The 72,089-nt window shown below is 39.7% G+C and overlaps 2 pseudogenes; both read left to right on the top strand.

Annotated features, from left to right (window-relative positions):
- Nucleotides 1–14,894: 14,894 nt before the first annotated feature.
- On the top strand, nt 14,895–16,129 carry LOC149990345 (succinate--CoA ligase [ADP/GDP-forming] subunit alpha, mitochondrial pseudogene; annotated as a pseudogene).
- A 14,749-nt stretch (nt 16,130–30,878) lies between these two features.
- Nucleotides 30,879–31,243, top strand: LOC149990344 (ubiquitin-conjugating enzyme E2 D2-like; annotated as a pseudogene).
- The last annotated feature ends 40,846 nt before the right edge of the window (nt 31,244–72,089 follow it).

Genomic DNA, 72,089 nt, shown 5'->3' with positions numbered 1-72,089 from the left:
AAAAACATCGAAAGTGCATATAAACTAAGAAAACAATGTAGATCATGCAGAGGATATGCTCTAAGAATATATAGAATAATTTTTATATATTTTAGACAACGGGTATTCATAGAATATGAAACAAAACACCGAACTTCTGTAAGAGCGTTTCTTTTCCTGACGATTTTCAAACCAAACAAAAACAAAAACAAAGCAAAACAATCAAACAATTATTTGGTTATGTTAAGGCAAACTAATGATTACTTTGGATGTAATTAATTTTGTTATTTTTTATTTTTATTTGTAGTTTTTAACACAGATTCAAATTGGCTGGAGAAAATTCATGTTAATAAAACATATTTTGTGAGACCTGGTTTTTGCATGAGCCTAAAGCCACCTGGTCTAAAACACCTTGATTATCAATCTATTGAAAAATCACATTCCTTGCCTTTTACAAGACAAAGTCAGTGTTAGACATTGAGAATACCTTCAATTTCTCATTCCACTCCTGTAACTTAGCAACGTTAATTAAAAAATATATTTTATTTCTTGAAATTCAAAATGGAAACTTTACATAGTCCAAAATAAAAGTGGACATACTTGTGTTTATTGTAGGGATTTGATGAACTTTTCATAAATAGTCCCCCCAGTAGTTGGTAGATTATTACAAGAGAAGGTTTTCTTTGCTTTTACAGTGTTACATGTGTGTGAAAAGAATAAAATGTACGTTCTTTACCATTGCATGTTTGCTATACCTATTTTTATCCAAACTTACAGTTTCCAACAATTTCTTTCACATGTCTGTTACAATTAAGTCAGTTAAATTTTCATTTTAATATATTTATGGAAAATATTTGGAAGAAAACATGTAAGAATCAGTACCTTATATTATGAAAAGGCGCATTTTTTTTCCTAGATGAGTTTTAATCATCCCTTCATGAAACAGGCATGTAGTTAAATATCAAATAATTTTAACCTGCTTTTCTCATTGAAAAAATCCTAAGCATATGTTGCAGAATAGCTCCATCTATTGACAGCTTGCCATGCCCTGGATTCATATTGAATCAAATATTTTATTTGCTTATTTCAAATGGCTTAAAAGAAAGATAGACTAAATTGGAGTAGAAAGTATTCGATGTGTATGTAATTTTAAATAAATCAGGCATGATGATTCTTTCATATGAGGACTCCATGCCTTCTGAATACTGTAACTTAAATACTATAGGAAAAATGCTTGTTTTTAGGGTTGAACCTTAAAATCAAATATAGACAATATCTAATGCCTTACACATAGAGAAAATGCATTTGAAAGGAAGCATTTAGAATGTTTGTGTTATGAACATGTAAAGATGGAAATATTGTGTCTAAGAAGAAAAGAAAATATCTCAACAAGTTGGGTCTAGAAAGTGACCGTTAAAATACTGGTGAATTCCTAGGACCACAATTTTAGTTCCCAGGTAGCAGCTCCAAAGCACTAAATATTAAAGCAGCAAGCTCTTACTTCAAGTAAGAAACCCGCAAGACTGACCTTTGGTGCTTGGGTGGGAGAATATTGAAAAACAGCTATAATAACAAAGGAAAAGGTGACACTCATGAGCAAATGCTGAAACAGTTTGAAAGCAATTAGCCTGAAAGGAGAAATAGATAGACACTTCATTGTCACCAAAGAACCTGTTCAAGTTTCACAGAAGGGTAAGAAAGCTACTCCCAACTCTGTTAACTCTTCCTTCTATTTCCTTCTGTGGGGTGCTGATCTCATTAGATTAGAGATTACTTCAGTCAAATCAACATTGTGTAAATAAGTTTATGAAATGATTTTACATCTTCCCTGAGGTGCTTGTCAGCATCTCGTGAGAAAAGGCTCCCTAGAATCTGTAGTGTTTGGGTCACAGCTCATACAGTTACTTGTGATAAAACATTAGAATTCAACCCTCTGTCACTGCTTCTCACTCAGCATGGGATGGCAGGGAAATGAGGTGTCACTGCCCACTGCCATCCGGACTGGAGTGAGCTAGAGGGAAACACTTCACCTTATTTATTATTATTATTATTATTATTATTATTATTATTATTATTATTATTATTTTACATTAGTGAATGGGGGGAGAAAATATCTGAGAATTCTCTGGAGAGCTTTTTTAAAAGTATATTTTATTATTATGTTGTTATAGTAGTTTTAATTTTTCCCCTTTGCTCCCCTCTTCCCAGTACCCCCCTTCCCTACAGCAATCCCACCCCCCTTAGTTCATGTTCATGGGTTGTGCATATAAGTTCTTTGGCTTCACCTTTTCCTAATTTATTCTTACCTCCCCCCTGTCTATTTTGTACCAACCGATTATGTTTCTTAGTCCCTGCATCATTTCCCCATTTCTCGCCCTTCCCCCTCCCAGCTGATAACCCTCCAAATGATCCCCATAACTATGATGCTGTTCCTATTCTGGTTTGCTAAGTTAGATTTTGTTCTTATTTTTAAGATTCAGTTGTTCATAATTGTGAGTTTGTTGTCATTTTAATGTTCATAATTTTGATCTTTTTCTTAAGTAAGTCCCTTTGACATTTCATATAATAATAACTTGGTGATGATGAGCTCCTTTAGCTTTGCCTTGTCCAGAAAGCACTTTATCTGACCCTCCATTCTAAATGATAGCTTTGTTGGATAGAGTAATCTTGGTTGTAGGTCCTTGCTTTTCATCACCTTGAATACTTCTTGCTAACCCCTTCTTTCCTGATAGTCTCATAGGCACCCCTTTGTTGTTAACTCTTTGCTTTTCTCTTGCTACTTTTAATATTCTCTCTTTATCTTGGACCTTTGGCATTTTAATTATGATGTGTCTTGGTGTGGTCCTTTTTGCATCTAGCTTGTTTGGGACTCTCTGTGTTTCCTGGACTTGTATGTTTATTTCCTTCGCCAAATATGGGGAGTTTTTCTTCATTATTGCTTACATAAATTTTCAATTTCTCGCTCTTTCTCTTCTCCTTCTGGCACCTCTATGGTTTGGATGTTCCTAAGCCTTTCCTCATTTTTTTCAATTCTTGTTTCCTCATTCTGTACCGGTTGACTGTTGTTTCCCTACTTATGTTCCAAATCATTGATTTGAACCCTCCTTTCCTTCCCTTCACCATTGGTTTTGTGTGGATTTTCCTTAGTTTCACTTGGGATAGCCTTAACTTCTTCCTTTATGCATTCGTCATACTTAAGCATATCTGTCAAGCTTGTGAGCATTCTTATCACCAGTGTTTTGAACTCATCACTGTCTATTAGGTTGGCTATGTCCTCATCTGTGAAGTTGGCTATCTCCTCGTCACTTAGTTCTCCCACTGGAACCTTGATCTGTTCTCCCTTTTGGGCCATGCCTCTCTGTCTCCTCATCCTGACAGGCTCCTGTGTTTGTTTGCCTCTGTGTCTTAGGTAGAGCTGTCACTCCTGTTACATTGTAAGGGGTGGAGCCTTAGGTTTCTTGTCAGTAGAGGGAGACCTGTTTCACCACGTTGTGGTGCTGTATGTGGGGGAGGAGGCTGAGAGGGAGCAATGTCTCTTGCTTGGCACCTGCTCCTTTTCCAGGAACTTCTCCCACTTTGTATGGGACTGGTGCCTCTCTAGTTGTTGCCCTGGCTGTCGTTCCCAGAGTGGGTGGGTCTGTGGACGTTCTAGGACTGTGGGGGCCCTTTAAACAAGCAGACTCTGCTGAGAGACCAGCAGTTTCTTCCCCCACCCCAACCCCCACTGGTCTGCACAGTCAGAAGCAATGAGGCTTGATTTTCCCCAGTGCTGGTCTGGTGCTGGGAGTGCTCACCAGGTGTCCCTCTTGGCTTTTAAAAATGTGTGGCTGTACTTCCCACCAGCCCACTGCTGCTGCCGCTTCCACCACAACCACACTGCATCCTCTCCGCCCCTGCTCCACCCCTCCTACCTGTCTGGGTGAGTATTTCTTCTTTATATCTTTGTTGGACTTGCATGCAGTTTGATTTTCTGGAACTTCTGGTTGTTTCTAGTTTTGAGGTAGTTTTATTCCTTCTTAGCTGTGGAAGGAGACACAGCGTGTCTGTCTAGGCCTCCATCTTGGCCAGAAGTTGAATCCTGGAGAGCTTTTATCACCTTAGAAAGTTGACATGTTGATACTTTCTCACAGCCCTAATTTCCTCTCTATATCTGAATATACTGTTCCATAGAATCCATTTCTGTCTTATTCTTAATTCCTCTTTTTTGCTGTCTTTGTGTATGAGCTTTCTCCGGGATTGTGTTCACACTGGCTCCTCAGAGCTGAGTTTTTAAACAACAGTTTTTCAGTTAGGGGAAGCAATTTTGAAGACACAATTCTTATCATTCCAAGAAAACATTTCGAAGAGGAAATAAAAGGAGAAATCAAAAAGGAGGGAGACTACTCAATAAGGAAGAGGACAGGAATGACAACGTGCCACGTGTTGGTACCTTCCCAAGCTAGAATGCATTTGGTACAAGTGGGAGAACTTGGTTGGAAACCCTAAGGCTACCCTGCCATGCTGATCTTTGTCACCAACCCCTGGCAGCTGTCTGGCCTTCCTTCCAGCTCCTCTCTCTATCTTTCTGAGAAAAGCTAAGATGAGAAATTTCACAGGAAGAATCCACACATTTTAATATTTGTCAAAGAAATTATTAAGAACCATTCCCTCTCTTAACTTTTATTTACTTATTTTTTAATTTCATTGCTCTGGCACTGACCTTAGTGGAGTGTAAGAGACAATTCCCTTTCCTCTCTTTTCTTAATTACAGATTGAATGAATGATGGGGTGTTAACCTTGTGGGTACCTAAATCTTTACACAGTCAATCTGAGATGGCACAGGAATAATCAGAATTTATTATATTGGCATCACCAATCTCTCCTGCAGTATACCCTCTGGGTTTTTAACTAATTTTATTTTATTCTTCACTATGATCGGGTAATGATGTGTATGTAGACTATGGAAGTACATGCACAAATTTTCTTTCTGTAAAATTGATATGCAAGTTCAACAGCAGAATCCTTCCCCAACCAAACAGAGAAATACATATTAGGGTATGGAACTGGCGAATTAAAGTATCAGCCCGATTCCTGTGAAAAGAAGACATTATCCCTCCCTCAAACAGCATTAGAAATTTCTTACCTGCTCCCTCATTCTGAAGTCTTAATGCACTGCCATAAGTCGTCGTCGTCGTCGGCAGCCGTCCGTCTCGAGAGACGATGGCGTAGCTTCTTGAGAGTCTATCTGCACCGCCGAGAATGGCTGTGCAGTCCGACTCGGGAGTGACAATCCCTGCCGCACTTGTTACAGGTGAAGGCAGATGGCTGTTGTTGCCATAAGTATAGTGATGAGAAATGTGACTTGAGAACTTTAGACTGTGAGGGATTATTTTTTGAGAATCATAGACATAGTAAAACTGCTTGACAGTTTTTCATTAAAAAAAAGTTGTTTCATTAGGTAAAATATTGAACATCAATCACTTGAAGATTTGTGAAAAAGTAGCCACAACTTAGAATGAAATGAAAAGAACATAGATTATAAAAATGTTAGTATGTGGAAACAAATAACGTTTCAGTGGCCACAAAGAAAACAATTGATAACAAATGTATAATTTCTAAAATAGACATCTCTTAAATTAACATTGAATTAACATACAAAAATCAGATTGTTCATTAGAGATATTACAAATTAAGAATATGTAGTGATGTTTCTGAAGATAAAATTTCAATGCAAACAGCTTTCTGTGCTGAAAGTATATTTCTAGTTTTGCTAAAGCAATGACACATATAAGTAGGAAAATAAAAATATTCTTAAAGAGAAATATGGCATGCTGATTACACTGATTTTTCTACCACTTTTTCTGAAGGTTTATTGCACTTAAAATATTGTATTGAGCCATGGCCAGCTAGCTCAGATGGTTAGAGCATCATGCCAATATGCCAATGTTGCAGGTTCCATTCCCAGTCAGGGCACATAGAAGAGACAACTAATAAATACATGGATAAGTGGAACATCAAATTGATGTTTCTCTCTCTCTCTCTCTCTCTCTCTCAATTCCTTCCTCCCTCTCTCAAAAATCAATAAATAAAAACATTTAGTGTTTCATTGACACATTGTTTCAATACAAACACTCATTAAAAGAAACAATATAAGTTCATGATTTAAAAATTTGTTTAATTATGCAGAGAGTTAAGAAAGTCTCCACATTCCATTTTTCCCTTGGTTTATACATCCAGATATTTTCTCTGCATCTATGTATGCATGTGCATGTGTGTGTGTGCATGAGAGAGAGAATATCGCCTTGGCTATCCTTTGTGAGAATATTAGTATGATGAATCCCTAATGGAATGGTGACAGCTAAGGTAATATGCATTAGTAATGATGACTGTCATGGCCAAATGGCTCTCCTCCAAATAGATAGACTCTCATCAATGGTGTATAGTTTTGATCTTCTTCTTTTCCTTAAATAAGGCCCTTTAACATTTCATATAAAAAGGGCTTAATGGTGATGAATTCCTTTAACTTTACCTTGTCTGAGAAGCATTTTATCTCAAAACTATGAACATTGAAATGACAACAAACAATTAACAACAGAATCTAAAAAATAAAAACAACAAGATGGAGGCTTAGACGGACACGCTAGGTCTCCCTCTACAACTAGAGAGGAATACAACTACTTCAAAACAAAGGATAACTAGAAATTCCAGAAAATAAAACTACACGGAAGCCCAACATATGAAGTTATAAACCAGCGGTGCCATTTGGGCAGGTAAGAGTTAAAGAGGGCAGCGCTGTTTGCGGTGCACCTGAGACAGGGGCGGGGCGCGAAAAATTCCGGCTGCAGTCAAGCCCCTGCCGGTGCTCGACCCCAGCACTGGGGAAAGCAGCCACCGCATCGCCTTGAACAGTGAGGCCCAGGGGGGCGGGAGGACGGATCCCGGTCTCCTAGCGGAATAACTGTGTGAATCCATCTTGGACCCCCGCCCCCAAAGAAAGCACCACAGGGCTGCGAAATAGGTCGCAGACAGGCGCCAGTCGCTGATTTGTGACGTGTACACAGGCACTGCCCCCGACAGCCGGCCCAAGAAAACAAAACGCATCTGTCAAAATGAGGCGGACAACTATAGAAATCCCGGTGGCACAGCTCACCAGGCAACAGATAGAGAACCTGACAGATGAACAGATAAGAAACCTGTCAGAGGCTCAGTTCTGGGCCATTGTTATCAGGTGGCTTACAGAATTCACAAAAGAGCAGGAAAAAGATATGAAAGAAGCGAAAAACTTTCATAACGAAAGGAACAAAACCACATACGAGACAGACGGTGAGGGAAAAAAATCCAGAGTTCATTTCAACAAACTGGAATATGGAGAAGGAACAAGCAGTCAACCAATGCAGCGAGAGGAAATGGGAAGCAACAATGAGAGGATCAGAAACCTCTGGGACAGCTATAAAAGGCCCAACATAAGAATCATTGGTTTGCCAGAGAGTGAGGAAGATGAACTAGAACTTGAAAAATTGAGTGAAAATATAATAAAGGAGAACTTCCCAGACTTGGGGAAGGGAATAGACTTGCAGGTCCAGGAAGCAAGGAGAGTTCCCAAGAGACTGGACCCAGGGAGAACCACTCCAAGACACATTATAATCAAAATGTCAAAAATTAAAGATAAAGAGAGAATCTTAAAAGCAGCAAGAGAGAAGAAAAGAATTATGTACAAAGGGGTCCCAATTAGACTATCAGCTGACTTCTCAAGGGAAACCCTACAGGCAAGAAGGGACTGGCAAGAAATATTCAAAGTAATGAAAATCCAAAACCTACAACCACGAATACTCTATCCAGCGAAATTGTCATTCAGAATAGAAGGACAGAGAAAGTGTTTCCAGGACAAAATAAAACTGAAAGAGTTCATTAGATCCAAACCACTGTTATATGAGATGTTAAAGGGACTGGTTTAAAAAACAGAAGCTAGGGAGATGAAACAAAGGCAAACTAAACAGGCAACGAGAGTGGAAAAGGAACTATAGGTACGGGAAGCATATTGGGGGGAGGTCAACAGGGAGGGGGAATGGGGAAAGGGAGGGAGATGATATAGGAATTGGGGATCAAGGTAGGAGGGAATGGAATAGACGGAGAGAGGTTGGGAGGAACTGTATGCACAACTAATGGACATAATCTAAAAGGGGGGGACAACTGGAGGGAGGGGGGCCACTGGGTGGAGGGGAGCAGAGGGAAGGGAAATTGGCACAAATGTAATATTTTAATCAATAAAACACATTAAATCTGGAAAAATAAATAAATAAATAAAAAATAAAAAATAAAAACAAACCCAACTAAGCAAACAACCAGAACAGGAACAGAATCATAGGTATGGGGATCATTTGGAGGGTTATCAGCTGGGAAGGGGGAAGGGGAGAAATGGGGAAGTGGTGCAGGGACTAAGAAGCATAATTGGTTTGTACAAAATAGACAGGGAGAAGTTAATAATATAGAAAAGGGTGAAGCCAAAGAACTTATATGCATGACCCATGGACATGAACTAAGGGGGGTGGGATTGCTGGAGGGAAGGGGGTACTGGGTGGAGAGGAGGAAAGGGAGAAGAAATTGGGACAACTGTAATGGCATAAGCAATAAAATATACTTACAATGGTGTATAAGAGTGTTTGTTTTCTCACATCTTATCAAAACTGGACGTTTCATTATCACACACTTTAATTTTTACTAATCTCATGGATGACAATAGCATCATGTTTTTTACATGCCACTATTTATTTTTATGAAAAAAAAAAGATAGGAAATGTATTACCTGAGTATTCTTTAAATTTAATCATGTTTAATTCATTTGACAGACCCTGAACAGTAGTAGCCATTTGCCCACAAATAGTTATGATTGGTTGATGGGGAGTAAAATCTTAATATTTTATTTAATCTACACTTATTTTGTATCTTGCATGCAAAATACCAATAACAATAGCAATCATAATGATAGAATTTAGAAAACAAAACAATAATAAAAATCTCAACATTATTATTCCAGGTGTTTAATATTTGTTTCAGATTTGTATCGGTCAGTAGACACCTGTTCTATTTTAAAATAATAAAAAAGCTAACAGACATTGAAACAGGTGTTAATGACATGTTTTAATAACATTTTGGTTTTATTTTTTAATATCAAAATATTCATATTCTAGTTAAATTACAGCAAACTAGCATATAAAAAAACTTCATCACTTAAATTTCAGTAAATTGTTAGAAAATGTTCAAATGATCAAAATCACAGTTTTTGAAGATGTCATTTTAAAAATAAGTAACCTTTTTTCTTTATTTTTGTTGCTGACACTATTACAGATGTTTTCATCCCCCTTCCCCTTTGGCCACCTCTACTCATCCCCTGCTGCCCTTCCTTTGGGCCATCACCATACTCTTGTCCATGTTCATGGGTCATGCGTATATGTTCTTTGGCTAATACTGCACCTTCTTTCATCCAATACCCCCTCCCCCTCCCCTCTGACAGCTCTCAGTCTGACCAGGTATCCAGGCCTCTGTTTCTATTTTGTTCATCAGTGTATTTTGTTCATTATATTCCACATAAAAAACTTTCAATAGTAGTTAATAAAACCCAGGTGCCCTCAGAAGGTGGTAGCTTCATGTATGTCTAGTACCAAAATAAAAACAGGAAGTTTTATAAAAAGATAATTGAAGTTAAAATTTAATCAGGTAGGCATGCGTAGGGCGACCAACAACATTGAATTGGAGAAGATATAAAATAACGTTTCCTCTCCTAGTGTAGGTTGAAAATAAGAAAATTTTTATAGGAGTTTCTTAACAACACTATACACAGAAATGAGAATTAAATTATTGATCAACTGAGAAAGAAACACAATTCTAATCAGTTCTTATATGATCTCAAAGAGTGCCAAGTAATTTACCAAGTTTTGACTCAATATTTGTCCAACTATTGTTTTTTCAGTGTTACATGCTCCTCTTGTTGATGGGGTATGACGGTGAGTATGCATAATAGGCATGGCCCTGCCCTGTAGGGAAGTTACAATCTAACAAAATAAAAGATAAAACTTGTGTAAAGAAAATCTAATGAACAAACAGCACAAACAAGGAAAATGGGGACAGGCTCATAGGTGGAGAGCAGGACAGCTCAGGTGGAGGGAGGCGGGGGGGGGCGGGGTGGAGGGACTGAGCAAAAACAAAGAAGGACTCATGGGCGTGGACAACAGTGTGGGGATTGTGAGGGGGGGGTATAAGGGGACTAAATGGTCATGGGAAAAATACCAAAAAAAGTACAAAGAAAAGTCACAAACTTCCCCTAAAAATGGTAATGGATTTTAAGATTAAGAAAAACTAGATAAGGTAATAGTTTACATACTATTCAGCAAGCTAGAGCCACCCTATTATTATCAATGCATTAGTAATGGTTTTTCCCCTGGCTGGTTTGGCTCAGTGGATTGAGCGTCGGCCTGCGAGCTAAGTGTCGCTGGTTCGATCTTCCAGTCAGGGCACATCAGAGAAGGGAAACTCTGACTCCAAAAAACCTCCGCTGCCTTGCGGCATACCTCTTCAGGGGAAAGGCTAAGGGAGTAAACCCCGACAGAAAATCCGGAGCCGGAGTCCCTAAGGCGGTTTGACGTTGTAGTCAACACCGGCAACTCCTGCGGCGCACCTGAACCCAAGCTGTATTGACTCCGTCTTTCCCTTGGACCCTTCAGCTGCGAAGAGAGGGGGGGTCTGCTGCATGGGCAACAGCAGACCCTCCATATCACCCTGCCCAGGCTCTGTAGCTTCAGCTCCACTGGAGAGGACACTCCAGCGTCATCGCAAGATGTCGATTCAACACGGGAGGAGACAGATACCGTGTCACTCCCGAGTCGGACTGCACAGCCATTCTCGGCGGTGCAGATAGACTCTTAAGAAGCTACTCCATCGTCTCTCGAGACGGACGGCTGCCGACGACGAGTAATGGTTTTGCTCTAATTGTATTTCCAAGGCACTCAAACCTGCTCGCTAACATTGAAAATTTCATTAACTGCTGCTAAGATTCTTCCTTCCAAAACTTAAAATGGAAGTTAGAGTATAAGAATAATTAGGATAAATGAGAGTTAGCACATCTTTTCCTGGAAGCAGATCTTAGTATGATCTGCAGAGTGAGAGTCCTTATATTAATTTGTGGAAAGATATATTAAGAAAAGACTTGGGAAGTGATAGGTAAAGAAATGTATCCATTTCACAACTTTTCTTAAGAGGTAAACCTTACCAGAAAGATACCACATATTTAACCAGACCAGTCCTTGTCCTTTGCTATTATTAATTCCTACTTCTTTTTTATTATTTTATATGTCCACACTTTGTTTTTGATTTCCAGTTATATTATGAAGTAACTGATTTTTTATTAAAGTGTATAAGGCATGGAACTCACAAATTTGATACTTTTCCTTTAGATTTATTTGTACACACCTTCCACAAAATGCATAATCACAATTAGACATCAAAGGCAAACAAAAGATGCAGAGAAAAAAATAAGTTTGTGTATGTAATATTCTGTGCAGTGGTTACAAATAGAACATTTTAAGTTTAAGAATATTGATAGCTAACCTGAACAAATATTAAAAATTATAATATCATTACCTTTTATATTGAAAAAGATTCCTTTGATTTTGGGTGTATGCACCTAAATTGAATGTATGTAGCCTCATATTTGTATCCAAGATAGAAATCCATATAATCTGCTATTTTAGTGTTATTTCATTTTTTCCCTTTTGGATTCACTTAGCTACATGGTGCATAAAAATACAGTTTATTCATTTCACAGGAGGAGTCTATAATATCCTTGTGGTTAAGCATTCATAATAATGTATGATTAAAAGATGAAGGAAATTGTTCTAATCCTAGGGGAAATGAGTATATTCATTTCAGGATACTGACACTATAATTATAGGTATCATTGTTAAATGTAGGGAGGGTTGGTCATGGAGTCAAACTCTTTTAACTCTTGCTTGTACCTGTCAAATTTGAATGTTTACTAATACTTTGTTTTGGACTGCGTTAAAGGAAGATCTAAACAGCCCCAGTGAAAATTACTTTGTTTCCTGTTATAGGTTTAAACAGAATTCCAACCATGAAATGCTTGTACATATGTCATTAATCCTGAATAAAAGTTACCTTTTTTTTTTTTTTTTTTTTTGTAGCGGTTGATGTGGCTCAGTGGATTGAGCACCAGCCTGCAAACCAAAGGATCACTGGTTCGATCTCTAGTCAGGGCACATGCCTGGGTTGTGGGCCAGGTCCCTAGTTGGGGGTGTGAGAGGCAACCACACATGATGTTTCTCTCCGTCACATTCTCCCTCCCTTTTCCTCCTTTTAAAAATACATAAATAAAGTCTTTTTAAAAATTTAGCTATTTTTGCCAAATACTGAAAGAAGAAAGCACAAGTGAACCCTATGGTAAAGTGAAAATATTTATTTTTCAAGCAATACTTGAAAATAAAGTAATCTTAAAAGTAGCAGGTTTTTTTTTAAAATAAGAAATGTATCTTCTGAATAGTTCTTTAAATCATGTAGATAAATGTATATTGTCTTTAATACAAAATGAAAGCCAGTTAATAAAGGCTGGAAATGTAATTAGTACTTCAGGAATCTTTTTAATGTTGGTTTTTATATTGAATAATTACCATGAATATTGAGATTTATTTTCTTATGAATTTTATATGTCTTTTTTATATTAGGTTATTTGTTTATGTTGAAATAATTATTTTAACATAAGACTACAATATCCAAGAAACAATTGAACAGTGTTAACATATATTTTTAATTTTATAGAAGTCAAAACAAAAAGGGGAGGTGTCACATCTAATCCTCTCCCTTTAATAACCTTTAGTTATCAGATTAACTTCTCCAAAAAATAATTGACTATGAGGCCTAAATAAGCATGCTTTCACTTCTTTTCTTCTAATGGAAAACTCCCTTAAGTTAAATTTATTGTTGTTATTGTTGTTATTATTATTAGTTTGTGAGTGTATTTTAGAGAAAAAAGAATAACTCCCAGTGTGAAGCTTAAAAAATTGGGTTTGCTTGGTTGAAACCTTTTGAAAATTCTATAAAACAGCATGAGGCATTGCTATATTCAATTTCCAGCTATTGATTTAACAGAATGTTTGTTGGGAGATTGCCAGTGTGGCTTTATTTAAACACTAAAAAATACTTTTGTCTTTAGAGAGAGTATGTATGGGGATTATGTTTCCAAGGGCCCCCTCTATCTCTGTACATGAATTTCTCATGTTGGGGGCAATAAAAGGCATTTAGTCCTTCAAATATATGGCATCTATTTATAGCACTCTTAAAATTAACTCAAATTTAACAACTTAAATTTAAGACCTGAAGTCATAAAACTGAGACAAAACAGAAAGTAAATGCTCCTTGACATCATCTTGCTAATGATTTTTTGCATATGACACCAAAAGCAGAGGCAAGAAAAACAACAGTAAATAAGTGGGACCACATTAAACTAAAAAGCTTCTGCACAGCATAAGAAACAATTAACAAAAGACAACCTACAGAATGAAAGAAAATAATTGCAAACCCGTTATCTGATATGGGGGTCCAGAAGGTATCCAGCCATGCGATGTGAAAAATAGAGACAAGATACAAGAAACATTGTACATAGGACAAGGATGCCTCAGTCCCCTCCAAAGCAGGCACCTTGGGCTCTCACACAGTTCTCCCAGTTGCCATCAGCTGCCCCATCATATTTTCCTTAATCTCATCAATGGTCTGAAATCTCTTCCCTCTCAAAGGTGATTTTAGTTTTGGGAAAAGTCAGAAGTCACAGGGCACCAAATCTGGGCTGTAGGGGGGCTGAGTCACCTGGGTGATTTGATGTTTCACCCAAAAACTCTGCATGAGACATGATGCATGAGCAGGTACATTGTTGTGATGAAGCTGCCAATCACCAGGTGCCCAGAGCTGCGGCCTTCTGAGTCATCTGAATGGTTTCCGGGGAGGAATGTTCAATCTTAACACAAAATCTGATACAAATTCGTTGCTCTACTCACTCAGTCATTTTGAATGTGATGCCCATGCAGTACACATGCTCACTCAACGGCATCTACTGCCGCCACTGACTAAGTACAGTGAAGTCGTCATTGTTCACGCATGCACATTCCACTCCACTCTCCTTGAATGCCAGGTTACACTGATGTCACACAAACCATTCTTGTTATATTAACAATGGCTGCACTTTTCCCAGACAGACCTCAGCACCATTTACTTTTAAAAAGTCTTTTCTCATTGAATATTTTTGGCTCCCTCGTCAAATATTAAAATGGCAGTATATACTAGAGTTTATTTCTGGACTCCCGATTCTCTCCTATTGGTGCCTGTGCCCATTTTTATGCCCGTCTACACTGTTTTTGGTTACCATATAATCTTGCATTACAATTTTCAATAAGGAAGTGTGATGTCTTCAGCTTTGTCTTTCTCAAAATTGCTTTGACTATTCTAGCTCTTCTGACGTTCCATACACATTTTAGGGTTGTTATATAATTCATGCAATTCATGGTGTGGTTTTGTATTTTTAACAAATATTTTGCTTTTCCACTAATATTACAGATACTTATTTCTGCCTACAAATGTTATAATATTTTTATAGAAGAGTATTCTGTGCTTGTTCATGATTGTTCATAAGATATTGATTGGGATTGCCCCTTTAACCTTTAATGAGAAAATTTCTAAATCCTGCAATAAATGTGAAAATTGGGTGTTATAATCACAGGCCTTAGCAAAACAATATTAGTGAGTATTAAAATGATTTTGAAAAAAATAAGGTTACTATACAATTTTTCTAATAGACTCATTTTTTTATTATGTTACTTGTAAATTATGAGGTTTACTGTCATTTATGCTTAGTGGTATAAAAACCTTTTTTGGCGACCGCGACCATGGCCTCCGGTAGCAGTGGTCTCACCGCCGCCCGCCTCCTGTCGCGCTCCTTCCTCTTGCAACAGAATGGAATTCGGCATTGTTCCTATACAGCTTCCCGGAAACATCTCTACGTTGATAAAAATACAAAGGTTATTTGCCAGGGTTTCACTGGTAAGCAGGGCACCTTTCACAGCCAGCAGGCGTTGGAATATGGCACCAAACTCGTTGGAGGAACCACTCCAGGGAAAGGAGGCCAGACACACCTGGGCTTACCAGTCTTTAATACTGTAAAGGAGGCCAAAGAACAGACAGGAGCAACAGCTTCTGTCATTTACGTCCCTCCTCCTTTTGCTGCTGCTGCCATTAATGAAGCTGTTGAGGCGGAAGTGCCCTTGGCTGTGTGCATAACTGAAGGTATCCCACAGCAGGACATGGTACGGGTCAAGCACAAAATACTGTGCCAGAGAAAGACAAGGCTGATTGGGCCAAACTGCCCTGGAGTTATCAATCCTGGAGAATGTAAAATTGGTATCATGCCTGGCCACATCCACAAGAAAGGAAGAATTGGTATTGTGTCCAGATCTGGCACCCTGACTTATGAAGCAGTTCACCAAACAACACAAGTTGGATTGGGGCAGTCTTTGTGCATTGGCATTGGAGGTGATCCTTTCAATGGCACAGATTTTATTGACTGCCTTGATGTCTTTCTGAAAGATCCAGCCACAGAAGGCATTATCTTGATTGGTGAAATTGGTGGTAATGCAGAAGAAAATGCTGCAGAATTTTTGAACCAACATAATTCAGGTCCCAAAGCCAAGCCTGTGGTGTCCTTCATTGCTGGTCTAACGGCTCCTCCTGGCAGGAGAATGGGCCATGCAGGGGCAACTATTGCTGGAGGAAAAGGTGGAGCTAAAGAGAAGATCTCAGCCCTGCAGAGCGCAGGAGTTGTGGTCAGCATGTCTCCTGCGCAGCTGGGAACCACCATCTATAAGGAGTTTGAACAGAGGAAGATGCTATGAAAGAAAAAAACAAAAAGTTCCCTGAGCCCGTGGAATGAATCATTGTAGCGATGTGAACAAGCAGCAGTGCCCTTCTGCTGTCCACTGATCGTCAGCCTGTGTGCTTGCCACTGGGCTTCCACTACAGCAGGAAGCCCAAACAGGGTTTAGAAGGTCCTGTATTGGGATGTTTTCACCTCATTGTATAGCAGAGACGGCCAATAAATCTACCGTGTATTTGAAAAAAAAAAAAATCTTTTTTTCTGTCCTTGGGGAGTAAAGTTACTCAGAAAAGTAATTTGGGGACATCTAGATAAATCCTGTCTGGAAGACTGATTTAAAGAAACTCTTAGCCTAATATGTTTCATGAGACATATTCAATTTTTAATATAGCTGGCTGTTGTGGGATAAAATATTAAATATACACATATAATGTATTGTCAACATCATCAAATAGCATTCCAACAACTGGGTAGTATATGTTTGTTATATGCTATGTAAGTAGACTATAAAAGGTATTTGTTTCTCAAAATGTACATTATCAAGATTATCAGTAAATTGTAGTCTGCAGTAATGGCAAGAGTTTCACCAAGTATTTTGTGATAAAACAACCAGTTAATTAAATATATTTTGGGCAAGAACTTCAGATAAGATTTTATAATAAGAAGAAAATCAATTAATGTAGTTATTTGACATTTAAAAATTTTAACTCTGCAGGATTTACAGTTTTGAGTTTTAAGTTCTCCACACTGTGCTCTCTAAATGAACAAAAATAATGTATTTTTTAAATGGAGAAGCAGTGTGTTCCATATGCCTGATTTTTAGATAGTAGCTATAGTTTTTGCTTCCTGAAGAGAGACTGTAAATAGACTCAAATTCAAGTGGTCTATATCACAGTGTTTATGCTGTAGATTTAAGGTGATATTACACATTTACTTGGAACAATGCAGTAAAATAGCTTCCCAGAGTTGTTTGCAAGTGATTTATCTTAGCTTTGAATGTCTAAACGTTGTACTTCATCTGGAATTAAAATGTATCTCCTCCCACATACCTAACCTTATTTGACCCCCTGCTTTTTAACACCCTTGGGAATTAATGAGGCAAAATCATTTAGTAAGAAAATAAAAGGTTATTTTTAACACAGTATTCGAAAAAAATTTAGAATAGATATTTCAGAAAATACTTAGTCTTTGCATTATTAGAACACTCATCCATATTTTCCTGCTCCTATTCTTATGATGTTCAGACACTTGAACCTAACACATTCAAAGTAGAGGTCTTCTCTTGGTTATTGATGATCACATTTTAGTTTTCATGGCCGTGTCCTCTGAATATAAGGGTATAATGCCTGCATGGTTAGACATTTTCTAATTCTAGGTATCATAAAACCTGATTAAGAAAAAAACTTTTTATTCAAAAAGAGAGAGAGAAAAAAATACAAAGTTCTTTTTGCCACCAAAAGTAAAAATTCAGGGATAAGATTCATAAGTCTATCATTGAAGCCTTCTGAAGTCTATTCGTTTTTGTATTCATTCTGTACAATTATATTAACATGCTCTTATGACTATGACTTGTTTTTGTCCAATGAGAACTAACATTTCTTTTTTTAAAGTATATTTTATTGATTATGTTTTTACAGTAGTTTCATTTTTTTCCCCTTTGCTCCCCTCTGCCCAGTACCCCCTTCCCTCCAGCAATACCACCCACCTTAGTTCATGTCCATGGGTCATGCATATAAGTTCTTTGGCTTCACCCTTTCCTATATTATTCTTAACTTCCCCCTGTCTATTTTGTACCAACTGATTATGCTTCTTAGTCCCTGCACCATTTCCCCATTTCTCCTCCTCCCCCCTCCCAGCTGATAACCCTCCAAATGATTCCCATCCCTATGATGCTGTTCCTATTCTGGTTTGCTTATTTGGATTTTGTTTTTATTTTTTAGATTCAATTGTTGATAGTTGAGTTTGTTGTCATTTTAGTGTTCATAGTTTTGATCTTCTTTTTCTTAAGTAAGTCCCTTTGACATTTCATGTAATAATGACTTGGTGATGATGAACTCCTTTAGCTTCACCTTGTCTGGGAAGCACTTCATCTGCCCTTCCATTCCAAATGATAGCTTTGTTGGATAGAGTAATCCTGGTTGCAGGTTGCCTTTCATCACATTGAATACTGCTTGCCAGTCCCTTTATGTATGCAAATGGTCCTCTGATAAATCAGCGGATAGTCCTATAGGCACTCCCCTGAAGGCAACTCTCCGCCTCTCTCTTGCTGCCCCCTGGAGTCTCTCTTTATCTTTCACCTTTGGTACCTCAATTATGATGCATCCTAGTGTGGTCCCCTCTGGGTCCAGCTCACCCAGGACTCTCCGTGTTTCCCAGACCTGTATGTCCATCTCCTTCACAAAATTTGGGAAGTTTTCCTCATTTTTTTCAATTTTTTCTTCCTCATTCTGCACTGCTTTACTGGTTTTTTGTTCCTTATGTTTCAAATCATTGATTTGAACCCTCGTTTCCTTCCCTTCACCATTGGTTTTGTGTGGATTTTTCTTTGTTTCACTTAGCATAGCCTTCACTTCTTCTCTTATGCATTTGCCATACTCAAGCATATCTGTCAAGTCTGTGAGCATCTTTATCATCAGTGTTTTGAATTCTGCATCTGTTAGGTTATCTATCTCCTCATCTGTTAGGTTGGCTATCTCCTCATCGCTTAGTTCTCCCACTGGAACTTTGATCCATTCCCCCCTGCCTCCTCATCTTGACAGGCTCTTGTGTTTGTTTGCCTCTGTGTCTTAGATAGAGCTGTTGCTCCTGTTATGTTGTAAGGGGCAGAGCCCTAGGAGTTCGTCAGTACAGGGTGACCTGTTTTACCATGTATGTGGGGGAGGGATCTGAGAGGGAACAATGGTGCCTGTCCAGCACTCACCCCTTTTCCAGGCACCTCTCCCACTTCTCTATGGGACTAGAACCCCCTCTAGCTGCTGCCTTGGTCATTGTTCCCAGAGTGGGTGGGTCTGCGGACGCTCTAGGACCGTGGGGACCCTTTAAACAAGTGGACTCTGCTGAGACCAGCAGTTTCTGCCTCCGCCCCAACCCCCACTGGTCTGCATAGTCAGAAGCAATGAGGTTTGATTTTCCCCAGTGCTGGGACCTTAGCTGCAAGTTCCAGTGAGGAACTGGGAATGCTCCCTAGGTGACTCTTCTGACTTTTTAAAACATGTGACTATGCTTTCTGCTGGCCTGCCACTGCCAGCACTGCTGCCGCCACCACACCGCATCTTCTCCACCCTGGCTCCACTCCTCCTACCTGTCTGGATGAGTGTTTCTTCTTTATATCTTTGTTTGCTGGACTTCCATGCAGTTTGATTTTCTGGAACTTCTGGTTGTGTCTAATTTTGAGGTAGTTGTATTCCTTCTTAGTTGTGGAGGGAGATGCAGTGTGTCTATCTATGCCTCCATCTTGGCCAGAAGTCAGAGCTAAGATTTCTTAATGCTATTGAAACTTTTATTCAAAATGTCATCCTTTCCCTTGGCTCTCCTGATGCTGCCAGTCAAAATTCACTGACCCTGTAGGCATCTCTCATGAGCTTCTCAGACTTAGGATCATTTGTAATGAGTAAATCAAACAATTCTCTAACATGTTAATAGCTTCAAGTTGCTTCTTATCCTCAAGGTCTAAAGACTTGATCACTGTGTTTAGAATATGAAAATGCATATTATAAGTTGAGAGCTGTCAGAAATGATCAAAGAAAAAAGAGCTGATGCACAAAATAATGAATGATGAATAAAAATACATGATTTCTGAATTTGTCAACATTGTACATAAAAATAAAATATTTTTTACACATTATAAGAAAATGTTACAATAGTATGACATATGATGTGACCCTAAATGGCTCTGGCGCTCTGACTCTCTCTCACTCGCGCGCTCGCGCTCGCTCTCGCTCTCTCGCTCTCTCGTGTGCTCCCTCCACGTGGCTTGGTGAAGGGGCCTTCTCCATGTGGCTTGGAGAAGGGGTCTCCAGGCTGCTTTAAGAGGCTCTCACCATGCAGTTTTGAGAAGGAGAGAAGATCCACGCGGTTCTGCAGGAAGAAGGCAGTTTGCAAGGAGGCTGAGAATCCAGGCGGTCCTGCATTGAGAGCTGGAGGGCGCCACAGCACAGAAATGACCTCCCCAATCAGGATTGAATGATTGGCAGCTGCTGGAAGTCATCATCTGCTTTCTGTCACTGTGAATTTGCTTACTCCAAAAAACCTCCGCTGCCTTGCGGCATACCTCTTCAGGGGAAAGGCTAAGGGAGTAAACCCCGACAGAAAATCCGGAGCCGGAGTCCCTAAGGCGGTTTGACGTTGTAGTCAACACCGGCAACTCCTGTGGCGCACCTGAAGCCAAGCTGTATTGACTCCGTCTTTCCCTTGGATCCTTCAGCTGCGAAGAGAGGGGGGGTCTGCTGCATGGGCAACAGCAGACCCTCCATATCACCCTGCCCAGGCTCTGTAGCTTCAGCTTCACTGGAGAGGACACTCCAGCGTCATCGCAAGATGTCGATTCAACACGGGAGGAGACAGATACCGTGTCACTCCCGAGTCGGACTGCACAGCCATTCTCGGCGGTGCAGATAGACTCTTAAGAAGCTACACCATCCTCTCTCGAGACGGACGGCTGCCGACGAAGTTGTGTAATCTTCCATATATATACGAGCTCTCAGAAAAAAATTAGGACTACCCATGGGGAAGAGTAGATAAGAATTGGAAATAAATGAAAAGTGAGTCGCAGTTATACCAATGTAAAGTTGTATTGTTAGAACAAAATTTTAGCTCTTGCCCTGACTGGTGTGGCTCGCTCAATTGGTTGGGCATCATCTGCTAAGAGAAAGATTGCGGTTTGATTTTGGTCAGGGTTCATGCCTTGGTGACTGGTTCAGTCCCAGTCAAAAAGTGTATGGGGGGCAACTGATCGAAGTTTCTCTCTCACATAGATGTTTATTTCACTCTCTTTCTGCCTCCCTTCCTCTTTCTCTAGAAATATATAAATAAAATCTTTTTTAAAAATCTAGTTCTTATCATTTCTTACAATAATATATTTGAATAAGCTATTGCAAAGAATGGAACACATTTAGGTTAATCTTGTTTGTTGTTTTGGGGGGGCCAGTTAATATGCAGTTATGCTTTAGCTATATTTATATGCTATACAAAATGTTGAGGGTTGCTTTCATTGAGTGTGCCTTAATTCTCAGATTTATGTCTTTAAAATTAACCTTAATAACAGAACTGTAGCAATCACAGATATGGATAATAGAAGGACTAATAAGGAATGCAGAATATACAAACTACAGATATTTGTCTTCTGAAATCACTTGAAATAAAAACTAAAGAAAATATTTTGGAAGTAAATATCAAAATGCATTGCTGATATTGAAAACAATAGTTCTTTATGATTTAGCACCAACTTATAGCCTTGACTTAATTCATGTATCCAACTTAGTAGATGTCTATTCTGGTACTAAAGCTGTTGTAAGCTCTTGGAATACATTAGTAAACAAACAGATCTATGTCCTTACCATTACAGAGTTGACATCTGATAAGAAAAATATTTCTTTCTTCTTCCTTCTCTTGCCCTATAAAATGACTTGCAGTTCCCCAAACATGACATTTTGTTTATACATCTGCATCTTTACAAATGCTACCCTTATGTCTATAATGCATCTCTGCACACTATTATCTAAATAGTAAACTACCATTCATATTTTTCCAGATTTATTGAGATATAATTGACATGTTACATTTTTAAGTTTAAGTTTTGAAACGTTGATTCAATATACTTATGTATTACAATAAGAGTACCATTGGAGTGTTAGCTAACCACTCCATCACATCATATAATTATACTTTTCTTTTTGTGGTGGGGACACTTAAGATCTACTCTCTTAGCAACCTTCAAATGTATAGTATGCTATCTATTATTACAATACTAATTGTTAGATCTACAGAACTTATAACTGGAAGCTTGCACTCACTGACCAATATAACCCTATTCTGTCCACCCAACAACCCCTAGGTCCACCATTGTACTCTCTGTACCTATGAGTTTGTTGTGTTTTAGATTCCACATATATGTGGGATTATATAATATTTGTCTTTCTCTGTCTGACTTATTTCACTTGCCATAATGCCCCTAAAATCTGTCTATGGTGTATAAATTGCAGGATTTAATTTTTTCTCATGGCTGAATAACATTCCATTATTCCCATTTTTTTTCCATTAGTATTTTGATGGACGCTTAGATTGTTTCTGTATTTTGGCTTTGGTGGATAATGCTGCTGGAAACATGGAAGAGCAGACATCTCTGTGATATCCTGTTTTCATTTCCTTTGGCTATGTACTCAAAAGTGGAATTGCTGGATAATATGGTAGTTCTATTTTTAATTGTTTTAAGGAACCTCCTTAATGTTTTACATAGTAGCTGTACCAATTTATATTCTCACTAACAGTGCACAAACATTCCTTCTTTCACCATATCTTTGCTAATATGTGTTATATCTTTTCTCTTTGGTAATACCTCTTCTGGCCAACGTGAGGTGGTATGTCACCGTGGCTTTGATTGGCTTGCCCTGATGTTTAGTGATGACCAGCAACCTTCCATGTTCATGGCCATGTGTATGTGTTCTTTGGAAAAATATTTATTCCATTTTTGTGCATTTTATTGTATTGTTTAGTTTTTGTTGTTATTGGTTTGGATAGATATTTCTCCCATTTTAAAAATTATTTATTTATTTTTTGAGATAGGGGAAGGAAGGGAGAAAGAGAGGGAGAGAAACATTGATGTATGAGAGATACATTGATTGATTGCCCCTCACACACCCCCATCTGGGGACCTGGCCTGCAACCCAGGCATGTGCCCTGACTGGGAATTGAACTGGCGACCTTTGAGTTCACAGGCCGGCACTCAACCCACTAAGCCACACTGGCCTGGACTCTCCAATTTTGTAGGTTGTCTTTTAATTGTGTTTATTTTTTCTTAGACCATGCATAATCTTTTAGTTTGATGTAGTCACACTTATTTCTTTTTGTTTCGCTTGTTTGGGCTTAGGTATCATCTTAAAATATTTTTTTTCATCCAAACCAATGACAGGGAAATTTTCCCATATGTTTTTTACTAGGAGTTTTACTGTTTCAAGACTTCCATTTAAGTTATTCCATTTTAAGTTAATTTTTGGGAATGCTAAACTCCAGGGGTCCAATTTCATTTTCCTGCCTGGGGTAATAAAGTGTTTCAAACTCTTTGTTGAAGAGACTAATCTTTTTCTCATTGAGTATTCTTGGTGGCCTTGTCAAATATTAGTTGATTGTATATAGTAGGGTTTGATTCTGGAAGCTCAATTCTGTTCAGGAAGCTAGCTGCAGAGTGAGGAAAGGTGTAGGTTTGGGAAATGGCACACTGGGGGTGTGTGCACACTAAGTGGAGGGAGACTATGTGTGAAGTGTACCCCTTGGTCCATGGGCAGGCTTCCCAATAAAGTCCTGAATAGCATCAAGCAGAACCTTTTCTCTTTCATGCCCGCTCCTCCCTGTCCAGTATCTTATATTCTGCTTTCTTAATTTGTGCCTTTCCGTAGTCACGGAGCTCCCAATTTAATACTGTGGGTGCTTCAAGAGAGAACTGAGTCCCTTAGTAATGTCCCCCACAGCTAAGGAAGCCACGCATTTACTCAGAGATGTCAGTGGTGTATTTAGGTCAATGACTATCATTGTGTTTTTGTCTGTTTCTCCCTTCCATTCTGTTAGTAGTTGGTTTACATACTTTTGTGCTCCCTGACTGGGTGCATATATATTGAGAAGTGTTATGGCTTCTTAGGGTCCCCTTTGTTATCATTAAATGTCTATCTTTGTCTTTTAAGTTTGCTATATTGAAATTTATTTTGTCACATGTAAGTATGGCCATATCTGCTTTTCTGTGGATGTCACTTGCTTGGAGAATCATTTTCACTTTGAGTATATATTTGTCTTCAAACATAGATGTATCTCTTGAAGGCAGCATATGGTTTTTTTTTGTTTTTTGTTTTTTTTTATTGAATCTGCTACTCTGTGACTTTTTATTGGTAAGTTTAGCCTCCTTACATTTAGGGTGATCACTGATATATAAGAACTTTCTATAACCATTCTATCTTTTGTTTTCTCATAGCTGTATGTCTCCACTGTTTTTTATCCTTTGTGTTTCTGCCTGTTTTAATTTGGTGGTACTCTATAATTTTTTCTTTGCTTTCATTTTTTTATTTTAAAGTTACGTGTCTCAGTTTGGTGTGTGTGTGTGTGTGTGTGTGTGTGTCTACTACTAGGTTAATGAAAAAGTAAGTTTCATATGTACAGAAGTCCCTTTTCTTTTGAATACACCTGATCTCCATTCCCCTTTGCAAATTCAACCGTTTACCCCCTCCCCTTTTATGTTTTTGTTTTCACAAATTTATCCGTTTTTGCTGTGAGTTCACTTCTGAACTGCAGTAGTTATTGTCTTCTTTCCCTCCTTTTTAATGTTTTTACCATTAGGTGATATCTAAGTCTACAGTACCCTATTAAGAATAAGAGTTGTAATATCCTGTTCTGTCTGCCTGTTAGTGATCTTACTTGTAGTTTTGGGACCTTTTGTTCTTTATTTCAGGTGGAATAACCCCCTTGAGTATTTCTTGCAATGAAAGTCTTCTGGTGTTGTTAAATTCCTCCAGCTTCTATATGTCTAGAAAAGTCTTTATTTCTCCTTCATATCTAAAGGGTAACTTTGCTGGATGATTCTTGACTAGTCATTTCTCTCTTTTAGTACTTTGAATATTTGATGTATTTTTTTCTAGCTTATAGAGGTTGTGCTGAGAAATTTGATGAGAATTTAATAGAATTTTCTTTGTAGGTTACCGTCTTCTTTTCCCTGGCTCTCTTGAAAAAAAAAAAATTTTTTTTTGTCATGAATTTTTGACAGTTTTAGCACAATGTATCTTGGAGGACTTTTTATATTGAGATAATTAGGTATATTGTTTGCTTCTTGGATTCTAGGATCTAGTTCTTTCCATAGGTTTGGGAAGTCCTCATCAACTATTTGTCTGAATAAGATCTCTGTTCCATTCTCCCTCTCTTCTTCTTCTGGCATACCTATTATTCTTATATCGCTCTTTCTGATGGAGCCAGATACTTCTTGTGGAGCTCTTTCATACTTTTTTACTCTCAAGTTTTTCTGTTTTTCCATCTATGCCATTTCTAGATTTCTAGCTTCAATTTCACTAATTCTTTTCTCCATGTGGTCAGTTGTATTTCCTATGACAGCTAGTTCATTCTTGATCTCTTTTATTATTATTCATCTTCAGAATTTCTATTTGGTTCTTTTTTAAAGTTTCAATATCTTTGGTAAAGTATTCATTGTGTTTGTTAATTTACTTCTTAGCTTATTAAACTGTCTATCTGTATTTCTCATACCTTGAGGTTTTTCAGAGTAATCTTGAATCCTCTGTCGTTTCACTTAGCATAATGCTCTCTGAGTCCATTCCCACAAAGGGTAAGATTTCCTTCTTTTTTATGACTGAGGAGTGGTATTCCATTGTGCAAATGTCCCATAGTTGTCATATCCACTCATCTACTGATGGTCCCTTGGGCTGTTTCTATATGTTGGCGATTGTAGATAATCTGTGATGAGCATAAAGGTGCATGTATTTTTTGAATCGGTATTTGTGTTTCTTTGGAAAATTTCCCAACAGTGGAATCACTGCATCATGAGGCAGTTCCATGTTTAATGTTTGAGGGTAACTCCACACTGCTCTCCAAGGCGCTGCACCAACACTGCAGAGCGTTCCCCTTTCTCCACATTTTTACCAGCACTCATGAAGTTTCCACCTACTCAGCTGCCTTGTTTCCTCTCTGTTTCAATTTTCTACAAATGTTTTGTTTAAAATAAGGAGTTTAAAACTTGATCCTCACCACAGGAACAAGGATGGTTTAACTGTTCACAAGCACACAACTCAGTTCTTGTTTGCTACTATTTAACACAAGGAATTCAGAAAAGTTTCTATTGATGAATCGAACATTGGGTGGCCTAGTACTGCAGGGCCCATTCAGCCCCTATGTGCTCCCCTCTTAAATTCCCGGCCAATCACGACTTTGCCGTCCTCAGTGGGTGGACGAGGTGGACGAGATTACTAGTTCGGTAGCAGGGAAGTTTCATCCTGGAAGAATGCCCAGTACATCATAAGTGAAGCTGTGGCCTGCCTACCGTGTCTAATGTGATCTCTCGCCACAACTTAGGAACCTTATTACATTATGGCTTCTTTTGAGAAAAGGAATCAGTATGGATTGCAGCCCAAGCCACGTTGATGGTGCTGGTGTGGCTTGAATCCCCACGCAGACAAGTGAGTGAAGGGGGTTTCCTGTGCATAGGGACCTTCATTAGACGCCCTCATGAGGAAAGGCGTAGTTCTGTGGCCGTGCTCGTCACTGGAAGTGCTACTAACCCACGTGGTTGTTGTTACAAAGAAAAACAAGCGCACTGCTTAGCTATCCCAGTGCATTACTGGTTTCTCTTCCTCCCTTCCTCCTGCTTTTTCTGTCAGTTCTTGAAAAACTAAACTGGTTTTAGAGCCAGGTTGGCTCTTTGAAGCCTTTAATTTTCATAAAAGAAAATTTATAAAAATGTTATGAAAAGCTACATTTAAGGTTACAAAGTATGGTGCCGGTGTTAAATAGAGTAAAGGAGAATATGTGAGAAAATGTCTCCTAGGAAGCCCACAGGGAAGCACTGGGAGTAAAGGGTGCTGGTGTGTGTGGCTCAGTCCCAGGTCTGTCTGTGTCCAGAGAGAGAGAGGGGGGGGAGAGACAGAGAGACAGAGAGACAGAGAGAGAGACAGAGAGAGACGGGGAGAGAGAGAGAGAGAGAGAGACAGAGAGAGACAGAGAGAGAGCACAGGAGCCACACACACAGGGAGAGAAATGAGCCCAAGCCAGTGGGGTAAAATGTTAATGACAGGTGATTCTGGGAGAGGGAGGGGTGGGGAATTCATGGAACTGCTCTTGTACATTCAGATGACTCTCATGGTGGAGGAGTAGGGCCTGAGCCCCAAGGAACCAAGACAGAGTGCAGGCAGTAGGCCAGCCAGGGAGCCCAGGCTGCCTCCACCCCACCTGCTCCCCTTCTTCCAGGCCTCTCACCCTACCTCCCATCATCCCCACACTTGCTCCCTCCCACGTTCCATACACCTTCCATTCTATGGTCCCTCATGCCCCAAGCCCTGCTGCATTTACATCTACCCTGCTCAATTCTCCTCCATGTCCCTCCATTCCATTCTATGCCCCTCCATTTCTTCCACCCACTTCCCCTCCAGGTCCGTCCCACATCCCACTCCTCCACTCCCCCACATGGTCCACCATGCCCTCTCCCCCTCAACCTCATTCTGGCCAAGTCTCTACCATGGACCCGCCCAACCTGACTTGGTGGCAGGTACTGGCCCTTGTGAAGTCACAGAGCGGATCCCCTCCTCTCACCAGGCAGCACAGTGTGCACAGCAGGGACTGGCGGCAGAGGTAGGCACCGCGGCAGGAGAGCTCCTGTCAGGGCGGTGGTGTCTACGGGCAGCGTAGTTTCCAGGGGCTCAGGTTCTCAGCAGGAAGGTCTCCAGGTGAAGACACCAGGAAGGTGACAGTGTTGGAGGCAGCGGCGGAGGAGTCAGCACCCATCGGACCACAGGTGATCAGTAGCCCACCATGTCCCACTGAGTCCCCAGCTCTACCATCCTCTCCCTTCTCGCCACCATAGTCCCAGTCCCCCAACACCTTCCTATAGTGCCCCCCAGGGTCCCTCCCACCCTCCACCGCCTCTCCTTCCTGCCATCTGTCTATCCCGACCCTGCCTTATCCTTGGTCCCTCCTGCCCCCCCCCCCCTTAATCCTCTCCAGGTCTCTCCCAACCTCCACCCCTTCATTCGAGTTCCACCTCCCTCATTCAGGCCATCTCTCTAACCTGGACCCGCCCCATTCACTGACTTGGTGAAGTCGTCTGCTGGCCCCTGGGATGTCAGGGATGGATCCCCTATGGTCCCCAGGCAGCCCAATATTGACAGCAGGGATGGGTGGCAGAGGCAGGTGCACCGGCAGGAGCGTCCCTGTCACAGAGATGTGGTGTCCACCGGCAGCGGAGCCTCTGGGGGCTCAGACTCTGAGTGGCAGTGTCTCCAGATGAGGGCACCTGGGAGGTGACAGCGGTCGGGGAGCCAGGGGTAGAGGAGCCAGTGGGTCACATGTGTCTAGTAGGTCATCAGGGCCAGGTGATTCCCCAACTCTCCCTTCCTCCCCCTCCCCCTTACCATGTCCCTGTCTTCTAACACCACTATACATACCAGAGCGTGTTCTCCATGAACCCCCTTGACCCCAGAGCTTGTCCCCTGACACACTCCCTTGACCCTGGGGTGTGACTCCCCACAGTTCTTCCACTGTGAAGCTGGCCACCTGATGGCCCCCCAACTCCAAAGCTGTCCCCAGACCTCCTTCAACCCAAAGTATGTCCTTGACACCCTCCTTTGACTTGTATTCTCAACATCCCCTCAACCTGAAGTGTGTCCCCTAACACTCACTCAAGTCAAAGCGTGTCCTTGACACTCTACCTCAACTGCAGAGTGTGTTCCTCAACAACCCCTTGACCGGAAGCCTGTCCCCTAGCACCCACTCACCTGAAGCCAGTCCTCCAACACCCACTACACCCAAAGCATATTCCTCGGCAACCCTCAACCCATAAGGTGTCCCGTGACACCCCACCACACAGAATCTGTCCCCCAATACCTGCATCAACCCAAAGTGTGTCTCTGAATGACTTTTCCTGAACCATGTCTCACTGCAAACCTTAACCCCTAGAGTATCCCCCTGCACACGCTCAACTTGAAGCATGACCCCCATAACCTCTCCACCTGTACCGCGTCCCTTGGTGACCTTCAATTCATAGGCTGCCCTCTGACACTCTCAAGTCAAATTCACTCAACCTGAATGCGACCACTCTACTTGCTCCGCCCTACCATGTCCCGAGGCAATCCTCAACCCATAGTGTGTCCCCCAACACACCCTCAACCCAAAGCCTGTTCCTCAGCACACTTGGCCGATGCTGTATCCCCTGATACCCTGCCAAACCACGGAGTGTATCCCCTGACACCTATTTGACCCTAAGCCTGACCCTGACACTCGCTTTACTGGAACCATGTCCCTTGCTAACCCTCAACCAAAGGGTTATCCCTTGGAAACCTTCAACCCACAGGATATGCCCCAGCACACCGTCAACCCGAAGCCAGTCTCCTAAAACCCACTGACCTGAAGCCTGTCCCCAGTACCCATCCACCCAAACCATGTCCCTCGGCAACCCTCATCCCAGAGCCCATCCTCCAATACCCCCCTCAACTTGAAGCTCTTTCCCCAATACCTGCTCAACCTGAAGTGTATCCCTGACACCCTCCTTCATCCCTGAATGTGTCCTAGGACATTCCCTCAATCCAAAGCCTATCCTTCAACACATCCTCAACCGAAAGAGAGCCCATTATGCACTCCCACAACTTTGGATTCTGTCCCCCACCTCCCCCTCAGCCTCAAAGTGTGGCCTCTGAGACTTCCCTACTGCTCTCCATGTTCTCTCCTGCCCTCCACCCCCTGAGCATCCCTCCATTGTCTCTCTTGCTCTCCACTCCCTCTCATTCAGGCCACCTCTTTAACCTGGCCATGCCCCTTCTCAGGTCCCTCCTCCATCTAGCCCCCTGCATTTCCCTCCATGGTCCCTCCCACCCTCCACTCCCCCTCATTCGGCCACCTCTCTACCCTAGTCCCGCCCCCTCCACTGACTTAGGGGTGGCATCTATGGGCATTGTGGCCTCTGGGAGGCTCAGGTTATGAGTGGCAGAGTGTCCAGGTGAAGACAGTCTAGAGGTGTCGACAGTGGTGTAGGAGTCAGCAAAGGTGGAGCAAGCGGCCTGTGTGCCACATGTGACCTGTAGCCCATCGGGTCCAACTGAGTGCCCAACTCTTCCTTCTTCACCCCTCCTCTTCACCACGGTCCCTGTAATCACCGCCCTTGGCCCCAGAGCTTGTTCCTAAACATGCCATCTTGACCCTGGAGCCTGTCCCAGGCATATCCTGTCCCAGAGCATGACTACGGGAACCCCTTGTCCCATAGTGTGTCTTCAGACGCTGTCATTGTCGCTGGGGGTGACCTCCAACCAGCTTTCCACCCTGGTACATATCTCCCAGCTCCCCCTCAACCAGAAGAGTGTCCCTCCATGCCTGGTACACTTAAGTATGTCCCTGACACAACCCTTGGCCCTGAAATGTGTCCCCTAATACTCCCCTCCCATTCTCCATGGTCTCCCAGCCCTCCAATCCCATGCATGGCATTTAGTGTTTCCTCTCATCCCAAACCCTTCTCTTTCAGGCCACACCACCTCTACTGACTTGGTGATGTCATCAGCTGGCCGTTGTGACATTACACAGCGGATGCCCTACTGTCGCCATGCAACCCAGGGCGGATGGCACAGACGAGTAGCAGAGGAGGCAGCTGTGAGTGTGGACAGCAATGGAAAACCCGGTGATTCAGGACCCCGCAGTGGACGAGCCCACGGTGCAATAACCACAGGTGCAGGAGCCAGCGTTGGAGCATCTGGTGGCCAGTGGCCCACAGGTGACCAGTAGACCACCCGGTCCATCCAAGTCCCCAGCTCTCCCTGCCTCCTCCTCCTCTCCTCCACACTCCCTGTCCCCCAACACCCTCCTAGACCCTGGAGATGGCCTGAGTCTGCTTACCCATGATCTGGTGGGTGGCCACCTCCATAACCAATGGCCCCCTCAACCCATGGCCCCCACCCCATGGTCTCTCCTAATCTGTGGTATCCCCACTTCTCCCTATCAGGATGCCCTGACGAGTCCAATTTGCATGAAGGTGCAGTCCAGGACTCTACAGCGCCTCCAAAAAGAGCTCCTGGACATCACTAAGGACCCCCCACCCATGTGCTCTGCAGGGCCAGTGGACGACAACGATATGTTCCATTGGCAGGGGATGATCAAGGGGCCCAACGACACAGCCCCTACGAGGGAGGGGTCTTCTTCCTAAAGATAGATTTCCCAGACATTTTCCCCCTCAGACCCCCTCATGTTTACTTCAGTACGTGGATTTACCACCCCAACATCAATGATAGGGGCGTGATCTGTTTAGATATTTTAAAGTCCCTCCGGTCCCCCACATTCACTGTATCCAAAGTCTTGATGTCCATCAGCTCCATGTTAAATAACCCCAACGCGCATGACTCATTAGTGACAACTATTGCAAGAATCTACTTAAAGGATAGGGCCAAGTACAATTCCATGGCATGAGCATGGACAAGAAGATACATCATGTAACTGAGGAGTGAATGATTAACCATAACCTTAAAAAAATAATTGGCGATTTCATCGGTTATCTCTTGACTGCTCTTTACGAAGTGCATTTGCCCATCTTTTTGGGCACACGCTGTACAACTTCCACACCAGGGTGTGTGGAGGGGTGGGGTAAGCATGAGGCTGAGGGAACATGGAGGTGGGGAGGTATGGCGATTACCAGAGGGACAGCAGTATACGGGACTTCCAACATAAGAGGGTGAAGGGGGTAAATGGTGATGGGAGCAGACGTGACTTGGGGTGGTGAACACAGAGTGCAATAGACAGAGGGGTGTTATGGAGGTGTGCACTTAAAACCTGGATGATGTCATTAACCAGTGTCACCCCAGTGACTTCAATGAAAAACAGAAACAGGAAATTGTTCTTACTCTGTTGCATGCTTTTCTCCATAAAAGTCTCTCTTCAGGCTCTTGTAGGTGCAGTTCTCCTGGCCCCCGTCTAAGTGGTGCTGCCTGATTCAAACCCACTGTTGCCCAGGTAAACTCTTAACATTAAACACTGAGTAAATAAAACGTAACATACTTAAAAAATGAATGGAAACTTTTATATTCAAGAATACTGGGTCAAGGCAACATTTATAAAACACTGCATTGACCTGTCCCGCCTCTCCCCAAATTGGCCTTCGGTAGCCGTGAACAAAGCTTCGCAGACACTGAATGCTTACAGTCAGGGTGCAGACAAGCAGGCATTCCCACACTGTAGTGAGAACAGCCACTTTGATTGGGCACGTCTTATTTGATAAGCACTTTGTGAAGTGTTAATACCCACCTTCTCCATTTCCCTTTATCTAGTGATACCAAAAGCCACCCAATTCTGGCACGAACGTGGGAAGGGCCATGGTGTTAGGTCATTAAGCCCATTAACCCTTGAGGTTGGGCAACGTGTCGTGCAGTGGGTAAGGGACAGAAGGAACATAATGGAGAGAAGAACACAGAGAATGGTAGAAAAGGAGGAGGAGTACAGTGCGTCTTTGCGTTCGTATTCAGAATGACTGCACCGCAGCTGATTGGAGGGGAAGGCAGAGGCCCGGCCGTGGATGCTGTGCTGTCCCACGCTACAACCAAGCTTGGGCTTGACCCTGTAAGTGGGAAAGAACAGTGAAATGTTTGGAACCACAGAGTGAAGCGGTCAGAATTCAAAATGCAAGAGTCTGGTTAGATACAGACACTGGGGAAGGGTAGAGGGAAGTATTTGAGACTCCCCATGAGAGATGGTCGGGTCTGGGTGAACAGCATGTCCATGGAGATGCAGGCCACATGACGGACAGGAGAGAGTTTGCAAGTACTGCTGACAGAAGGTGAGGGCGCTGGTTTTCTAGGGGTGAAAGGGGGCACAAGGAAGACGCTCTTACAGTGTTTCCAGGACCTCGGGACCTTACAGGCAGGCAGTCTGCTTTCTTTTCTCACTATGTCTAAGTGAGGCCACACTTCCTTCACATACTGCAGCCAAAACACTGTTTTACAACAGACTTAACTAAAACATTAATAACATATATAGCCGATGAAGGACTTTTATTCAAAATATAAAAATTATTCTTTACAGTACACAAAATAACCCAGCTTAAAAATGGTCAAAAGATCTGTACAGACACCTTACCAAAGGAGATTTATAGACGGAAAATAAATATCTGAACAGATACTCAATGCCATATGTCATTATAAAATTTCAAATTAAATACAATGACGTATCATTTGCACAATTAGAATGGCTTAAATGTAAAACCTGCCAATAGCAAATGCTAGCCAGATGTGGAACAAAATTAATTCTCAGTCATTGCTGGTGGTAATGTCAAATGATAATCATCACACTAAAAAGTAGTTTTTCAGTTTCTCAGAAAACTAAGCAAAGCCTTACTATATGATCCAGAGATCGCTCTCCTAAGAGAGTCACATTTATACACAAAGAAAACAAGAATACAAATATTTATAATAGCTTTACTCATAACAGACACAATTAGAAATGAGCAATATATCCTTTAAAAGGTAAATTCATAAATGGTGTTAGATCTTCATAATTAAATATTATTCAACAATAAGAGAAAAATTAGCTGACAATCCATGAAAAGATATGGATAATTTTTAAATACATATTTCTTACTGGAGGAAGATATTCTGTGAAGGCTAGATACTGTTATTCTATAAAGGCTAGATTCTGTATGATTCCAATCAAATTACATTCCAGAAAGGCATAAAAAGAATTGTGATTTTCATGGGTTCAGGAAGATGAAGGAATGGTGGTAAGAAAAAATGGGGCACCAATGGTTTCGGGGGTAGGTAAACCTCTCTATATAATTGTATAATAATAATAAATTACATTGTTCACTTGTCAAAATGTCTAGAACTGTACAGCATGAAAAGTGAATCCTAATGCAAGCCACCAACTTTAATAATAATATACATGCTCCTCAACTTATGATGGGGTTCCTTCTTAATGAACCCATCACAATTTGAAAATATAAGTAGAAAAATTATTGAATATGTCAAACCTACTGAACATCCTAGTTTAGCCTAGTCAGCTTTGAATTTGCTCAAAACACAATATCCAAAAATCAAGGCAACACAGTGTACCATAGAGTATCAATTGGTTACCCTGTCATCATGCTTCTGACTGGGAGATTGGACTCATTGCCACTGTCCCCGCCCAGGATCAAGAGGGAGTATTGTACGGCATATTGTCATCACAGGAATAGATCAAAATTCAAAATTCAAAGTATAGATTGTGCTGAATGTGGATCACATCTACATCAACTGAAAGTAAAAAAAAGAAAACAAACCACTGTAAGTCTGAGGTAGTCTATATATCAATATTGGTTCGTTAACTGTAATAATTGTACCACATTGATTTAAGACATTAATTATAGGGGAAATTAAAGAGAGAATAGAGTGGGTATATGGAAAATCTCTGTAATTTTTGTACAATTTTTCTGTGAACCAAAACTGCCATACAAATAAAGGTTATTAATAAAAATAGAATGAGGTAAATATATATATATATATGTCAATATGTAACAGTCTCCATGATTTAATGTTTAAAAACAATAAACAGAACAGTGTGTGTTATAACACTTTTATTTAAATGTGACTTGTTTATATAAACCTAAGCATGTACAGATGTGAGTGTGTACATGGTAGTTGAGAGGGGATACCGCATCAAAGATAGAAAAAGGTCACATTTTTCACTGTTTGCTTTTTTTTCACTATTTACATTTCTCAATGTATTTACATTTTTCAATGTGCAAGCATAATTTTTATCCATTAAATGTTCATTAATTTTAAAGCAACTCAAAACAGAACAAAACGTTCAATGAAAACATTTGTTTTAAATCTCAATGTACGAATTGATGTGGAATTTTGATCTCATAGGTAAATTGGTCAAAAACAGAATATATTGATGAAATGTCCAAGAAATTAATATAATGCTACAAACAAGTTTAAAATAGAAGCATCTATCACAAGCAAGAAATCCACATTTAAATAAAATAAATTATGTTTCATCTATTGTAGAGGAGATTAATTAATGTTGAATGTCCTGCCAAAGAGATTTAAGGTTTCTCTGTGCAAGAGCAATGGAAGTGCATTATTTTCTCTGCTGCCTCATCTTTTTTGGCTTCATGGCTATATTGTGATTTGGTGGAGGAACTATCTGTTAGTACAATGTGAATTTCAAAAGTTAAGTTATAGACACCTCTCTAATCATTAAGATTAGGTCTAAGATTTGTAGAGTTTTCTGACAATGGGGTAAAAATCAGAAATCATTTAAGAAATTTAATGTCGACTTCTGGCCAAGATGGAGGCCTAGACAGACATGCTGGGTCTCCCTCAAAACTAAGAAGAAATACAACTACCTCAAAACTAGAGACAACCAGAAGTTCTAGAAAACCAAGCTGCATGGAAGTCCAGCAAACAAAAATATAAAGAAAAAATACTCATCCAAACAGGTAGGAGGGGCGGAGCTGGGGAAGAGAGGACGCAGTGTGGTGACTGCAGTGGTGGCGGTGGCAGGCTGGTGGAAAGCGCAATCACACATTTTAAAAAGTCAGGAGGGAAACCTGGGGAGTGCTCCCAGCACCAGACCAGACCACGCAGCTCACGGTTCCAGCACCAAGGACAATAAAGCCTCATTGCTTCTGACTGTGCAAACCAGTGGGGTATTGGGGCGGAGAAAGAAACTCCCAGTCTCTTAGCAGACTACACTTGTTTAAAGGGCCCCCACAGTCCTAGAATGTCTGCAGACCCACCTGCTCGGGGAACAGCAGCCAGGGCAGCAGCTAGAGAGGCGCTAGTACCATACAGAAAGTGGGAGAAGTGCCTGGAAATGGGTCAAGTGCTAAGCAAGTGACACTGTTCCCTCTCAGACCCTTCCCCCACATATAATGCCACAATGTGGTGAAATGGGTCGCCCTATACTGATGAACAGCTAAGGCTCCGCCCCTTACAATGTAACAGGAGTGACAGCTCTACCTAAGACACAGAGGCAAACAAACACATGAGCCTGGCAAGATGAGGAGACAGTGAAGTATGGCCCAAAAGGGAGAACAGATCAAGGTTCCAGTGGGAGAACTAAGCGATGAGGTGATACTCAACCTCACAGATGACGAGATAGACAACCTAAGTGATGCAGAGTTCAAAACACTGGTGATAAAAATGCCCATGGGCTTGACAAGTACGCTTAAGTATGGCAAACGCATAAGGGAAGAAGTGGAGGCTATGCTAAATGAAACAAAGGAAAATCCACACAAAACCAATGGTGAAGGGAAGGAAAGGAGGGTTCAAATCAATGATTGGGAACATAAGGAAGAAAAAAGCAGTTGACCAGTACAGAATGAGGAAACAAGAATTGAAAAAAAATTAGAAAATGCTTAGGAGCCACTGGGTCAACTCTAAACATGCCAACATTTGAATCATGGGGGTGCCAGTAGAAGAGGAAGCGCAAGACATTGAAAGCTTATGTGAGAAGATAATGAAGGAAAACTCACCAAATTTGGTGAAGGAGATAGACATACAAGTCCAGGAAGCATGTAGAGTCCTGGGCGAGCTGGACCCAGAGAGGACCACACCAAGACACATCATGATTAAAATGCCAAAGGTGAAAGATAAAGAGAGATTCCTAAAAGCAACAAGAGAGAATCGGAGCATTGCCTACAAATGGGGTGCCTATAAGACTATCAGCTGATTTCTCAGAGGACAGTTTGCAGGCAGGAAGGGACTGGCAAGCAGTTTTCAATGTGATGAAAGGCAACCTGCAACCAGACTACTCTATCCAGCAAGGCTATCATTTGGAATGGAAGGGCAGATGAAGTGCTTCCCAGACAAGATAAAGCTAAAGAAGCTCATCATCACCAAGCTATTATTATATGAAATGTCAAAGGGAATTACTTAAGAGAAAGAAGATCAAAATTATGACAACAAACTCACACCTATCAACAACTGAACCTAAAAAATAAAAACAAAATCCAACTGAGTAAACCAGAATAGGAACAGAATCATAGGTAAAGGGATCATTTGGAGCAGCAGTTCTCAACCTGTGGGTCGTGACCCCTTTGGGGGTTGAATGACCCTTTCACAGGGGTTGCCTAAAACCATCGGAAAACACATATATAATTACATGTTGTTTTTGTGATGAATCACTATGCTTTAGTTATGGTTAGGGGTCGCCACATGAGGAACTGTATTAAAGCGTTGCAGATTTAGGAAGGTTGAGAACCACTGATTTATAGGGTTATCAGATGGGAGGGGAAAGGGGTAGAAATAGGGAAAAGGTACAGGGATTAGGAAGCATAATCAATTGGTACAAAATAGACAGGAGAAAGTTAAGAATAATATAGGAAAGGGTGAAGCCAAAGAACTTATGTGTATGACCCATGGGCATAAACTAAGGGGTGTGGAATTCCTGGAGGGAAGGGGGGTACTGAGCAGAGGGAAGCAAAGAGGAAAAAAATTGGAACTACTGTAACAACAATCAATAAAATATACTTAAAAAAAGAAAGTTAATGTCAACAATAACAGAAAAATTTTAAATAAAATATGCTTTATTGATTATGCTGTTACAGTTGTCCAATTTCTTTTCCCTTTGTTCCCCTCCACCCAGTGACCCCCTTCCCTCCAGTTGTCCCCCCCCCCTTAGTCCATGCCCATTGGTTGTGCATATAGTTCTTCTCAACATCTTCCTGTCTACTCCACTCCCTCCTACTATGCTTCTTAATTCCTGTACCATCTCCCTCCTTTTCCCCCTTCCTCCTCTCTGCTGACCTCCCCCCAATATGTTCCCCATACCTATAATTCTTTTCCCACTCTCGTTGCTTACTTAGTTTGCCTTTGTTTCAATTCCCTAGCTTCTGTTGTTGGTTGTTGTGATGCAGTTTTCATTTTAATGTTCATAGTTTTGATCCTCTTTCTCTTAAACAAGTCCCTTTAACATTTTTTGTAACAGTGGTTTGGATATGATGAACTTCAGTTTTACTTTGTCCTGGAAGCACTTTCTCTGCCCTTCTATTCTGAATGACAGCTTCACTGGATAGAGTAACCGTGGTTGTAGGTTTTTGCTTTTTATTACTTTGAATATTTCTTGCCAGTCTTTTCTTGCCTGCAGAGTTCCTTTTGAGAAATCAGCTGATAGTCTTATTGGGACCCCTTTGTATATAATTCTCTTCTCTCTTGCTGCTTTTAAGATTCTCTCTTTATCCTTAATTTTTGAAATTTTGATAATGTGTCTTGGTGTGGTTCTCCCTGGATCCCATTTTTTTGGAACTCTCTGTGTTTCCTGGACCTGTATGTCTATTTCCTTTCCCAAGTTAGGGAAGTTCTGCTTCATTATTTTTTCACATAATTTTTCAGTTTCTATTTCTTCATCTTAACCTTCTGGCAGCCCTATGATTCGGATGTTGGCCTGCTTACAGCTTTCCCATAGGTTCTTGAGCCTCTCCTCATTCACCTCACTTTTTGTTTCCTCTTTCTGCACTGGTTGACTGTTTGTTCCTTCCCTGTGTTCCGATTTGTTAATTTGATCCCTGGTTTTCTCTCCCTCATCACTAGTTTCTTTCCCTCACCACTAGTTTTGTATGTGTTTTCATTCATTTCAACAGGGCTAGCCTTCATTCCTTCCCCGTCTTGTTTAAGATCTGCTGTTAGGTCTGTAAGCATTCATATAACCAAAGCTCTGAACTGAGCCTCAAAAAGATTTCCTATCTGCTGAGCCATTAGATTAGATATTTGCTGTCTGGTCAGCTGCGTCACCGGGATCTCTAGCATGATCTGTGCCATCCTGACAGTTTTCTGTTTACCTTTGCTTCCTGGGCGGGGCTGTCACACCTTCTACACAATAGGGGACAGAGCCCTGTGCACTCACCACTACCGGACGACCCTTCTCACCACACTGTGGTGTTTTCTGTGGGGGCGGGGATCCAAGATGGCTTCCTGCCATTCACTCTCCACTGAGAGACTGGGATCCTCCTTCTCCGTCCCCACGCCCTATGGCCCTCACAGTCCAAGGCAATGGGGGTCTGCCTTCCCCGGCATTGGAATCGCGAGCTGACAGGTCCGGTCTGTAGCTGCGGGTGCTCCCCAGCTGCTTCTCACCTTCCCTTAAATACGGGTGTCTGTGCTTACTGCCATCCTGCCACTGTGGCTGCAGCTGCCGCCACCAGCACAGCTTCACCTCTCTGCCCCGGCTTTGCCCCTCCTACCCATCCTGATGAGCACCACTGCTTTATAGCTTCATACGTTGGACTTCCATTTATTTCCTGGAACTCCTGGTTATTTCTGGTTTTGCGGTAGTTGTGTTCCTTCTTAGTTGTGGAGGGAGACGGGGCGTGTCAGTCTAGGCCTCCATCTTGGCCAGAAGTTGTCTCCTCACCTTGACAGGCTGCTGTGTTTGTTTGCCTCCACGTCCCAGGTAGAGCTGTCACTCCTGTTACGTTGTAAGGGGCAGAGCCTTAGGGATTCGTCAGTACAGGGCGACTGGTTTCACCACGTTGTGGCGGTGTATATTGGGGAGGGGTCTGAGAGGGAACAATGCCTCCCGCCCAGCACTCACCCGCCTTCCAGGAACCTCTCCCACCTCTGCACGGGACCTGCACCCCTCCAGCCATTGTCCCGGCTGTCGTTCCCAGAGTGGGTGGGTCTGCGGACGCTCTAGGACCGTGGGGGCCCTTTAAACAAGCAGACTCTTCTGAGAGACCCACAGTTTCTGCCTCCACCCCAACCCCCTCTGGTCTGCACAGTCAGAAGCAATGAGGCTTGATTTTCCCCGGTGCTGGGACAGTGAGCTTCGGGGTCCAGTGAGGAGCTGGGAATGCTCCCCAGGTGTCCCTCCTGACTTTTTTAAACATGTAACTGTGCTTTCCGCTGGCCTGCCGCTGCCGCTGCTGCTGCCACTACCACACCGCATCCTCTCCACCCCAGCTCTGCCCCTCCTGCCTGTCTGGATGAGTATTTCTTCTTTATATCTATGTTGGACTTCCATGAAAGTTGGTTTTCTGGAACTTCTGGTTGTCTCTAGTTCTGAGGTTCTTGTATTCCTTCTTAGTTGTGGAGGGAGTGGCAGCATGTCTATCTATGCCTCCATCTTGGCCTAATGTCCCAGGGAAACTTTTTTTTTAAGCTTGCCAAACATTAAATGTGACAAAACTTATCGTGACCAAAAAATGTTAATTTCTGTTATTTTATAATACCATTAATTATAAGGTTATGAGGGGAATAACCACATGTATTTTTTGTATCTTCATAACCTTTCACTGTGTCTGTTACCAGAAAAGGTGCTTAACAGATATCTTTTGCATAAGTGAATCAATTCTGGCTACATGTAAAAGAAATATAGCTTAATAAAAATAATATAAAATACTGGTTCAAAAAATTCTCTGAGGTCAATAATACGTTAATTGGAGAAAAAGACATTTCAGGATAGATCATGAATTATGTAACATACATGTAGCTACACCCACACCCCTCAAATATCATCATTTCAGATCCAGGAAAATGAGAATAGATGTCTTGCTCTGATACAAATATGGCCTCTACTTAATGTGCACAGTTAACATAAAGTTAAGAATACTTGTATAAACCTAAAACATAGAATTGCTTCAAGACATTATTTCTCTTAAGAAAGTTCTAGAAAATAAACTATTCACAATTTCGTACATCCATGTGCATGAAGCCCAATTTTATTTATCAAAGGAAAATCGTGTTTTTAGAAAATGTAAATTACCAGTGTTTTAGATAACCTTAATAGAAAATGCAAGCATTGCCAAAAAAGTGCCTGTGCTAATTACGACAACCATTTACTGAGAACATCTTACAAGCGAGTCATTGTGTTAAGCATGTAACCTGCTTCAATTAACTTATTTTCTTAGAACAAGCTAAAGAATGAAGCACTCTAATAGGAAGCTGAGACTTGGAGAGATTATGGGCATTGCTTCAAATTTCATAGGTGGCTGAACCACATTCTGCCTTAAGCCAAAGCTCAATTTTTTCCATCATGCCAAGTACCTATTCATCATACTAGAAGTATAATTACAATTTCTTTTAAAAGGGTAAACCTAAAGAAACCACTCCCTCCATTTCTGTCCACGGTAACAAACATTTCTCTTCATCCCAGACTACATGTAAATAGCTAAGTCAATGGCTACCTCAAACAGATAATAACATTCATTAAGTTATTTACTCATTTTAATATTTTCTGTTGCTTTCACAAAAATTTGGCTGTTGTCTGCCAGAATGGCATTTAGTTACTTTTTCTATCATGTGCATAAGGACTTTCTGACTTCACCTTTTAAATTTAAAGAAAATAAAGGGAACTAGGCATCTTCTGTTCCTCATTGCTTTGGTTGTCATTGGAGTCACAAATCTCTGTAGGACACTTGACACATTCTAATGACAAAACCACTCACAGTGCCTATTTAAAGCCCCTCACTACCAACTGCAACAAGTAGTGGATCATATCTAATAATTGTAACTTGTCTAAAAACATCCCCAGAGGACAAATGAGCACAGCAGCCACCCATGATAATAGAAACTAATAACTTAGCTCACACCAGGTGCTCCAAATGATGTCAGTATTCCACTCTCTTAAGTATGTGAGACTTTTTGATGGCCCTTCAAACATCATCAACTGTGGTTTCAGAGCTGAAATCACTGGAAAAGCTAGGTCGCTTCATCAAACATGCAGATTGGCTGCTTTCCATATCTTTCTTTACAACATTTTGAGAAAGGATATTATTTGATAATAAAACTCAAATTAAAAGTATGACAAAGATTCAATATACTGTCATTAGATTAAGAATCTTAATCAAAAGTACAATTCAAAACAATTCCTAACACTTGGATATACAGGTATGTAGATAAATTTAGAAATTAAAAAGAAACTTAGTTTCCTGTATTAGGTGATATCATATGATATTTGTCTTATGTTGTCTGACTTATTTCACTTAGCAGAATACAGTATTCCCTCACTTATCATGGGTATTATGTTCTAGACCCTCCCCCACCGTGACAGGTGAAAACCCGCGAAGTAGGGACCTTACATTTATTTTAGTATTTATATATATTTTAAGGCTTTATAAACCCTTCCCACACACTTATAAGCCATACCCAGTCCCTTATTAACCTTTCCCACACTTTTATAAACACTACTTATGTTAAACAGCCCTGGCTGGTTTAGCTCAGTGGATTGAGCGTCGGCCTGCGAGCTAAGTGTCGCTGGTTCGATCTTCCAGTCAGGGCACATCAGAGAAGGAAAACTCTGACTCCAAAAAACCTCCGCTGCCTTGCGGCATACCTCTTCAGGGGAAAGGCTAAGGGAGTAAACCCCGACAGAAAATCCGGAGCCGGAGTCCCTAAGGCGGTTTGACGCTGTAGTCAACACCGGCAACTCCTGCGGCGCACCTGAACCCAAGCTGTATTGACTCCGTCTTTCCCTTGGACCCTTCAGCTGCGAAGAGAGGGGGGGTCTGCTGCATGGGCAACAGCAGACCCTCCATATCACCCTGCCCAGGCTCTGTAGCTTCAGCTTCACTGGAGAGGACACTCCAGCATCATCACAAGATGTCGATTCAACACGGGAGGAGACAGATACCGTGTCACTCCCGAGTCGGACTGCACAGCCATTCTCGGCGGTGCAGATAGACTCTTAAGAAGCTACACCATCGTCTCTCGAGACAGACGGCTGCCGACGACGACTTATGTTAAACATATTCCACACCCTTAAACCTTCATAACTTTAACAACATACTTATACAGTACCACAAAATCCCACGATATAACAAAAAATCTGTGATAAATAATTAAATATAATATTTTTTAAAATCCTGCGATACAGTGAGACCACGATAAGTGAACCGTGATATAAAGAGGAACTACTGTACTCTCTAGTTCCATCCATGCTGTTACAAATGGCAGGAGTTCCTTCTTTCTCTCTGCTGCATAGTATTCCATTGTGTAAATGTACCAGTTTTTTGATCCACTCATCCACTGATGGGCACTTAGGCTGCAGGAAACTAATGAACAATACAAACAAATGAGCAAAATAGAACCAGAGGCATGGAAACAAGTAGCAGACAGACAGTGACCAGAGAGGGAAAGAATGGGAACGGTCTAGTCAAAGAACATGTATAAATGACCCATGAACATGCACAAAAGGGTGGGGATTGACTGTGGGAGAGGGGGGAGTTGGGTGGAGCAGGGGAGAGCAAAGGGGGAAAATGGGACAACTGTAATATAAAAACAAAAAATAAGTTAAAAGAGAAGAAAACCAAATGTACAATTCTCAACAACTGGGTATATAGATAAATAGAGTAGAAAGAAAAGTGAGAAAAATAACTCCACTCATTTGTTTGATCAAATTATTTATAAACTGATTTTTGTTATACATGCCTGCACACACACACACACACACACACACACACACACACCACCCAGGCAAAAATAAGATCATAACTAGTTTCACCAGCTTTTAGCTTTTTTGCTTTTTTACTCATCTGCATAGTCTCTTGCAGAATATAGCAATATGATAAAAAGTGGATTTAAATATTTTCAACAATCTTCTTTTGCAAAAATACTTTACTGAAATATAATTTTCATACAATACATTTCACACAGTTTAAACATACATGTTGATGAGTTTGGACAAATTTAATCATGTTATCTCCAGTAAAATTATAGTATATATCTTTACCATCAGTTCCAAAAGTGACCATGTGCACAAAACTTGGTTTTGAAATACCAGTTTTTAAAGAAAGGTACCAGAGCTCCTTAGAGAAATGGCTGATTATAGAACCAAGGTAGAGAAAATACCTAGTGACCCTGGAATATATACTAGTATCAGAAAGTAGAAAGTAAGAAGTGTTAAAACAATGGATGAAACCAATTTTAAAGAGTTCCCAATGTTAAATCTGAAATAATTTGAACAATGAAATAACCATAATATTGGATTTCAACACAAAAAATAAATATATGTTAATCCACAGTGAAATACACAAATGATTAAATAGGTTAATGGGGGATAAGAGGCAGATTTTCTTTACAAAAGAATTTCAAATAATATGTGAAGATACTCCCCTGTAACCTTGAGAGTGGGTTGGGCATAGTAACTTGCTTCTAAAAAATATTATGGGGAGGGAAAATAATTATAACTTTCCTGTGAAGAAAACAGGCAGAAGCCCTCTTAATTAAATAATCACATACCCTCTGATATTATGTAATGAGAAGCACAGTTCCCCTCTCTGGTATGTTTCTCCAAAACCCATAATGTCAGTCTGAGCAGGAGGAAACATCAGACAAACCGAAACTGATGGACAAGTACTCCAATAACTGTCATGAACATGTAAAATAAGAAAAGACTGAGAAAATATTACAGACCAGAGGAGATTAAGAAGGCACAGTGATTAAAGATTGGATCTTGATACAGAAAAAGGAGACTAGGAGGAAAACTGGCACGATTCAAATAAAAACATATATTTTACTTAAGTATTGTGCCAATATTAATTTCTTAGTTTTCACATATGTGCCACGTTAACATTAGTGGAAGCTGAGTGAAGGGTATACAGGGATTCTCCATAACGTCTTTGCATCTTTCTTATCAATCTAAAATTAGTCCAAATTTTAAAAAGTCTCCTTGTGCCCTTTTACGGTTTATAACCTCTTCTCTTCCTTGGCTTCTAGAATATATTCATAGTTTCCTATCACTCTAGTTTTGTCTTTTCTAGACTTTCATAAAAATGGAATCAATTAATATGTATTATTTTGTATCTGGCTTCTTTCAAATAGCATAATGCTTTGAGATTCACCTACATTATTGTGTGTATCATTAGAGTGTTCCTTTCTATGATTGTATGGATATACAGCAGTTTGTTTTCCTGTTCATCAAGTTAAGAAATCTGGATTTTTTTCTAGATTTTGGCAATTACATATAAAGGTATTGTGAATTATTTGAGCTTGTTTTTGTATAAAAATTTTTTTCTCTTGTGTATATACCATCCACTATTTTTGCTGTAATAATGCAGGCATTTCAGATTGAAGTAATAGCATAAATATACTGTAATTACTAATTTGGTTTTGTCTGTTATTAATCTTATCTTCAAATAAGTTAAATTAACTTATTCAAAATGTCTTACAGATCCTAGGGTAAGCTGTATTAGACTGAATGTCCTTGTCCTCCACAATCATTTTAATTTATAGCCAGAAATGAGAAAAAGACAAATTTCAAGTATATAATAAAGTGTTATTAACTATAGTCATCATGCGTATTAGATCCTCATAATGTACTCATTACAAAAGCTCTTTAATTGCGTTTATTATCAAGTTACACCCTTTCTCAAAATGTTGCAGAGAAAATTATGTAAAACAGCCTATGTAAAGTCAATCTTAGCTTTTCTTTTTTAGTCCTCACCTAAGCACATTTTTTTCTCATTGCTTTTTTAGAGAGAAGGTGGGGGGGAGAGAGAAAAAAAATCCATGTGCAAGAGAAACATCTATTGGTTGCCTTTTGGTCTACTGGATGACGCTCCAGCCAACTGAGCCACACCTACCGGGATAAAACATCCTAGCTTTTTAAATGAAGTAATTAATATGCTAATTAATTTGATCATAGGGGACATTTCATAATGTATATGCATATTAAAATATCGTATGTACACTTTAAATATATTCAAATTTTATGTCTCAATTATTCTTTGTTAAAGCTGGAAAAAATTTAAAAATAATTAATTATTCAAGATCTTCTCTAAACCAAACTTCTTTCTTCTGGTCTCTATAACATTTTTAATATCTACATAACAATGTTTTTTTATTCACCGCTAGCTACTATGTCCTACTTTCTGCTATCCAACTCTCTTGAATTAGCAAGAGTTAAACTTTTATCCTTCTGGTCCTAAATGATATAGATCGTAGTCATTTAAAACAAATCACACACAGAGACATGTATAGACTTCTTCTTTGTGTGCAACTCTGTTTTAGTACCCTATTAGAAACCACACTTCCAGCCTGCTGAAGTTTGAGAAGTGAGGTTAAAAATGTAAAAGCTTTCAGTAATTAAAAAGTGGAAAGAAGAGGTCTGAATTCAGTGAAACACAAAAATACTATTCACATTAATTATTTTTCTTTTTTCCTTAAAGCTACAAGGTCATTTTTGTGTTGCTTTTTTTATTTGAAAGATTAAGTAATTTTGGGGGGGATGTAGGTATGATGATTAGAATATTTAATATAACAGTAAATGAATTTGAAGAAGAAATCAATGTTTTGTATAAACTGAGTATGTATTCTGTCTTCAGCATTGTAGACTAGACCAAAAAAATACAGAACTAAAACTAGCTTTGGGAAGAAAAGACACACTCACAGAGCATGGATAACAATGTTGGGTAGTATGCGTACTAGGAAACTCGTTATACTGTAAAGACAAAAAGTGTCATTATGGTAGATATAGCTTCACGACAGAACAGAACAAAAGAACTATAAAGCATCTGTCTCTCTGGAAAACAGTATAGGACAATTAAGAAGAGTGACAATTATATGGACATGAAGCAATTAATTCGATGGATGCAGAGGTGAAATTGTTATGAATAGATGAAAAATGGCATTAAACAAGTCTTTTGGTGGTTAGCAGTCTAGTCTTGTAACAAAATTTTGTGTCATTATGCTGCTGGGTAAGTGAGATATTGTCTGAACTTCCCAAGGTCTTCAAAGTTAGCAATAGTATCAAAAGAAGAGCCATATTTTTCTCCTAATTCTTCTCTAAATTCCCCATAGGTTACTTTATCTCCATTATCAGATGTTAGAAATGCTGATCATTAAATAACACTTCTTATTTTTGTAATGATGTGTAGTACAGTGTGTAATGTATTTTTCAAAACATTTTAATATGCATTCATGAAAATAAATTATAATTTGTTAATAATAATAGTAGTTATTATTATTCCCAACTTAACTGACTCATTTATGAGAATTCATTTACTTGACAAAAGGAAAAGAAAATGAAAGGGAAGTCTTAGGTAAATGAAGATAGAAATATAATTATCAACCCAGAGTTTGGGTAAAATTATACATTTAAATTTGTCAATGCATTATGGTTTTCATCTGATCTGGGAATATAGATCACCCGCTTGAAATATTCTAAATATTGCATTTCCACTCTTGAAATAAGAGGGAAAATTTATTTTGGCACAAGCTTGCCCCAGATATTAAGACTAAAAGATAATGTAGAATTTTATAACAGGCCAAACCCCAACAGATCCGCTAGGTCAGAGGTCAGTTATGCTCACACTCTCCTCTAGGAGTCGCTAGGGAATTACTGGCCTCTCATAAGAGTTTGAGGAAATAATTCTTTTCTTTTTAACGTATATTTTATTGATTATGTTGTTACAGTAGTTCCAATTTTTCCCCCTTTGCTCCCCTCTGCCCAGTACCCCCTTCCCTCCAGCATCCCAGCCCCTTAGTTCATGTCCATGGGTCGTGCATATAAGTTCTTTGGCTTCACCCTTTCCTATATTATTCCTAACTTCCCTCTGTCTATTTTGTACCAACCGATTATGCTTCTTAGTCCCTGCACCATTTCCCCATTTCTCCCCCTCCCCCTCCCAGCTGATAACCCTCCCAATGATCCCCATACCTATAATTCTGTTCTTGTTCTGGTTAGCTTAGTTGGGTTTTGTTTTTATTTTTTAGATTCAGTTATTGATAGTTGTAAATTTGTTGTCATTTTAGTGTTCATAGTTTGATCTTTTTCTTAAGTAGGTCTCTTTGACATTTCATATACTAATGGCTTGGTGGTGAACTCCTTTAGCTTTACCTTGTCTGGGAAGCACTTTATCTACCCTTCCATTCTAAATGATAGCTTTGCTGGACTGAGTAATCTTGGTTGTAGGTCCTTGCTTTTCATTACCTTGAATAATGCTTGCCAGCCCCTTCTTGCCTGCAAAGTGTCTTTTGAAAAATCAGCTGATAGTCTTATAGGCACCCCTTTGTAGGCAACTCTTCACTTCTCTCTTGCTGCTTTTAGGATTCTCTCTTTATCTTTCACCTTTGGCATCTAATCATGATGTGACTTCGTGTGGTCCCCCCTGGGTCCAGCTTGCCCAGGACTCTCTGTGCTTCCTGGACATGTATGTCCATTTCTTTTGCAAAATTTGGTAAGTTTTCCTCCATTATTTTTTCACATAAGCTTTCAATTTCTTGCTCTTCCTGTTATCCTTCTGGCACCCCCATGATTCGGATGTTCGCACGTTTAAAGTTGTCACAGAGGTTCCCAAGCCTCTCCTCATTGTTTTCAATTCTTGCTTCCTCATTCTGTACTGGTCAACTGCTTTTTTCTTCCTTATATTCCAAATCATTAATTTGAACCTCGGTTTATTTCCCTTCGCCATTGGTTTTGTGTGGATTTTCCTTTATTTCACTTAGCATAGCCTTCACTTCTTCTCTTATGTGTTTGCCGTACTCAAGCATACCTGTCAAGTCTGTGAGCATCTTTATCACCACTGTTTTGAATTCTGCATCTGTCAGGTTGGCTATCTCCTTGTCGCTTAGTTCTCCCACTGGAACCTTGATCTGTTCCCTCTTTTGAGCCTTACTTCTCTGTCTCCTCATCTTGACAGGCTCCTGTGTTTGTTTGCCTCTGTGTCTTAGGTAGAGCTGTCACATCTGTTACATTGTAAGGGGTGAAGCCTCAGGGATTCATCAGTACAGGGTGATCTGTTTCACCACGCTGTGGCACACTATGTGGGGGAGGGGTATGAGGGGGAACAATGCTGCTTGCCTAGCACTCGGCCCTTTTTCAGGCACTTCTCCCACTTCTGTATGGGACTGGCGCCTCTCTAGCTATTGCCCTGGCTGTCGTTCGCAGAGTGGATGGGTCTGTGGCCATTGGGGGATGGTGGGGTCTCTTTAAAGAAGCTGACTCTGCTGAGAGGCCGACAGTTTCTTCCTCTGCCCCAACCCCCACTGGTCTGCACAGTCAGAAGCAATGAGTTTTTATTTTCTCTGGTGCTGGGACTGTGTGCTTCTCAGTCTTGTGAGGAGCTGGGAACACTGCCCAGGTGTCCCTCCTGACTTTTTAAAACATGTGGCCATGCTTTCTGCTGGCCTGCTGCTGCTGCCACTGCCACTGCTGCCGCCACCACCACACCGCGTCCTCTTCACCCCAGTTCTGCCCCTCCTACCTGTCTGGATGAGTATTTCTTCTTTATATCTTTGTTTGTTGTACTTCCATGCAGCTCAGTTTTCTGGAACTTCTGGTTGTCTCTAGTTTTGAGGTAGTTGTACTCTTTCTTAGTTGTGGAGGGAGATACAGCGTTCTGTCTACGCCTCCATCTGGGCCGGAAGTCCTGAGGGAAGAAAAAATTCTGGTGTTTAACAACCAAAACTTAAAAGAAAAGAAAACATAATGAATAGAAAAAAAAAGTTAAGAATCAGCGATCCATCTTCATTTTTAAAAAAATATTTTTGTTGAATATATTGGGGTGACATTGGTTAATTAAATAGGTTTCAAGTGTACAATTTTATAATACATCATCTATGTATTGTATTGTGTGTTCAACACCCATAATATAGTCCCCTTTCATCACCATTTATCCCCTTTTACCCTCTTCTAACTGCCCCCACTCCCTTTTCCCCTGTTAGTCACCATACTGATGTGTGTGTGTGTTTGCTTAATCCCTTCACCTATTTCCCTCAGTCCCCCAACCACCCCTCTGACAGTTGTCAGTCTGTTCCCTGTGTAAGTAAAATCCTATGGTACTTGTGTTTCTCTGATTTATTTCACTTAGAATAATAACCTCCAGGTCTATTCATGCTGTTGCAAAAGGTAAGATTTCATTTTTTAATAGCTGAGTAGCATTCCATCGTGTAAATGTACCACAGCTGTTTTATACACTCATATACTAATGGGCACTTGGGCTGCTTCCAAATATTGTAAATAATGCTGCAATGAACATAGGGTACAGTACTTATATTCTTTTGAATTAGTGTTTCTGGTTTCTTCAGATAAATTTCCCAAAATGGAACTGCTATGTTATCAGATAGTTCCATTTTTAATTTTTTTGAGGTAACTCCATACTGCTTTCCACAGTGGCTACACCAGTCTGCATTCCCACCAAAGTGCATTATGGCTCCCTTTTCTCCACATCCTCACCAGAACTTGTTTGTTGATTTATTGGTGGTAGCCATTCTTACAGGTGTGAGGTGATATGTCATTGTGGTTTTAATTAACATTTTTTCATGCTAAGTGATGTTGAACATCTTTTCATATGTCTATTGACCATCTTTATGTCCCCTGGAGAAATGTCTATTCAGGTCCTTTGCCCATTTTTAAGTTGGATTGTTTGTTTTTTTAGTGTTGAATTGTTTGACTTCTTTACAAATTTTGTATACTAACTCCTTATCAGATGTATCATTGACAAAGATATTCTCTCCTTCAGTGTGCTGACTTTTTTTGTTGTTGATATATTGTTTTGCTGTGCAAAAAGTTTTTGTTTCAGATAGTCCCATTTGTTAATTGTTTTCATTTGTTTCTGTTGTCTGAGGACATATCAGAAACAATATTTCCACAAAAAAATGTGTAGGATTTTACTGTCTATGCTTTCTTCTAGGATTTTTATGGTTTTGAGTCTTATATTTAAGTCTTTAATCCCTTTTGAGTTTATTCTTTTATATGATGTAAGGAGGTAGGTGGTCTAATTTCATTTTTTTCACATATCTGTCCAATTTTCCCCACACCATTTATTGAATAGACTGTCTTTACTCCATTGTATATTCTTGCCTCCTTTGTCAAATATTAACTGAGAATAAAGGTGTGGGTTTATTTCTGGGCCTCTATTCATTTCCATTGATATATACATCTTTTTTTTTTTACCAGTATCTTGCTCATTTTTAAAATTTTATTGATGTTCAGTTACAGTTATCTCAATTTTTTGATTACTATGACCTTGCATCAATGGTATAGTTTGATATCAGGTATTGTGATACTGCCAACTTTGTTACTTTTCCTCAAGATTGCTGAGGTTATTGGTTTTTTTGTGGTTCCATATAAATTTTTGGAATATTTGTTCTAGCTCTGTGAAATATGCCATTGGTATTTTAATAAGAGTTGTGTTGAATCAATAGATTGTTTTGGATAGTATGGACATTTTAATGATGTTAATTTTTCCAATCCATGAACATGGTATATGCTTTCACTTGGTTGTCTCTTCCTTAATTTCTTCCTTTAGTATCTTATAATTTCTTGAGTACAGGTCTTTTACTACCTTCATTTTTATAAACAAAGCAAATGATGTTTACTGAGGTTAAATATCTTGTCCAAAGTCACAAGATGATTAGTTTAAATTCCAAGAGAACATTGGGATTCACAGTCCACAGCTGTTTTCATTAATCCACAATGATTCTCAGATTAATGAGTTCTTAAAGAAGAAAAATGATAGAATTTTGTTTATTTTAATAAAAGAACATATATATTTTGTGGGGGGATAATTAGATAATTATTTTCAAAACCTTTACTATTCATAAGAGAATCACTTCCTAATAATCTTGTCCAATAATAGAGTTAAAAAACAGGCTAACAGTAAATGTTATTTTTATCACTTTAATAATGATTGTGATTTTAAAACCTTAAATTTTCCAATGACTATTATTCTGGATGATAGAAAGAATACCCTGGTATAGTGTACCTGGGCTTGCTTTAAAGAAATTGCTTATTACTCAGTGATGGCAATCCCTGTATTTCTCATACTTAGTAATGATATTTGCTCACACTCTAGAATTCATAGTTATAGGAGATTTTAGTTAGGTGTCTTAAGATGGGCAGGACCTGTCAGTATAATATTGAGATTAAAAATCAACTTTCTACCCATTAACCAACATTATCTAATAGCTTTTATTTTATATAGATACAGCTTTAATGTCATGAATTAAATTCAAGATTTAGTAACAATAATAGCTGACATTATTTCTTCTGGTATGGGAGACTTTAATGATATTCAGAATTTATAATAACATTACTTTGGCTAATTTTCCCTTTGAATTAACTGCCTCAGATTATGGGCTCAATTTTCATTATAAAGACATCCTTCATCACTGTAATTTCCTTCCTAATAATACCCCAAGCACACAGTACCATTTAAAAATTTTTCTATTTATTGACTTTTTTAGAGAGAGAGAGAGGAAGGGAAAGAGAGAGGGGAGAGTAGAGAGAAACTAATTTGTTATTCCACTTACTTATCCATTTATTGGCTGCTTCTTGTATGTGCCCTGAAAGGGGATTGAACCCACAACCTTGGCATATCAGGATGATGCTCTAACCAACTGAGCTACCCAGTCAGAGCCACAGTACTACTAGATACAAGTTTTTTTTAAGACTTACCAGAATTATTCATACTAGTAAGTTCAGTGTGAATAAGGCACTAAATAGAAAAAAAGTTAATGATTTAATCTTAAGATTGAACTCATCAGGGCTACATAGCACTGATATTGCATCAATGTCTGCCTGACTTATTAAATACGCTATTTATGTTGCATTTGTTTTATTTGTTTAAAATGTCATTGAAAGTAAGTAAAAAAAAAAAACTTCTTAGAAGAGCGTGTTTAGATTTTTAAAACAACTATCCACAGATGAAACTATCCACAAAATATCTTTTCATTCATCACAGTGATCAATACATACACATGCACACACAACTCCATGCCTTAGTAGTAAGCATCACAATACAAACTGCAGCAGAATAAATTCAAGCAAAGAAAGGATTGAAATAAGCAAATAAAGCTAGACTCTGGAGCCAGAATTTCACATTCTCAATACACCATTCCAGAGAAGCTGCATGACTACTCAAATGATATTAAAAAAAAAAAAAACTTTATAAAAAATGTAAAGTATTTTTGTTACCAATGTTTTTCATCTTTAACGTTGTAAATCAGTTAAAACTCACAGTGCATCTTGATTCAGACTACCACATTTAAAGCACCAATAACCCTATGGGGCAAGTAGCTATGGTACTGGTCGGTGCAGACCAAATGGCTTATCCTCCTCAATCTAGTTATTGCCATGTACAGTGAGTGTAGTGTGCAAGCATAATTATTCAGCCTGAGGCTCATCCTTACTTCGGTAAGGGGAAAGCACACTCTCCTTGAGATGAAGACACTTGGAAACTGGAGTGAATATCCCCATGGCAGCACTGATATCTAACGGGTTACCTCTAACTCACTGATGGATTGACTTTAGTCCATGACACTCTTCACACTTTTAACAATCAGTAAATTAAATTGTGAGAAAAGGGATTTGAAATGCGATGTGAAATAGTCAAGGGCACAAAAGAATGAGTATTTTAAAAGTCAGAGGTATGTTAGATTGATTCAAATGATATCCAGAGAATTAAAACCTTTATTCATATAAGAGTAAAAAAGAAAGAGAGAGGGGGGGGGGAAGGAAGGAAGGAAGGAAGGAAGGAAGGAAGGAAGGAAGGAAGGAAAGAAGAAAGAAAAAAGAGAGAGAGAAGAAAAGAAAAAAAGAAAGAAAGAAAGAAAGAAAGAAAGAAAGAAAGAAAGAAAGAAAGAAAGAAAGAAAGAAAGAAATCCATGTACCACTTGGATGATTGAAGGAAGAATAGGTAGTAAGCTGCTCACCTACCCAAATATACATCCAATTACCCAATTTTTATGTGCAAGTGTAAGAGGGCTTCTTAAAATGATTTTTGAACATGATGGAATCAGAAAGCCAATGTGATAATAATTTAGGAGATCTCTTGTAAACATTATGCATGCTTATTAAACACTGTGGAATCAAAATGAGTGGCAGGTTTTTTATCACAAATGAATGTTTGTAGCTGCATGTATACTGGCAATCATCTGAATGATTTGAAACAAATGAAGTTCTGTGCTGGTTGCTCTTTTCTATATGATGAATCATGCTGCTTCTGTGAGAGGTCAGTGGTGTTGCTGTGTGGATCATAGCATCAGCATGTTCACTTCTTGGGCAGCTTCCCTCCTGAGACCAGTAGGCCACCTTGTGATCCTCAGAATAATCTCTGAGTGTTTAAATATTCCAGAGATTGGTTTGAGACTATGGCAATTCAGGGAGGAGTAACCCATGGGATAAGAGCTATCATCACACTTCTTGCCTGCGGGAACTTTCTAGACAGATACTTAGTTAAGGGAAAAGAAATCAGATCTCAGCACTGCTCAGGAAGCTGTAGTGAGGCTGAGCTGCCTCCAACACCCCAGCTCGGTTGGAAACTTCTCTGTCCAGCAGAGGTTTCAGGACCACAGTGGAACAAATTTATCCAGGACGATGTATTTTCTCTGGGGAAAAAAGGAAGTGGCTGTTCTCTCTAGTGGAGAATGTGCAAGACCTTCATTCCTCATGCCTTTTATTGAGAAGGATATACATGGGAGATACAAGGTCAAAATTCATAAATAATCAATTAGCTTTTAGGTGTCTGGGTTATAGTTGACAGTTACAGATTACGGGTATCAATACAGAGGGCACAGTGACCAGTCTGTCAGGGTCTATCAAACATCTTGACAGCACTCTGGCATTAGGTGCAAGGTTTCATACATTCCTTGCTAGAGATTGTTTATAGTTAACTAAGAGATAAGAAAAGCAGAGCAAACTCCAAAGCATAATAAGCATCCTTTAAACCCAATTCCCATGGAAACCCTCTGAATGGCCTTCAGTCCTGTCTGCCTCAGCCTTCTAGTTTTCTGTTGAGACTTAAAGGCCTCCCAGAGGGGCCTGGCTCATGGCTTGAACTACAATTCCGGAAACCACAAGGAGCAGTCCCCCACACTGTAGTTTGTGGAGAGGACAGCAAGCTACAGAGAAGCAATCATGGAAACTTGCATGGAGGTACTTTAAAGTATTTGTCTAAATACTAACTGTTGCAAACGTAACAGGAGAGTCAGCAAGTCCTGGCTGAGAATAAATTGAGGAGCAGTGACACGGACACAAGGTCCAGAAGTAGAAGTTCTGAGAACAGGGATTCCAGCCTGAGACACAATTCAGGGAAGAGGCAGACACTGCTTATGCCCCAGAAAAGCTGAAGTTAGCTGTGGGTCAACTCAAATATTACAAAGAAGAGAATTAAATAAGAACTACATAAATAAGAGATGAAATATATGAAATGAAAAAAGGGTTAGACTTAATAGCAAAGTGGAGATGTGAGCAAAGTGTGTCAGTAAAATTGAAATTTGAATTTAGAGCAATAAAAATCATTCAATTTGGAGAAAAGTGAGTTAAAAATTTTTAAACGAGTAGAATTTGAAGGATGTGTGAAAAATATGAACAACCTAAGGTTCATGTAATGTATCTTATATCTTTGGTATCACTTGAAGAAGAGAAAATAATAAATACAAGAAGTATTTGAAAAAAAATGATTACTAAAACTTTATGAATTTAATGAAAACTAAACCATAAATTCACAGAGCTAAGGTGCTCAGTTAATACCAAGCAGATAAACTGCAAATAAAGCCAAAGTGGCAAAAAACAAAAATAAAGTGAAAATCTTGAGAGCACCCAGTGAAAAATAACAGGTTGTATAGAGGAGGAAAAGGATATGAATAATGACTGACTTTTCTTCAGGAACTATAGATCAAAACCCATCAACCCAGAATCTTCTACCTACTGTAAATATCCTTTATATATGTAGTAAAATCAAGACATTTGCAGATAAACAATAGCCAAGATCATTTGTCACCAGTCATCGTCGGCAGCCGTCCGTCTCGAGAGACGATGGTGTAGCTTCTTAAGAGTCTATCTGCACCGCCGAGAATGGCTGTGCAGTCCGACTTGGGAGTGACACGGTATCTGTCTCCTCCCGTGTTGAATCGACATCTTGCGATGACGCTGGAGTGTCCTCTCCAGTGAAGCTGAAGCTACAGAGCCTGGGCAGGGTGATATGGAGGGTCTGCTGTTGCCCATGCAGCAGACCCCCCCTCTCTTCGCAGCTGAAGGGTCCAAGGGAAAGACGGAGTCCATACAGCTTGGCTTCAGGTGCGCCGCAGGAGTTGCCGGTGTTGACTACAACGTCAAACCGCCTTAGGGACTCTGGCTCCGGATTTTCTGTCGGGGTTTACTCCCTTAGCCTTTCCCCTGAAGAGGTATGCCGCAAGGCAGCGGAGGTTTTTTGGAGTCAGAGTTTTCCTTCTCTGATGTGCCCTGACTGGAAGATCGAACCAGCGACACTTAGCTCGCAGGCCGACGCTCAATTCACTGAGCCAAACCAGCCAGGGTAATTGTCACCAGTAGTTCTGCTATATAACAACTATTTAGGGAAGTTCACTGGTTTGAAGAGAATTAACAGAAGATGGAAATTTGAATCAATATGAAAAAATGATGAGCAATGGAAATGCTACATAAGAACACAAATGTAAAAGAAAACACTGTCTTTAATGTATTTAAAACATCTATGATGGTGGCTTAAAACAAAACACGACAATGTATCATGAGATTTGTGTTTCATATAGACATAATTATGCTCCAGAAAAGGGGTATAATCACAATAACACCATATATGACAGAAGTCAAACAAAACTGTACTTTTCAAGGTGTTTATGTTTTCTGTAAAGTGGAACAATATTAACTTAAAGTAGACAATAATGAGTAAAGAAGGCATGCTGTAACCACTAGAGTGGCAGCTAAAACATGCACAGTTACATAATAGAAAAGCCAAAAGAAAAATTAAAATAGAATACTATAAGTTGACCTTCATATTCTATACTAGGACATAAAGAGATAGATGGAGTATCTATACCCTCGTTTCAATGAAAAGGAGTCTAAAAAATTTCATGTTCATGACTATTTTCCATTCCATGGAGAGCTGAGGACCATAATCAAAGGAGAAAAGAGGGGCAAACCTATGTCCATCTGGAGTAAACCAAACCAGACATGAGTAAGAAAACTTCATCGAGAATTGCTGAGACATGTGTGAAGGTCAAGTGCAAGCTGGAGAGACAATGTGAAGTCCCCAGGATACACAGAAAATGTAGGAGCATGTGAAGTCTTTCAGAGCCTTTCTCGCCAAATGCCATTGTGCAGTTCCAGGAAAGATCAGAAAATGCTCTCTATGTGTCTATTGTTGTTCCGATCTTGGGGAAGAAAACAGTAGCAGTGCATATTGGGCTAGAAACTGCCTGATCCTTGAAGTTGCTCTCCTATTCAGAAAAAATAAAATAAAAACAAAATAAACTTTAATATGTGGCAGCATAAGCAACAATGATGAACATAGGGCATGCTACTGGTAGCAAGGGACAAGAAAACTAAGAAGGCCACATCTTGTAGAAACAAGAACACAGTGCATGCACAAGACTAAGCATTATCCAGAGTGGTGGAGATTACACCAATTCCCCCACATCTACTTCCTAACAAAGAAGTTTGAGTAACAACAAAGAACAGAAAAGTGCTGAGAGAAAGAAGCAGAGGAATTAAATTATAAAAAGAGATTCTTCCTGAGTTACAGCTCCAAAAAAAGTACCTGAAATTCAAAATCAAGCAGACAGATCCAAGCTACCTTTATAGGAATTGGAAGCCTGTGGTACACTGAAGGTAATCTTAACAACAAATCATAAAACCAGCTAAATTTCTAAGTACACTAACACAAACATCCACACTAAAATTCTGGCAGGGAAAGAAATCATGCACATTTCTAGACAGCATTATTTAACTCAGTCTCTATACTACACAACATGACCATCTTAAAAATTTGTATGTCCTGTGAAAGAGCAAGCAGAACACATATTAACAAGACACAGGGCAAGCATCAGAACCAGACTCAGATATGACATAGATGTTGAAACAATCTGGCAAGGAATTTAAAGTAACCATAATTAATGTGCTAAAGCTCAAACAGAAAACATGAATAGCATAGAAGACTAGATGGGTAACTTCATCAGAGAGATGCAAAATATTGCAAAGATAAAAAAAATGCTAGAAATAAAGCAAAATAACAGAAAAAAAACTCTTTCAAAAGGCTTATTGGTATACTCGACATAGACAAGGAAAACAAATCAGTGAACAAAAATAGATCAGTAGAAATTATCCAACTCAAACAAAAAGAGAGGTCCTCACCAGTGTAGCTCAGTTGGTTGGATGTCATGGGTTTGGACTCCTGGTCAGGGCACATACTTGGGCTATGGGTTTGATCCCCACAGTCAGGACCTGTTACGTCCCCCTCCCTTTTTTCTCTTCCTTTCCCTCTCTCTAAAAATAAATAAATAAAATCTTTAAAAAAAAAAACCACACACAGAGAGAAAAGGAATAGAAATAAATAAAAAGCAGACAGAGCATCCTAGTGTTGCAGAACAGTATCAAACAACCTAACTACAGTAGGCAGAAGAATAGTTCCTCAAAGATGTTCACATCCTAATCCCCAGAACCTGTGAATATGTAACTTTACATGGCAAAAGAGAGAAAATGAAAATACCTGACTGGATAATGGCTAGAACTTCTCCAAAGTTAGTAAGACACCAAGCCATAGAATTAAGCTGCTCATAAAATATTAACTAAAAGAAAACCCACCAACCACATTTTAAATGTGAAAATATATGTATCTTTAAAATAAAGGCATAGAGAGGGATCCAGTCTGATAGCAGCGTAGTCAGACACAGCTTGCCTCCTCACACAACCACATCAAAATTACAACTAAAATACAGAACAGCCATCACTCAGAACCAGCAGAAATCAAGTTGAATGGAAGTCTGACAACTATGGAATTAAAGAAACCACTTCCATCCAGATGGGTAGGAGGGGTGCAGGCTTAGAACAGTCTGGTCCCACATCCACGTGTGGTAGATAAAAATCCAGGAGGGATCTCTCAGGAGTGAGGAGTCCCAGCCCCACACCAGGCCCCCCAGTCCAGGGTTCCAGTGTCAGGAAGGTACGTCCCCACAACTTCTGGCTGCAAAAACCATTAGAAACTGAGTTAATGGAATAAACTTCTGGAGTCCCAGGCAGTTCCCCTTAAAGAACCCACACATGGACCCAGCTAGTCAGACTCACCCCCTCTGAGCTCAAGCTTTGGGGTAACAGCTTGAAAAGCACCAGTGGTATAGAGGAAGGAACTGAAGTGTCTGACATCAAGGAGGGCAGAGGCCATTGTCTCTTTTCTAAACCCTCCCCCCACAGAGCTGGCCAGCTGATGCCACATCTGAGACTCCATCCACCTGACTCACACTGTTTGACCTGCCCTGAAGATCCCGAGACTCTGCCCCACCCAACTTACAGCTGCACCCAAGCTGCTTTTCCATATGAATGGCTGTCCTTGGCTCATGCTTCACAACTTCCTAAATCCTGTCAAACAAGCAACAGCCGGCCTCAGTGAGTTCCAGGCCCAGCACAGCTTTGCTTCTCTTGGGAATCTCCAAGCCCAGCACAGGTAGCAGCCATCTCAGATTGCTTTATAACCCAGGCAGGTGCCCCAGACAAAACACAGGTGGGGGCTGACCTTGGCCTGCACCACCTGGGAACCCCAGAGCCAATGAATCCAGTGGACAACTACAGACCATGTTAGAGCAGCACCGCCCTGTCCCTGCACAGTTGATCCTCCATGGAGGGTGGAGGTTGATGGTCAGTGGGCACAGCTAGTCCTTGAAGCTGAGTGGCCTAAGTAAATCCCTCCCATTGATCTTCCAACAGCAATTAAGGCTTCACTACAAGAGGAGAGTGTAAACAGCCCACATGAAGGGTGCATCTCAAATATCCAGCTTGAATGATAGGGGAGGCTGTATCACTGGATCCTACAGGGCACCTACTACATTAGGCCCATTCTACCAAGACACAGAGTCAAAGCAGCTCTACCTAATACACAGAAACAAACATAGGGAGGCAGCAAAATTGAGGAAGCAAAGAAATATAACCCACATGAAAGAATAGAACAAACCCCTCAAAAAGAATGGAACAAAATGAAGGCAGTCAACCTATCAGATGCAGAATTCAAAACACTGGTGATCAGGATGCTCAGAGAAATGATTGAGTGTGGCCACAAATAAAGGAAGATGTGAAGATTATACAAAGTGAAATAAAGAAAGATATGTGGGGAACCAACAGTGATAGGAAAAAAGCTGGGATTCAAATCAATGATTTGGAGCAAAAGGAGAAATAAACATTCACCCAGAACAGAAAGAAAAAACAAGAATTGAAAAAACTGAAGAAAGGAATAGGAACTTCTGGTACAGTTTTAAACATACTAACATCTAAATTATAGGGGTGCCAGAAGAGGAAGAGGAAGAGCAAGAAATTGAAAACTTAGTTGAAAAAATAATGAAAGAAAACTTCCCTACTTTGGTGGCAGAAATAGACATACAAATCCAGGAAGCACAGAGAGTCCAAACAAGTTGGACCCAAAGAAGACCACACTAAGACACATCATAATCAAAATGCCAAAGGTTCAAGATAAAGGGAGAATCTTAAAAGCAGCAAGAGAAAAATAAAAGTTACCTACAAAGGTGTTCCCATAAGACTATCAGCTGATTTCCTAAAAGAAACTTTGCAGGAAAGAACAAGCTAGCAAGAAGTATTCATAGTGACAAAAACCAAGATTTCTCTATCCAGCAAAGCTATAATTTAAAATGGAAGGGCAGATAAAGTGCTTCCCAGATGAGATAAAGCTGAAGGAGTTCATCATCACCAAGCCATTATTAAATGAAATGTTAAAGGGACTTATTTAAGAAAAAGATCAAAAGTGTGAACATTAAAATGACAACAAACTCACAACTATCAACAACTGAATCTAAAAAACAAGAACAAAGTAAGCAAACAACCAGAAAAGGAACAGAATCATAGGTATGTGGATAATTTGTAGGGTTACCATCTGGGCAGGGGGGGGGAGAATGCGGGAAAAGGTAGAGGGATGAAGAAGCATAATTGGAAGGTACAAAATAGAAAAAGGGAAGTTAAGAATAATATAGGAAACGATGAAGCCAAAGAACTTACATGCACAGCCCATGGACATGAATTAAGTAGGGGAGGGGGGGCGGTGCTGAAAGGAAGGAGGGTACCAGATGGAGGGGAGCAAAGGGAGAAAAACTGGGATTACTGCTATAGCATAATCCATAAAATATACTTAAAAAGTAAAGTAAAAACATAGAAAAAGATATAGATTGCAAATGCTAAACAGAAATTTTGGAGGAGCTATTTAATATAAAAGCAGAACACAAACGGTATCGGGGATAAAAGTGGGTATTGCATAGTAATAAAGGGGGGAAGCTCACCAAGAAGACACAGCCACCACAAAAGTGCATGCTCCTGACAATGGAGCTTTGAAACTAGTGAACCAAAAGAGAAATAGATAAATCTGCAATTACAGTTAGAGACTTTAACGCTCCTCTCTCAATAATTAATACAAGTGGACAGAAAATCAGTAAGGGTATAGACGACCTGGACAACACTCTCAAGCAGTTAGTCGTAAGTGACATTGATAGAATACTCCACAGAACAGTGATATCCACAGGATTTTCAAGTTCACATTGTTTTAGAAGACTTAGAGTCTTTCAGTGACAGGCCAGAACAGAGTGATGCTCAGATGAAAGGCAGAACTGCTTCCTTCCTAGGGCTCCAAAGGGAAGAAGGCTACTACCACCCAGGAAGGGACAGAGAGGGTTGCACTGGATACAGGGTAACAGTAAGCTGGAGTTGTACGGGCAGCTTGTATATGGCAGGTGGGACTGGGTGAGCTGGGTTTCGTAGGTTCCTGGTGGAGTGTGGGGACCTGTCAAAGGAAGTGGTAAGTGTGGTTGATTAACCAACTGCCCACAAAAAGAATTTGAGTCTTTACCAATACTTTTAGACTGGGCAAGAGAGCACTTGAGACAGATTTTATTACAATTGTCCCCTGAATTTCTTGACTCAGTTTTGAACTCTACTAGTAGAGGAGGCTCCCAGAAAGTAGAGCATAGAAAACACTGTAGATGTGTGAGGAGCCCCTGAGGACCCACTTCCAGCCCAGTTTCTATTGCTTGCTGTTTACCGAGAAATAAGTCAGTCCTGTCAAGCACCTCCAGCAATATTTTAGCTGAATTACAGAAAGTCATAAATGTGTGGGTTATGCTTTTTAAGATGATTATTTAGTGGTTCAGGCTTTGTGTTAGAGCGGGCACTTAGCTGGTGTTGTTAATCAACATATAAAAATTACTAATAATATCACAAACACCTTTGTGATGAGCTAATAAATAATCAAGTGCTGATCTATCGTCAAGCACTTTTATTTTTGCCAAAATCACTGCCCTTGAATAGGTAGGCCTAATATATTTTATTACTTACAAACACAAAATAGTGCATTTTGGGATAATTGTAGTTAGTGTCAATGATTTTTGGTTGTTGGATTGGAGTGATGATTTTTTTTAATGTTTTTTATTGATTATATTGTTACAACAGTTCCAATTTTCTCCCCCTTGTTCCCCTCCACCCAGCACTCCCCTCCCCCAGCAATCCTCCCCAAGTCCATACCCCTGGTTCGTAAAAAATAACTATCCCCCCCCTCAAATATTAGGACCCTTTGTAATCTTGTAAAGGACAATGGGCGAAGGTCTCAAGCTCCTCTAGCTGCTTCAAGCTGGACATGGTCATCGTCCTACCTACCCTTGGGTCCAGAAAACCCTAATAAGAGTGGGGGTGTGGAGGAGAGGGTGGCCTTCCCACATGGGGAAGGATCGTGCAGACTCCAGGTCAGTTGGCTGTCTCCGGTCAACGGCGTGCTTGGTTTAACAGGCTGGTGTCCTTGTTGTGTTCTTGGGGCAACAGATTTGGCGAAAAGGTGGAGTGATGATTTTTGTGGTCATTCTGATAAGTCTTAGTGTAGTGACAAGTCCCATTATATAGGTGTAAATGTGGCAGGTGAATGACATTGGCTGAGGGTAGGGAAAAATGATTAACACGTATAAATGGGAAGTTCCATAGAGGCCAAAATGTATTGATGTGATTTTGTGGTTCGGGAGTAGGAGGAGGGCAAAATAGAGGGGATGAGTATCCATGTCTGTTGGGCAACAATATAGCCCTGTGCCATTATATTCTCATTGGAAAATTGCAGCCCATTTTAGGTAAATGAAAATTACTAAAGAACAGGATGTGAGGAGAACAATGGGTTTTGTTGGGCATTTGGTGAGAATGTGGAGTTGTCCATAAGGTAGCTCATATGTGCTATGTAATAAAAAAATCATGAGAGCAATTACCACTTGTGATAACAGGACCACCCAGAGAAAGAAAAGGTGGCATTTTAGAAGAGGTTTTAAGATATATATATTACTAAATTATGTCATTAATTAAATTATGGTATATATATAATTTCTATAAATTATATGTGTGTGTGTGTGTGTGTGTATATATATATATATATATATATATATATATATATATATATATATATATATTTGTGTGTGTGTGTGTGTGTAATTTCTGGTCCAGGTATCAGCTGGACAAATGTTTGGATGCTGGCAAACAGAACAGTTATGGAGAGTAAATATATAAGAAGCTACTTCAGTTAAATGTCTATGTGTTTTGAATATTGATGAAAATATACAAGTGGAAGGAGGGATGGGTCTGGATTTAATTTGTCATGTAGCGTGTTGGCAAGTGAGAAGAGTAGGCAGGATTAGGTTAACAGAAACTGAGATGGAGGTGGAAACTGAATAATGAGAACATTAATGGGGGATGAAGATGCAGAGGAAAGAGTGTGGTTTGAGCATTGAGAAGCCAGGAGAAGTCTCCTGTTTTACCTGGTAAACAACATAGCATAAGCACCTCATTAAGGTCTTCCTTTAGGAAGGAGAAAGTGGTGGCATTAGCAGGACAATGAATCATCAATCATGGAGTCATTGTGGAAACATTGGAATTGGTTCCATAGGGGCTTAACATGATACAGTATAGAATTATAATTGTACCAGGCAGAACTTAGTTTTACAGGTATGAAAAAACAAACAAAGGTTGGGTCATGGGGCAAGCAAATTGCAATGGCTGGAAAATCACTTCAGTCTGCTGAGTCCCACTCTTCAAACAGGACTTAGCAATGTGATTCGGCTCTGGGAAATCAAGGGTGTCTAGTGTGCACATGGGTGGGAAGTCTTTGCCACGTCTGGTGTAGCTGCAACTCCAAAAGTTGGTAAAGACAGAGTGGTGAAGTCATCTTGGCAGTGATGTTTAAAGCAGTACAATCTCCAGCAATAAGCTCTTGGGCTGGAACAATGTTGGTATCCACTCAGGTTAATATAGAAAATGTCTTTATAATTCTTTGATATTATTTTCTCCAGTGTATTGAGAAATAGTTGACGTACATCACTGCATATGTTTAAGGCATACAGCATTATCACTTGATTTACATATATTGAAAATGATTACAACAATAGGGTTAGCTAAAATTCATCTTCTCATACAGAGACAATAAAAAGAAAAGAACAAATAAAGAAAAAATGTTCTTGTGATGAGAACTCTTACAATTTACTTTCTTAACAACTTTCCTATTTATCATAGAATGTCATGAGGATTCTCCCACAGCCAGATATTTTATGGGTACAGATTGCCAGCTGCAATGACACCAAGGAAGACTGAGCAAAGGACATTTAAGCTAGTTTCTCACCTTCATTATTGAAGAGAGTCTTGGACATGTCAGACTTCCTATGAGCAAAAGACATGGGAGATCCAGATTTCAAAATGCATGCTGACCAGCTGCTGTTGAGTGGGCTATCACTATAGCTCTTCCCTCAGGATTAGGAAAGCATCCTTTCTCCTTTGCTTGGAACAAGTAGCAAGACTAAGACCACTAGATATTTCCAAGAATCTGTAGGAAGGAAAACAGCTGACAATACTTTGTCCTGGGCAGCCTGCAGAGCACAGTTGATAGCTGGTAATTCTACTGATTGTTCAGAGCCATGGGTACAATCCCATATGAGGGAGGCACCAATGGCCAGGTGGCAAGTGGCTGGCCTCCTGCAATCCCATTTGTTGGTGGTGCCACCATTGTTATTGTACATTGACTTTCCTTCCTCCTCAGTCTGCTGGTCCCAAAGTGCTCGGTGCTTTGCAAAGGGCTAGGCAAAGAGGGCACCATTGCTGCAGCCACTCTTTCGGTGGGCTGTGAGTTGAAGGTGTAGAAAGCCACATCCTCCAGTAATTTGGAAAGAATTCTGGTTTCAGGTGTAGCCCTACTTCTGAAGGTATGATTTCTGTTACAACAGTGAAGATCCTGTGCCCACACCAAGCTGCCAAGGTGATGAGTCCTTCAACCGATACTGTACAAGTGCAGTGGGTACCAGCTGGGTCCCAAACCTCACATAAAGTCATGTGACATTGTGCTATGTCTGCCAGCTCCAAAATAGGTAGTGCTTGGGGACCAGGGCCTCCCTTCCAAATTTGTACCCCGGATATACCCAGGGCAGGGACTGCAGTGTGACTAGCCAGGCGAGCTCCAGGGCTTTCTGTCTTGTGGGACCCCAAATAAAAATAGAGGTTTTATGGATAATTTGACAGCTAATTCTTAATAAAATAAACAAATGAGGTCAAAGAAGCTCAGTGGATGTTGGGCCTGCTTAAGGTAGTTGGGGCCTTTAGAGACTACAGTTGATAGGAATCTGTCATCCCTCTGCTGACAAGATAATACCCAGGAAATTAACAAAAGTCAGCAGCCTTTAAATTTTATGGGAGGCAATAACCCAACTTCTGTCTTGGAGTCTGGCCTCCAGGGGTTCCAATTTAAAGAGAGTATTATCTACATAATAGCAGAGCAAGTGAAAGAAAACTGGTTATGTTTCCTAGATCTTGATGACAAAGGTGATGGGCCATGGCAGGCTGTTTAAATATTCTATAGAAAGGCAGGTGAAAGTACACTGGGTGCCTTCAAAGGAGAAGGCAAATTGCCACTGAGGAGTCACAGTAATGGGAAGAGGATAAAACCTATCGGTTAGGTCAATGACAGCAAAATATTGTGCAGTGGTCCTTTGAATAGCCCCAGTCATCTCAATAAAATATGGGTGCTTTCGGGGGACAAACCACAACATTCAGGATATTATAAGCATCAGTTAGCTTCCACTCATTTTTATCTGCTTTAAAGACAGGCCAAATTGGACTATTAAAGAGAGAAATTGTGGGGATTATAACCCCTTCTTTCAATAACTCTGGCATGGCATGCCATAGCTTTTGTTTCTTTTTTTAACCACTGTTGTGGGGTATTAACTATTTTAACTGGTATAAATAAATCAATGAGGTTCCATTTGTCATGATCTATGAATAAAGCTATATATTTTCATTTTTTCACATCAGCAGACAACCCTGACATGGTGTTCATTCCAATCCCAGTGAATCTGAGATTAAAAGAAGAAATGATTGCAGAAATTTTTCTCAATGAGGTAATTCCAATTGTGACATCTCATTTAATTTGCCTACCTAGGACTTTACAACCAGGGACTCCTTGTAAGTTGAAAGGTGATCCTTTATTTTTAAAGAGCTCCCTGAGCTGAGAGGCCTAATCAAAAACAGTCTCCCATTGGGGGTGGTGCCAGCCAAGCCTGCAGGAGAGAAGCAAGCCTGGCCATCATTCCAAAGCCACACGGCTTGATGAGTTTCTGAGTGCCTGCCTGGAGCTTACCCCACAAAATAGCACATCAAAGGTCCGCATTGAGGGCAGCCAGCAGCCCTTTCTGCAGGACTTGAGCTTGGCAGGCTGGTATTTCCAGTAGTTGGAGGTCCGGGTTAATGCACTGCCCAAGTTGGTTATGTAACAATAGGCTTGTTCAACCCTGAGAAGATGATTTCTCAGGCTGCTGCAGGCCAGGGACTTGGGACAAGGACCTCAGTGACTGACCCTCCAGATCTCTTCTAGGAGCCATGCCTCCCAGATCTTTCATTTATCACTCCCCTGTGCCCTGGGTCATCTTCTCTCTACCAGAGTCCCAGGCGAGTGCCCAAGAGCAAGCCCCTGTGCTTTGGTGCTTTAGGAGCACACCAGGGATTCTAGCAGACCCCTCTTCCCAGTAGACAGAATCCCTGTTGATTTTCACTGCCAGATGCTACACAGGCTCCACTTCCCAACCCTGGTGCTCTGAGGTGTAGTTCCCGGTCCCGGGTTGAGACCTCATGCTCCTCAGGAGGAAGTTTTGTTGCCTGGATATCCTTCCCACTTCTCAGCTACCACATGTAGGTTCAGCAGTCAGCCCTCTGTGTGTCTCTGCTCTTCTTCCCAGTCTCTGTGAGGCTTCTGTAAATTCTTGGAGGTAATACTGTTCAGCTGTCCGTCAGCTGATTATTCAGGTTGACTGCTCTATAATTTAGCTGTAAATCCAGTTTAGCACAGGGAGGAGGTGAGTGTAGCTTTTGTTTACTCTGCAGCCATCTTGGAATCCCGATTTCATAAAATGTTCATGTTATTGGTCTTATTTCCTTCTCCCCACACTAAAATGTAGTAAGTTCCATGGAGTTAGGCATTTGATAAGTGTTCAGCAAAGTTAGACCAGAAACATTTGTTGATGAGTTTATTGAATGCATGGATATAGGGCTAAGCAATGAATATATAGGAAGGGAAAAAGCAGATACCGTAACTGTCTATCTTTCCATGCATCTAGCTAGCTAGCTTTACACAGACACACATGAACACAGGGTCAAATCAAGGCCTCAAAATTTTTAAAAATTATAGTATCATCATAACAATCTAAAAATTGTTCTATGAATGATTTTAAGTAAGAGAGTGCGTGATCAGATTTGCAGTCTTGCTCTCATATGAAGGGTTCATTTTTTAAAGGGTTATGTGGAAAACCAGACTAGTTAGACAGAAATTGAAATTGTCTAGAAAAGGCATAGTGGAGGCCTTGGTAAGATGACTGGGGTGGACTTAGGGAAATGTGGATAGGCTTGAGAGATATTTAGGAGGTTTAATGAACAAAATTTGTGATTAATTGCATATGAGAAATGAGTTAGAGGCAAGCATTATGAATATTTTTGAATTTTATGCTTAGGTTATTGAGAGAATGACGATGTAATTCAAAGACATACAGAATAAGAGAAGAACAAGTTTGGAAAGTGGAAATTGTTAAGTTTTTCTAATGTTGAGTCAAATGTCTATGGAATAGTCAAAGATGTCTTGTATATCAGTATATAAATCTGGAACTCTTTTTTATAACCTCTGTAATCTGTATATAAATCTGGAGCACATGAGAAAAGTAGGCAGATATATGAATCCATAAAAATAGTAGCTGAAGCAATGCTAGTATATGCAAACACCCAAGAAGCAGGTCGGGTCAGAAATTCCAATACAAGGAGTATGAAAAACAACTTGCGTTGAATCAGACATGCTGTCTTAGAAGCTGTAAAAGTATACAGTGAATAGAAAAGTTTACTCGGTTTAGCTGAAGTTGAATCCAAATAGCTTATCTAGTATGGTCAACTGGATTTGACAAAACTTTTCACTTTATTCTTGCATATACAATGCCAAACTATAAATACATGTCCAAATACGATATGAAAAGTCACTGTAAAATGGTCATTAATAGTTAATATTTTACAGTCAGACAGACTGGTATTGAAATCCTGGTTTGTCTGCCATTGATTTAATGTCTTTTGGCAGGCAACTTTTCTAACATCAATGAGTACCAGTTTCCTGATATATCTACCCAATAGGGTTGTTGTAAAAGTTAAATGAGATAATGTATGGAAAATATTGGACACAATAACCATCCCCCAAATAATGGTTCTATGGGTATCATCATTGATATGGTGTATAACTGAGATTTCTTTACCTGTGCAATTTATCTAAAATATATGCTCTTGTATCAAAAATAGAAAATATATAAGGCATGTCTAGTTTCTACTAGGCATATGAGGACAAGGTAAATAAGTCATTCCTTGATCACAATGATATTTGCCTTGAGGAGCTATATATTACATCATAGTTAGGGCAGCCAAATGAAAGACAAGATATATAGTATGTGGAGGAAAAAGACATACTGAGATTGATGGCATATTCCTGAGATAAAGGTCAACAGTTTATATTTATGAAGAATTTGATGACACAGTCTATGTATACATTTAACTTGATCAATACCAACAGCCAATCCAGAAACTTCAGGATTTTAAAAAATTGATATAGGGCCAAATTATTAAACATATTGTCATTTGATTAAAAAATTGGAAAACAATCCAGGGCCTTTATGAATACATAGAGTATTTTTGAAAATAAGAAGGAATTTTAACAATTGGCATTTTTAAAAGACTGCAGTTGCCCTATGTTCAAAATTGCCAGCAAGATCACATCTTATTTCTCTCTGTGTTCCTCAAAAGACTTATGAGTATTTGAAAAGTAGTCCAGACATATACATTAAATTAAATTTATTTTAAAATTTAAAGGGACCCTTAGGAAAGACATGTTAGTAAGTACTAAATGCATGCCTTATATACAAACAAAACTTTTATTAATTGTTTTGGGGTATTAGATTACTCATTGTCATGAGAAAATTTTATATTTGAAACAAATAAACATTCTCTATTGCTATAAGGATAAGCTTAGGTAGTGTCTACCTTCTTTTATACTCCTGAGAATCTGGGATATATTTTAATACATTATATCCCTTCTATGTATAAACACAATGTGACAAATATCTTTTTCTTCATGGCCCCTACCTTTATTTCTACTACCATATTTAAAGGCCACATTTAAACAAACAAAATAAGAAGATGCCCTGTGTTATTTTAAGCAACTGAGTGACAGACTGCACATTTCATATCTTTAGATATACTTTATCAAAATGTTTAAACAAATGTAAACATTTATGGCATATACTAAAGATAAATTATAGTAAAGTGACTCTATTACATTTACAATGCGTATTACTTGTTTTTATTGACCATTATATGTAAATTCAGCATCAGAATCACAGTTAAGTAAAATTTACCCTTTATACCAACTATCTTGAAGTACAAGGCAACACTCATCTGAATTCACAAATGTCAGTTAATTCTGTATATAACTTGAGCTTTCTAGTCCAGTTAATTAATATGCAAATTTAGTTGGCTTTAACTAATTCTCACTAATGACTGGAAAACCTATTAAAAATGACCAGATGTTGATAAATGATTATGTGAATAAATATTGTACAGATAAAATTGTCAAGGCTCCTGCCATTGTATTAAAATATGAAGACATAGAAGTACTTTTGTAAAAGTCAAGGGTACTGCAAAGTTATTATATAAAAAGAAAAAAAAATCAATGAGCTATTGAGTATCTATTTCATTTCCATGTGTGAAAATGAAGGGTCTGAGACAATTTCTTCATAAGGACTTTACACTGTAACTGGTTAGAGTTTGCTGAAAAAGGCAACATGTGAATCTTTTTGAAAAGTAGATGCAAATATGTAAAAGCAGATAATGATTTTCTTGATTACTAAGGAGAATAATGTAACCATTGAGGGTCTGAGACAATGGGAACCAATTTACAGGGGAAATAAGGTTTGAAATGAGTCACGAGATCTCTCAGCTGTTTCTCCATACTCTGCCTTATTGGGCAAGACCCAGTCTGTTTTAACCAGTTACTTAGCCTTTCTAATCTACTGCTATAAAAACATGTTGTATACAACACCCTTTGGATATCAGGACTCTTTTGAAAAGCTAGAAATCTCCTAAGTTTTTGTCTGAGAAATCAAGGTGCCAATACTGATGTTCTCCATAACTTTTGATATGCATGTGTTGGGGGGTTGGGGGTCAGACAACCCTTGTCTGAATGTTACCCTCTTTCTCTCTTCTGTCCACTGTCTTCCCTCCCCCTCTTATTTTGCAGTTCATTTAAAAACATCTGTGATAACATTGAGCATGCTACATGTTCCCTGTGTTATATTCACTGTAAAAACTGAACAGCATTGCTCCATGTAACTTTTAGTTGCATTTCTGTTGGAAGTTTGCAACCACTAGAGCATAGTTCTTTATACTTTTTGTCAAATCAGTAAGTACAATTCCTTCTGGGGTATCTGGTATACCCCTCAATATTTGTATTTTTCTCTGTGGAGATATTCATGATCCCTCAGGAATCCTGATATTTTACAGGGAATACCCAATGTGATGTTGAATATCTTATTTTGTACTTCATAATTTATTTAAAAATTTGCTCCCATACACATACAAACTACCAAATGTCCCTCAATCTCAAACATATTCCAAAATTCTTATTAGACAAACACAATGAGAAAGGTATAAAAGAATATTAAATTTTATTTTATACCATGTGTGTATTTGAGAAAGTGCTAGTCAAACTGGAAATTTATATAATTACAGCATAGAGCACATTCTCAATCTTGAGAAAACATCATGCAAGGCATTGCTAGGAATATAGTTCTCACTAGATCCTAAATATATTTTTTATTGTCAGTTAAACAACAAATATACCATTCAGATCATTATTTCAGAAGTGCATATCTGTAACACAAGCAGTCATACCCTCATGATTCTTCATAACATATAAGACATTTGAAACACAAGTATTAAATATTCTGTTTTATTAGATTATGTGGTATGTGTGGGGTAGGGAAAAAGTAGGTTTACAGTTTTATTATGGAAAATAGAACAATGATAAATAAATGATAATAGAAATATAAACTGTGTTTTGTGTACTCACAACTGTAAACCTACTTTTGCCCCACACTGTATATGACATTCTGTGACCTTATTAATTATATTATTTGCTACTACAGTTAAATGTTAGCTAATAACATTGAAAATGCAAGAATGGAAATTAATAAATTTGTCATTAGAAAATTCAAGAATAAAGAAATTTATCAGAGAATAGTTTTTTTTCCCCCCATAATGCTGTTCAACATTCCTTGTTTAAGTCCAGATTCAGAGGTTTGCCTGTCTTGGGTGCATGAGATCAGGACATTTGAAAGTACATAGAAGAAAAAATGAAAAGTCATTTAGTGAAATGAGCAGAAATTCACACTATCTTTCCTTTTGCCACTATATATGTTCTTATCTTTGGACTCAGAAAAAAATGATTTTTTAGCGTCATTCTGTAGGTTATATATTTTTTTCCAAGCCCTCGTTTAGCAAGAAGTTACAACATACTTTATTCTGCTTCCAAAGAAAAATATAGTAGTCAAATATATCTCCAAATAAACTAGAAATACATATTTTAAAAAGTGCTAAAACTAGTGACTTTCTCTAGGAAAATTAAACAGTTTTTAGAAAGTGATAGAATAAATAAAAATTCAAATCCTCCCTCATATTAGTCTTCTACTCGAAGAAATTTTGTCTGATCTTTGATCACATTCAAGTACACATTATTTTATAATGTTAATTAATTATTAATAAACTATAGAAGTGGTATGTTTTGTTTTCATTTTTTTCTGTGATAAATTAAGAACAAAAA

The sequence above is a fragment of the Furipterus horrens genome, unplaced genomic scaffold (assembly GCF_987537825.1).
Source record: "Furipterus horrens unplaced genomic scaffold, mFurHor1.1.pri manual_scaffold_17, whole genome shotgun sequence".
Lineage (NCBI taxonomy): Eukaryota > Metazoa > Chordata > Mammalia > Chiroptera > Furipteridae > Furipterus > Furipterus horrens.
The sequence above is the reverse complement of the archived record's forward strand: the minus strand, read 5'-3'. Positions and strand labels throughout refer to the sequence as shown.